This window comes from Salvia hispanica, chromosome 4, assembly GCF_023119035.1.
Source record: "Salvia hispanica cultivar TCC Black 2014 chromosome 4, UniMelb_Shisp_WGS_1.0, whole genome shotgun sequence".
NCBI lineage: Eukaryota > Viridiplantae > Streptophyta > Magnoliopsida > Lamiales > Lamiaceae > Salvia > Salvia hispanica.
Window position 1 is genome coordinate 35,517,873 of NC_062968.1, and position 69,655 is coordinate 35,587,527.

The 69,655-nt window shown below is 37.7% G+C and overlaps 8 protein-coding genes and 1 non-coding gene across 12 annotated transcripts; 6 read left to right on the top strand and 3 right to left on the bottom strand.

The window, feature by feature from the left end:
- Positions 1-6,559: 6,559 nt before the first annotated feature.
- LOC125185625 (dihydrolipoyl dehydrogenase 2, chloroplastic-like) lies at positions 6,560-12,944 on the top strand. The gene is made up of 15 exons (XM_048082182.1): positions 6,560-6,986; positions 7,559-7,705; positions 7,948-8,082; positions 8,559-8,676; positions 8,814-8,938; positions 9,191-9,316; positions 9,414-9,494; positions 9,888-9,950; positions 10,054-10,128; positions 10,215-10,293; positions 10,375-10,475; positions 11,153-11,266; positions 11,553-11,666; positions 12,086-12,157; positions 12,587-12,944. The coding sequence occupies exons 1-15, from the start codon at positions 6,681-6,683 to the stop codon at positions 12,632-12,634; spliced, it is 1,704 nt and encodes a 567-aa protein (XP_047938139.1). The 5' UTR covers positions 6,560-6,680; the 3' UTR covers positions 12,635-12,944.
- Positions 12,945-13,771: 827 nt separating this feature from the next.
- Positions 13,772-17,013, top strand: LOC125223084 (GTP-binding protein SAR1A-like). The gene is made up of 3 exons (XM_048126052.1): positions 13,772-14,160; positions 14,808-14,939; positions 16,483-17,013. The coding sequence occupies exons 1-3, from the start codon at positions 14,032-14,034 to the stop codon at positions 16,801-16,803; spliced, it is 582 nt and encodes a 193-aa protein (XP_047982009.1). The 5' UTR covers positions 13,772-14,031; the 3' UTR covers positions 16,804-17,013.
- A 1,156-nt stretch (positions 17,014-18,169) lies between these two features.
- Positions 18,170-18,242, top strand: TRNAA-AGC. The gene has a single exon. It is a non-coding gene; the product is annotated as a tRNA-Ala (tRNA).
- Positions 18,243-18,481: 239 nt separating this feature from the next.
- LOC125220161 (dirigent protein 16-like) lies at positions 18,482-19,288 on the bottom strand. Its single transcript, XM_048122309.1, has one exon. The coding sequence runs from the start codon at positions 19,266-19,268 to the stop codon at positions 18,546-18,548; it is 723 nt and encodes a 240-aa protein (XP_047978266.1). The 5' UTR covers positions 19,269-19,288; the 3' UTR covers positions 18,482-18,545.
- A 4,612-nt stretch (positions 19,289-23,900) lies between these two features.
- Positions 23,901-28,328, top strand: LOC125218414 (probable protein disulfide-isomerase A6). The gene is made up of 11 exons (XM_048120079.1): positions 23,901-24,122; positions 24,466-24,550; positions 25,947-26,044; positions 26,176-26,231; positions 26,518-26,635; positions 26,820-26,847; positions 26,946-27,037; positions 27,252-27,408; positions 27,483-27,607; positions 27,727-27,826; positions 28,005-28,328. The coding sequence occupies exons 1-11, from the start codon at positions 23,974-23,976 to the stop codon at positions 28,068-28,070; spliced, it is 1,074 nt and encodes a 357-aa protein (XP_047976036.1). The 5' UTR covers positions 23,901-23,973; the 3' UTR covers positions 28,071-28,328.
- A 3,747-nt stretch (positions 28,329-32,075) lies between these two features.
- On the bottom strand, positions 32,076-35,623 carry LOC125222475 (importin subunit alpha-2-like). The gene is made up of 10 exons (XM_048125114.1): positions 35,349-35,623; positions 34,894-34,996; positions 34,700-34,791; positions 34,456-34,587; positions 34,167-34,352; positions 33,645-33,808; positions 33,456-33,534; positions 33,033-33,161; positions 32,779-32,906; positions 32,076-32,692 (listed from the first exon to the last, which is right to left on the bottom strand). The coding sequence occupies exons 1-10, from the start codon at positions 35,553-35,555 to the stop codon at positions 32,314-32,316; spliced, it is 1,599 nt and encodes a 532-aa protein (XP_047981071.1). The 5' UTR covers positions 35,556-35,623; the 3' UTR covers positions 32,076-32,313.
- Positions 35,624-41,205: 5,582 nt separating this feature from the next.
- Positions 41,206-48,918, top strand: LOC125218234 (protein SEMI-ROLLED LEAF 2). 2 transcript variants are annotated; one of them, XM_048119867.1, is made up of 20 exons: positions 41,206-41,460; positions 41,911-42,047; positions 42,976-43,050; positions 43,143-43,258; positions 43,476-43,590; positions 44,152-44,280; positions 44,544-44,591; positions 44,761-44,963; positions 45,082-45,278; positions 45,535-45,818; positions 45,894-46,043; positions 46,377-46,760; positions 46,842-46,985; positions 47,166-47,244; positions 47,321-47,445; positions 47,560-47,751; positions 47,869-48,009; positions 48,102-48,245; positions 48,323-48,505; positions 48,585-48,918. In XM_048119867.1, the coding sequence occupies exons 2-20, from the start codon at positions 41,913-41,915 to the stop codon at positions 48,687-48,689; spliced, it is 2,949 nt and encodes a 982-aa protein (XP_047975824.1). In that variant the 5' UTR covers positions 41,206-41,460; positions 41,911-41,912; the 3' UTR covers positions 48,690-48,918. The 2 variants fall into 2 exon arrangements, with proteins under 2 accessions (XP_047975824.1, XP_047975823.1); XM_048119866.1 differs by having other exon boundaries at positions 41,207-41,460; positions 46,836-46,985.
- A 1,126-nt stretch (positions 48,919-50,044) lies between these two features.
- LOC125218235 (pentatricopeptide repeat-containing protein At1g02370, mitochondrial-like) lies at positions 50,045-53,300 on the top strand. 2 transcript variants are annotated; one of them, XM_048119869.1, is made up of 3 exons: positions 50,045-50,385; positions 50,755-51,947; positions 52,632-53,300. In XM_048119869.1, the coding sequence occupies exons 1-2, from the start codon at positions 50,131-50,133 to the stop codon at positions 51,907-51,909; spliced, it is 1,410 nt and encodes a 469-aa protein (XP_047975826.1). In that variant the 5' UTR covers positions 50,045-50,130; the 3' UTR covers positions 51,910-51,947; positions 52,632-53,300. The 2 variants fall into 2 exon arrangements, with proteins under 2 accessions (XP_047975826.1, XP_047975825.1); XM_048119868.1 differs by lacking the exon at positions 52,632-53,300 and having other exon boundaries at positions 50,755-52,080.
- A 5,589-nt stretch (positions 53,301-58,889) lies between these two features.
- LOC125218033 (tip elongation aberrant protein 1-like) lies at positions 58,890-62,191 on the bottom strand. 2 transcript variants are annotated; one of them, XM_048119626.1, is made up of 9 exons: positions 61,872-62,191; positions 60,818-61,345; positions 60,670-60,735; positions 60,408-60,574; positions 60,173-60,308; positions 59,993-60,089; positions 59,514-59,911; positions 59,329-59,433; positions 58,890-59,255 (listed from the first exon to the last, which is right to left on the bottom strand). In XM_048119626.1, exons 1-9 carry the CDS (start codon positions 62,031-62,033, stop codon positions 58,989-58,991), a joined length of 1,926 nt encoding a protein of 641 aa, XP_047975583.1. In that variant the 5' UTR covers positions 62,034-62,191; the 3' UTR covers positions 58,890-58,988. The 2 variants fall into 2 exon arrangements, with proteins under 2 accessions (XP_047975583.1, XP_047975584.1); XM_048119627.1 differs by lacking the exon at positions 61,872-62,191 and adding an exon at positions 61,593-61,822.
- Positions 62,192-69,655: the final 7,464 nt, after the last annotated feature.

Below are 69,655 nucleotides of genomic sequence, written 5' to 3' on the forward strand. Positions count from 1 at the left end.
CGATCACAATCTTCCCGTCCGGCTTGGTCTTCCCTGCTATGAATTCCTTGATAAACTTGCTAAAGGCAGGCATCTTCAGGGCTTGCAAGAAAGGCAGGTTGATTTCCAACTTGCTAAAAATCTCCATGAGGTCCTCTGTATCATCCTTCTTTTTCTTTGCTTCCCCTCGGTATGGAAACGGCTTTGCCCGCTTAACCGCATTTGTGGAACTCCCAGCTGGGGGTTCGCCAGCTTCCCTACTTCCTTCTTTACTTACTAACTCAGGCTCTGGATTTAGGAAAAATGGATCAGCTAATCGAGGTAGAGATCCCCCTAAATCTCCTTTCCGGAGGTCATCCTGAACAGGAACTTCTCTGGGTCTAGGGCTATCTCCCTGACTCTCCTTCCCCTTACTTGCTTGCGCGGGTACTTCTTCGTTGATTTCCAGCGTCGGTCCTTCATAGCCCCTCCCGGATCTCAAGGTGATATGACTAATGTTTGCTCGGTCAGGTGGCTTGACCGTGGCAGGAAGTTTTCCTTCATTTCCCCGCATCTCATTCAAAGAAACCGCGATCTGGGACAGCTGTTTTGCCATCATGTCCATGGCGGCTTTGTGTTCCGACTGAGCGTCTTGCAATTTGTGCACCACGTCGTTGTTGGAATGCAAGTTATTCTGCATGAACTGTTGTGAATTCACTAGGTCGTGGACCATGTCATCCAGACTCCTTTGTGGCCTAGAGTTGAATTGATTAGAATTTGATCCTTGACCTTGGTTCTGTCCTTGGGTTTGTCGATAGTTCCCCTGATTTCCTTGGTGGTTATTGTACTGGTTGCTAGACCCTTGATTCCCTTGGTGATTTGGTTGGGAACTCTGATAGTTCCCTTGGTTATTCCTCTGGTGAGGTGGCACATAGGAGTTCCCTGGATTGTTCTGATTCCTGTTTCCCCAATTAGTATGATCCTGATTCCTGTACCCCAGTTGCAGTTGCCCCTCTTGATTTCTCCCTGACCAGTTGGACTGCCTCTCTGGAGGGTGTGCATAATTTGTGAGCTGCAGTGGGGGCGGCTGACTTTGATCATTGTCAGTCCATCTAAAATTGGGGTGAGTTCTCCATGGGGCCTCCCTTTGTCTCCCTTGGTTCCAACTTCCATCCGGATTCCAGCTTCCCATTGAATTTGCCTGGGCTTGGCATTCCCCTTCACAAGGTTGACCATAATAAGGCTGAAGTTGCCTTTCCTCCGGACCAGGGGGTTTCTCATTTTCCGATGGAGCATGAGGGTTGTACTTCTCAATTGCATTCAGCAGTGCTTTCTCCAATTTATCTATCATGTCTTCCACCTTCTTGTCATCTTGCTCTGTTACTGCATTGGCTGATCCCCTTCTCAAAATGCTCCGCGGGTTATCATAGGCCTTCTTCGCCTCGATCAATCTTCCCAAAGTTTCTCTGGCTTCACTTGCTTTATTCTTGGTAAAATTTCCCCCGCTCGAGGAATTCATCAAGTCTTTTGATTCAGGGTTTGCACCTTCGTAAAACAGATAGTAAGTCTCTGCCTCGATCATCCTGTGGTTCGGACAAGCATCCAACAGTCCCTTGAACCGGGACCAATAAGAGCTCAGAGACTCATCATATTCTTGCTTGCACTCCTGGATCTCCTTCTTCAAGGTGTTTGTCTTGTTGGACGGGAAAAAATAATCCAAGAACTCCAGCTTGAAGTCCTTCCATGTGTTGATCGAGTCTGGTGGGAGCCTCAACAGCCAAGTATTAGCCTTCCCCTTGAGGGCAAACGGGACTGCACGCACGCGGTAGTCCTCCTCAATCGCCTCGTTGGGCCTCTTTTGAATGCTGCAAAGCTTACTAAACTCGTTTAGGAATTCGTAAGGACATTCGTTCCTTCGTCCAGAGAATGTGGGCAAAACCCCGAGCACATTTGTCTTGATATCGATAGACCTCCGGCGCGGGTTTGAGACTATGGCATGGGCGGGCTCACCGTCTAGATGCGCGGTGAGTGAACCTATCTCCGGATCGGGATCCACTAAATGTGCCATATTCACGTCTTCCTCTTCCTCGGTCTCGGAATGCTCTGTTTCTGTGGACGACTTCGGGTCCTCTTCTCCTGACGAGTTCCACTCCTTCTCACTTTCTGATTCGAACGGAAACGGGTCTACTGTCCTTAACCCTGATCTGGTAGTGACGGTGGACGTAGACTCCTTGACTTGCCACTTGTATCGGGCGTTTCCTGACCCAGATGAACTAGCCCAACTTCCAGAATGGAAGCCCGTGTTCATAAACTGTCAAGAAAAACAAAATAACAGAAATTAAACTATTTACACCAAATCCTCAAACGCATAAACAATTAACGCCATCCATCCCCGGCAACAGCGCCATTTGAAGCCTGCTATTTGCTAAGTACTGTGTGCACAGAAAGGAATAACAAGTCTCCTAGGTCCAGCGAATCCACTAGATCACAAGGTCTAGGAACTCACGGATCGTTGGAAGATCTCGGTCGTCGGACACATAGAATATCGCTTCAAAAACCCTCAACCACGTATACTAAAATTAGCACAGGGAAGTAGGGATCGATCCCACAGAGATGAATGCGTAATAAAGCATGCTCAAGGATTCGGGACTATTTTTGGGTTGGCTGCTGCCACGCATTTTTGGGTTGAGGAAATTAAACTAACTTGGAGTGAAATCTGCTACGCTAACAACTAGATCTAGGCAGAACAGAAATCATGCATGAAAACCGGAAAACGAGACAATCACTAGATCTAAGAAACTATTTCCTAAATTACCTAGACCTGGGAAATAAACTGACGGTGGGGACCATTTGCTGAAAAGGTAAAGTACGGATGAAAAGCTGGAAAACAACTAACTAAAGTACTAACTAACAGCGACATCATCTTCTCCAATCTATTTGCATAAAAATTCATTAGAAACAGAGATGGAACGTGAATCGAAAACGAAGCAGACTGAATTTAAAGCAATTTAACGAAGAACAATTAAAAACTAAGCAGATCTACGGCTACTAGACGGAGTAAAATGAAAAGAGAGCAAAAGAGTTCGAAATCAATGCACAACTTGATTCCCCTGTTCAGATTCAACCTCGGATGCTAAATCCACTCCGGATCCAAGCATCCGACACAAACTCCGACCAAAAGTATATTCATAGCTACAGATTCACCAAACAACCACCGATCAACAACAACAATTCAGATCCACAACCTCTTTCCCAGATCAAGCACAGAATTATCCAATACAGAGAATAACATTCAACTGCCGAAATAAAACCTCAAACAAAAACTCAGAATCGTAAATCAACACAAGATAAACACCAACATGACATAAACTAAATACATAGATAATCGATAAGTAGCAACAACCAAATCGACTTCCAAAACAAATGAAGTTCGACACAATAAGAGTGCGAAAAACTGAATGAAAAACAGATTGTTTCTTCGCCCTCCGAGAGGACGGTGTTACCACTGACTTTCGCCGAAGATGAACCCCTTAGAAACCCTAAACTATCCCAGAATTCCCATTTCCCAAGTGTGTGTGTGAGTGTGTGAGCTAAGAGCAAAAATCATGTCTCTGGCGTGTGCTGCATGCTCCTTTATTTATAGGCGTTGAAGTGGGTCCAGCGAGGTATGAATAGTCTTTGTTGCCCTCAGCTATTGACTTCCTTCTTCTAGCCATTTTTTTCTTTTCAATTTTGCTCACTTTCCTTCATTTTCCTTTGCTAGTCCGTTGTCTCCAGCTCTTCCTGGATCTAGCGTCTCCTTCACACACCTGGCTTAAAAACTGCGTTAGACCCAGCAAAATAAAGTGTTTTTCACCACATAACCGATGCATGAAATTAGCCTTATCAGAATGCAATAAATTTGATAGTGATTGTGAAAGAGGACTTGCAAGTATTTCGAGAATATGGATGGGATGATTTCTTGCAAGAAGTGGAAGCATTTTGCTGGGCAAGTGAAATTGATGTTCCTAACATGGATAAAATTGTTCCAAGACGAATTCGAATGAAGAATTATGGACAAAGTATTACAAACTATCATTATTATCGTGTTGAAATTTTTTATCAGGTATTTTGATAACTAATATTCTTATTTATTTAAACTTTGATATTAACTCCTAACTTAATTTTTTTTCACAATCAGGTTGGTGACTTAATTAGTCAAGAAATGAGGAATCGTTTTTCTGAGTCGGGATTGGCAGCGGAAGCGTGCGTTTAAAAACAATTCAAATAAATAAGATAATCAAGATCTATTTCGTCGATTCTTTAGACAAATTCTATTCGCGCAATTATCACATGTATCATGCTCATAACTCAAATAAATCATGCTTTAAATTAATTAAAACCTAAAACATGCTTTTCTACGGTTCAGCTATTTTACCTTGATGATTCTCCAAAGAATCGAAGATAGCTAGCGCCTTCTCCACGTGAAGATCTTCAGTACTAAACTACGGATCTTATGTCTGGTTCCCGAACTGTAAACTGATATCAGGGTGGGCTGATCTCACCAGTATACTAGGACTTAAATAAAGAAGACGAAAAACATATCTCACGGAGGAGAGGAAGATGAAATTTTCGTCCTCTTCAAAATAGAGAGGGGGACGAAATTTTATGCTCAAAGTAAAGTGATTTTTGTCTCTTTTATTCTCCTATTTATATTAAGTCACATATTGGGCTCAGACAGAGATCTATGGAAGGCTTTGGATATGGGTTCCTCCAATTTGCTCTTATCTAATTAAATTGCACCCCAATTTAATATAAGTTTTTAATTGGAATATTACGAGCAGCCACTACAGAAGTAATATTGCACTCCCATCCAAATCCAAAATTATAAGTAATCCGGGTTTCCATTGTTTGTTATTTATTTCCAGCGCTTAAGATAGAAACATCCATTAATTAATTAATGTCTGCTATGGACTTAATTAATTAATATCTTATTAACTCCAAGAATGGACTCAACAAGAAATTCTTATTTATTATTCACAGAGTAATAAAACTCCAACTAGCTAGGTTCCGAATAATAAAACCTTATTTCAAGCTCATCTTGAGGATGTTATCAAACGAGACTCACTTCGCACACGATTCAATATAATAGCAATCCTAGCACCGCTAGATATTAATCACCACTACCCAATATACCAGGCTTATTGGGTTGCGTAAAACCCGCACCGTTTGGTAAGTCAAAGTAGTGCATAATCAATACTGTATGCTCAATGTTAACGTACATTGATTAAGAAATAATAATTATCAAGACCTCGTCTTTCAGTAGATAGCATAAAGACATGTCTCGCTGTTAGATCCAATTCAGTGTTGTACCACACCAACGTCATCTTATTTCGGTAAGGCTTAGAAAGAATCGGACTGACTTGCAATCTTTCACGATAGGTAGTCTAAGCCTATCTAGGTTGTGAAATACTTATTTTTCTTTGTTCAGAACTGACCGTGTTACCTTAAAGTGAACGTCGCCCACAACCAGTCTACTAAAACAAAGACTTAGACTTTGTTAAGTTACTTATATATTTAAACATGTAATAAACATCCATTAAATGTAAAACATAACAACATTATGACAAAAATAATCTGTTTTATTCATTGAAAAATAAAATAAGAGTTTTAACAGTATTCAATCACTCGAAAGGTGATTTCTAGTATACAAACTCTAACAAGACCTGCTCGAGTGTATGACATGTCTTGATCCAAGAAATCTCCAATTTCAATGTCGATAAATTTGTTCATCCATGGAGCTTAACTTGTTAACTAAACAACTTCAAAGTTTCGTGAGTGATGTAAGAAGAGAAGAGATACACGTTTTTCTGATATTGAAGATTTGTGAACTCTTTCAAAGAAGATTGTTGAAACGATGAAAGATAAGATTTTTCAATTGGTTTATCGATTGATAAAATTGGTCTTACTTTTACCAGTAGCTACAACATCCGTTGAAAGAGTGTTTTCTGCAATGAAATTGTGAAGTCAGAGCTGAGAAATAGGATGGGAGATGGCTGGTTGAACGACAATTTGACCGTATATAGCGAGAAAGAGGTGTTTGCCACTATTCCTAATTTTAGAAAATGGATACTCGAAGAAGCCAACTATCTCGTATAGCATAAGATCGTGGTATTTATATTTTTACGTATTTTAGTTTAGAGATATTTATAATCTTGATCGGTTTGACCCCACGATTTTTTATTCCTGTACGTATTTTTATTTAGAGATATTATAATCTTGATTGGTTCGACCCCACGATTTTTGATTTATGAATCCGCTCCTGGATATAAGCCTTTGATATCAACCTCTGGGTATTAGCTTATGTTATTAGCTTATGATATCAAAGACTTATACCTTAAAACAATACTTGCATCTGAAAAATATTACCCGTTTATTTAAGAACCATCCCTGGACCATGATATTAAAATTCATTAACGATTGGAATTGTAGTACTCATTTATCTAAAGGCTTATTCATGCATAATATTCACTTGAGAACTGATATTTAAGAAATTTTTGGAATAATTATGTAGACAACTTAAGATATATTTGTAAAAATTGAAAAAGCTGCTTAGTTGAGCTGACTCATAGCAAACTCCGCCACCCCTCAACGGATCTCCCAAAGCTGCCTCAACCTTCCCCCATTAAAACCACCCCGCCTCCTTCACACACTGCGCATCGCATACTTCTCCTTCTCCAATAATGCAGTCCGCCATTTCTATTTCCCTTTCTTCTCCCTCCCCGATCCCCCGATCCTCCGCCGCCTGTCCGCGCTCGCTCCGCTTCTGCGGCCTCCGGAAAGAGGCATTCTGCCCCGACGCCTCCCCTGGCGCGACGCCCTTGCGCTTGACTACCTTAAATTTGCGTTCCCAGCATTCCAATTTGAATGCTGTTTTCGCGGCCTTGAAAGGCAACGGCGCGCCCTCGTCCAATGCCTTCGACTACGATCTCGTGATTATTGGAGCTGGAGTTGGCGGCCATGGCGCCGCGCTTCATGCTGTTGAGAAGGTGAACTTACTTGTCTGTGACAGTTGCGCTCTGTTTCAGATTTCCTTTCGGTTTCTGCTGCTGCGTCATTTTTGGTTTGCCTGCGGTTTAGTAATTCAATATATATGCAATGTCGTTTGGTGGAAGAATTGTTTCATGGATATTAATAAGTTATATACGACTTTTCTATCACCATTTTTAAATTTACCTTCTCGACATTTGTGATCTAATGCTGGAAAAATTGATACAATAAACTAAAATCGGGTTATCTTTCTCTGTTTGATGGCCAATATGCATACATATAGGAAGGGTATTATTATTTCAAATGCAAACTATAAAGAGCGATTGTGTAAATTGTTTTTTTTCCCATCAGATTAATGCCGCTTTTTTGTGTTTTCTATTCAAACCATTTTCTTTTGTTCGATTGCCACATGAACTAATTGGTTCTGTTAAGTAGGCAGATATAGCCAATTCCAGCATATCCATCTTGAATATGATAACTTCTTTCATGATTTGTATCATGATAACTGTGATGCCAGTCACTGCAATGTTCTGGTTATTGGACAATAATCTTGAACTTATATGAATTGTAGGGCTTGAAAACTGCTATCATTGAAGGGGATGTAGTTGGAGGAACATGTGTCAATAGAGGATGCGTTCCCTCTAAAGCACTTCTTGCTGTCAGTGGTCGCATGCGAGAGCTTCAAAACGAACAACATATGAAGTCTTTTGGTTTGCAGGTATTTCTTTTTCCTGTAACACTGAAATGTGTGCAAAATGATCTTAAATTTATTGTAATAACCCTTAATTCCCTTGTGACGTGGCATTCAAATTTGAATATCTAGTTAGTGCATCCTAGATTTTATGTAATCTGCGTAACATGAGAGTTATAGATGTAAGTTTTTCTGTTCAAGGTTCTCTCCCTTCTGGGCCAGGTTTCACGAACTTACTCATCATCAATTTGTGTTAATAAATAATATAGGTTGCAGCAGCTGGATATGACAGACAGAAAGTTGCTGACCATGCAAACAATTTGGCCTCAAAGATCAGAGGCAACTTGACCAACTCAATGAAAGCTCTTGGTGTCGATATATTGACAGGGTTTGGCACAATTTTGGTAAGTCCATATCTTCAGTCCCAGGAGATCCTAGTCATGTATATTTAGAAATTCTCTATAGTTTATTGTTAAATTCTCCAAATCCTTGTCCCACATTGGCTTGGTGATGATCCTAGCTTCTCTATATAAGTGTGGATAACCCTCCCCCTTATGAGGCCTTTTAAGGGGTGAGTGGCCCATTTCTAATATGGTATCAGAGCAGGGCCCAAATCGATGATGGTTTATCTCTTTATCTCTTCTCTTGCCTACCCATGTGATGGAAGTCCGATGTCATTTTCGGCCCACACGTGAGGGGGCGTGTTAAATTCTCCAAATCCTTGTCCCACGTCGGCTTGGTGATGATCCTAGCTTCTCTATATAAGTGTGGATAACCCTCCCCCTTTTAAGGGGTGAGTGGCCCATTTCTAATATTTATAACTAATAGAAACTATATTATATAATCTACATTAAAATGTCTATACTCAAACGATATTCAGGGTCCACAAAAGTTGAAATTTGGAAAAGGAGATTCTGGAGACAAGATTATAACTGCAAAAGACATAATAGTTGCCACTGGTTCTGTTCCTTTAGTACCCAAGGGAATTGAAGTTGATGGTAAGTGCTTTTCTGCTATTTATATTTGCTCTTATCTTAATTTCAAGTTATTTTGCCAGATTTTCCTCTGTTCACCTATCTTAGGCTGATTTGTGCTGATCACTAGTCATTCCATGCTTGATATCGATTGACTGCAGGCAAGACAGTAATTACCAGTGACCATGCTCTTAAACTGGAATTTGTTCCTCAGTGGATAGCTATTGTTGGAAGTGGCTACATTGGGCTTGAGTTTAGTGATGTGTACACAGCACTTGGAAGTGAGGTGTGATAGTTTAATCTTCCCTATTATTTTGAATCTAGACTGTTTATACTAGTAGTGTTAGATTTTTTCTGGTTAGGGCAGTAGATTTCTTTTTACGGCTTCTTGATAATTCTACTTCCCCGGAGTTCTGACCACCAATCCTGATCATATACTGTGCCTAAGCGTAGACCTATTCAGCAGTCTCTTTTATACCTTAAGGTTATTTGCATGTTGTAAATACATTGATGATCTCATTGCTGCTGAATCTCACAGGTTACTTTTGTTGAAGCTTTGGATCAAATCATGCCGGGTTTTGATCCGGAGATTGGAAAATTAGCTCAGCGAGTTCTCGTTAATCCTCGCAAGATTGATTCTTACACTGGTGTATTTGCTAGCAAGGTGGCTTACCAGTCAAAATTTTCTACTTTTATGTACAGACAAATAAAATAATTCGTACATCCATGCTCAATTTTTATGAAGTTGACTCGTGGTACAGATCACTCCTGCAAAAGATGGAAAGCCAGTACAAATAGAGCTCATTGATGCAAAGACAAAGGAGCCAAAGGAAACTCTGGAGGTAATGTTCAGAAATCTATCTCAGGGGAATCTGGGCATGTAAATCTTATATAAATTCTAACCTTCTGCACTTGAATTTCCTTGGTAACAATTTAATGCTGCTGAGTTAAATTATTATTAATATAAAACTCTAAATACTTAGTAAGCTGAGAAAAGAGATGTAAAGGAAGAAACATTATATGTCATATATTGCAAATTATTATCTGAAGTGCTAAATCCCCTTATCTCCCATTTAATCTTTTAGATTGTTCTCACCTGATATAATTGAACTATGAAAAATTGAAAACTACTGTATGCCAGTGCTTGTTTGTTCAATTTTAGTCTTCTCTATCTGTTTTGTCACTACTGCTATTTGGAATTGAAAGTGTGACGTAATATTCATGTGTACCTGCAGGTAGATGCTGCACTTATTGCAACTGGAAGGGCTCCATTCACTAAAGGACTTGGTTTGGAAAATGTTAGTCAAATTGGCCATTAAAATTGTATCATCATTGCAAAAATGAATTAAAATATACTATGTAAAAGCTAATATTTTAAATTATATTTACTTCGAAATCCAGATTAATGTTCAAACACAACGTGGATTTGTCCCTGTTGATGAGCGCATGAGAGTTATTGATGCAAATGGGAAGTTGGTGAGTCTGCAGTTCATTTTTCTAATTTTTTATGTTCAAAAGTATTTATGATGTGCCTATTATTCACCCTAAGTTCTGCTTGTTAGGTTCCCCATTTGTATTGCATTGGGGATGCTAATGGGAAAATGATGCTTGCCCATGCAGCAAGTGCACAAGGAATATCTGGTATAAATTTCATATGAAACTTAAGCAATTTAATTTTGCATATCATTTATATCTGTCAGTAACATCTGGAATTGGTTTCAGTTGTTGAGCAAGTTACAGGGAACGGCCATGTCCTGAACCATTTAAGCATTCCAGCAGCATGTTTCACCCATCCGGAAATCAGTATGGTAGGATTGACTGAGGTATGTCTTTCCATCTCAAATTGCTTTTAGTCAATGCTTCTTACTTGGTGTTCAGATCCTGCAGAATATAGCAGTACACTACCTAGCTATTTCAGATACTTCCTTCACTTCATATGTGAAACTAGCTCCTAGTCATTCACGTACCTTTTGTTTCTTTAACTCGGGGAGTAAATATTATGTAAAGGGTGATACTAGTCAATTTCAGTAATGCTCCATAGTCATTTTCTTTTTTTGCAAAGAGTGGCCCGACTGATTGCTGGTGTAATATAATGTTAATCTGGATAGGCTATAAGAGAGTAGTTTTAGGTGTAATAGTGACAGAATAAGAGGTAAGTCTCTGTCTGCCATTTATAGTCACATGTTGACTCCGCGTGAGTTTAAGAAATTGTTTGATTTTGTGAAGAAAAATGGAGAAATGAGTTAGTGGAATGTGGACCACACTTTTATTTATTGATTTATTGAATGGTGGGTCCACTTTACCTAAAATGGAAAAAAAAACAAATGAGACTTTAAATCATGGACATCCCGAAATGGCAAAATGAGACATTTTTTCACAGACGGATTATTCTATTAAGAAAGAAGTATTTATTTCTCCTGAGCGTATCACAGTGGATGTTCACCTAATTCCTCGAAAGCATGATATAAAAGAAATCAAATATTGATTGTTGCTTTTTCAGCCTCAAGCAAGAGAAAAGGCTGAAAAGGAAGGATTTGAAGTAAGCATAGCCAAAACAAGTTTCAAAGCAAACACAAAAGCCCTTGCTGAAAACGAAGGAGAAGGAATGGCCAAGGTAATACATAATTCATAGTATAAGTTTCTTCAGTTTTAGTTCATTTGATTCTTATGATCTAAGCTCAGTATGATTGTTGGTAAACGAATCAACAAATCGCAAACACTACCCTCTATGTGATACACTTTTTTAGAAGAATCTTTTGTTAAGTTACAAAGTATCCTCCTCCTCTGCATGAGTTTGATTTAAGAAAATTGATAGTGAACTCTACATTTCCTTTTGGTCCTTCTAGATAATGATGTATAATATAATGTGGTATGAATACTGAATCCAGTTTTCTTTACAGTTGATATACAGGCCTGACAACGGTGAGATCCTTGGGGTTCATATCTTTGGATTACATGCTGCAGATCTCATACACGAGGCATCTAATGCCATTGCTATGGGAACTCATATACAGGTATATTTAACTATAAAATGCAACCTACTAGTCATTATAAAGAGCCTTGTAGGTAAGATACCAACTGCATAAACTGTAGCCAAGAAAGCAAGAAAATGTCTTACAGTTGAAAAATAGGATAAAATAAAATGGACAGAAAATTCACCTACTTGATGGCTTTGTACAAAGTTTATTATTGATTATCTTTTCAGACTCCTCGTTTCATAACTAATCATGGTTAATACTTTATTTGATTGTATTGAGCCTTTCTTGAAAATTTACTTTTTCTGCAATGAGGTGTATGATCACCAGAAAATGTTGAAAACTAGACTATGACCATTATTTGCTTCCAACCACACCAAGAACAAATTAAATCATGGTGAAACAGATTCAATTTGAATTATCTGCCTTTAGTTTCAGCTGTTTACTTTACATTGCAGGACATAAAATTTGCTGTGCATGCACATCCAACCTTGTCTGAAGTACTGGACGAACTCTTTAAATCAGCAAAGGTAACCCTTTGGTTTCTCTTCTTTATAAATTTGTGGACAGGAGGTCTGTGCTGTGTAATTCTATACTTATGATAGCTAACATCACACAAGTGCATAGAAAAACCATTCTTAGCTAAAGCATAAGTTCATTCCTACCCTTCATATTGGGGAGGCGAGAAATTAACAAAATACTAGCTAGTGAGACTCCTCATGCACTTGCAAACATAAACTGCAGGTAAAAGGGAAACCATTCTTAACTCCTGAACCGAAGCCCTCTCTGATTTTTCAATGGTACATTAGATGACTACTGTTCTCCATTAAGATAATCTGCTTAAAGAATAGACACTGATTTCCATAAATTCATGGTGCATCTTCGTTGAGGGTCAAAGTCTCATTGTAAATATCTTCTTCGGAGAATAATCATACTTCCACTTGCTTTTGTAAATGCAGGTTAAACTCAGTGCCTCTAAAACAGTTGCTGAGCCAGTCCCCGTTTAGGTTTCTTGGGTTGTTGTAATTTATTAGAGTACGTGACTTCTCAAGGTTTTGAAGCTGTCGATCATGGAGAGGAAATGCTGAAATGGATTCTCTTACAAATTATTGCGCTTGTCTTCGATTTTACTGGAGTCTCTAATAGTTCCTATGAAGGTGCTATGATAAAAGTTTTGGATCTGTAAACAAACATTTTAGTTACTTTCTTTATGTGCTAAGGGAATTCAATTCGTCGAAGCCGGCCATCAGCTTGTTGTATGAATTTGTGGAACTCGGTTTATCAGTCAAATAAGATAATTCATCCATTTGTGTTGCATGAATTTTCAACCGATATAAATTGTCCTCCCTCGTGTTCTGACTATGGCATTTTAAATTATATTCGGTGTATTGCACTGTATTAGGTTAGTCATGTGGTTGGTAAGAGATTGAAGACGGACTACGTTGATAATGGGAGTAAAAAATTAAATGGTAGTAGTAGTAGCAGTAGATGAATTTGATTTGTGGGTTAGGAAAACAATCTATATCTGATATCACATGTTTTGTTTTCCAACTAAAGTAGTAGTAGTAAAAAAAAAAATTTGTTTGGTTTTGATTATGATAATCAAGAAACTACTCTTACACCCACGTCCTTTAATTGTGTCACTTAATTAAATGGGTTTATTTAATTAAGGAACTAATGGGTTTAATTGGATTTACCTAAACCAAATTATAGTACTATGGAATCTAAAAAACAATTATTAGAATAATATTTATAGATTTTAATTTTTAAGTTGTGTAATATTTTTTCAATGAATAATACTCCATATAAATATATTAACAATTAATATTATTTAATTTCATATAAAATTATTGATAGTAATATTTTATATGTGAGTAGGTAATATTTTAACCAATTTAATTTTTGGTTTTCTATTATTTATGTGAGTAGGTAATAAATGCATGTAAAATTGAAAATTAATAAAAAAATAAATGAAAAAGTGAAGTATAGCTTAAATAGATCTGAAAATTTGTTGCAGCATTACAGTTATAAGACTTAATATAACATACTCCTATTAATATGACGGTTAAAAAATGGAAATTCGATTCACAGTAGATGCCCTCAAATAAAACAAAGAAATACTGTATCCAAAAGTGGGCAACAATCATGGCGGCGCCTAACCAAATAAATTAAGATTTTGAATCTCAAAACCATCTGTCTCGTTCACTCTCTCCTAAATTGATACAGCGCAACATTGTTTCTCTCTCCAAGGGAATTTGGAGTGCGGGCGTTTACACAATCGACAGATTGCGAGCGGTTCTTTGTTTGCAGATCGATTATTTTGTTTTAATTCTTCGATCGGAGTTGGTTGGATCAATCCGTCAGTATACAGCTGCGAACTCACCTGTTCTAAAAAGATCCGAAGATGTTCTTGTTCGATTGGTTTTATGGAGTGCTCGCATCGCTCGGTTTGTGGCAGAAAGAGGGGAAGATTCTCTTTTTAGGGCTTGATAATGCGGGCAAAACCACTCTCCTGCATATGCTGAAAGACGAGGTGTCCTTCGTTTCCGTTTTAGTTTGATTTGTTTGATTGGGATTATGATTCTGGCGTTTAGAATTGAAATGAGTCCTCGTTCGATGATATTTTTGCGAAATTACAGATTTTGGTGAATCAATCGAGATCAGATGATGAGCGACTTTTTTATCATTGACTTTTTAAAAATGAAATCGAACATTTTGTATGTTTGGTTAGGGATTCATGGTGGGGATGAACTGTTAGTATGTAAGTTTATTTTCAGTTTTTGTTTTGGCAGATTTAGATTTTCAACCTTAACTGTTGTGAATTATCCATAAATCGCACCCCTTCCCAAAGATAGTTAAATTAAATCATTTATCTGGAAGTGCAGTACTGGGACCAACATTGTGAAACAGATGTGGGAAGACCCTCTGAAACTGCATTCAGTTGCCTAAATTTCCATTACAGGTTGCAGATGTGTGACTGAAATTATATTGCTTAGCTCATAATTTCTTCTTGCTATTGCTTTCATGGAGAATTGTTTTCCTGATTTACTCGGTGTCCGTCCTAATCTAAAATGTTCATTGTGAAGTGGAATATATCAGTGTGATCAAAGTTGAGTTTTACCTGCCATTTTTCTGACTTTAGAATTAAACTGAAATTCTCATGGTGTTAAAAATGAGCAGAGATTGGTACAGCATCAGCCAACTCAGCATCCAACATCAGAGGAGCTGAGTATTGGGAATATCAAGTTTAAGGCCTTTGATTTGGGCGGTCATCAAATTGCACGCAGAGTGTGGAAAGATTATTATGCCAAGGTATGATCTTTCCAAAAACTTCTATCTATCTATCTATCATCATCATCATCCCAGCGATGAATGTTTCTTTTGTTCTTTCAAAGATAATTATGCCAATGAATAACCTTTCCAAAACTAATATCCATCATCATCATCCCAGTGATGAATTTTGTTGTTCTTTGTCGATTGTTCCTATTGCTATTTGTCAAATGTTTTTTTTTTTGTTCTTTGTCAACTGTTCACAATATTTCTCTGGTGTCATAGCTTACCACATGTCCAAATTTTTCCTTTCAGTCTCGTGTTCTTTGATGGCATGTATTCTTGAGTTCCTAGTCTTCATGATTTTTAAGATTATTTCCTTCTTGTATTGTACTCTTCTTCTATTGGTGATTTCTGTGTATAGCAAATGAATGGATCAATCGTTAGGATTTCTTGGTAATTGATTCTCGATAGATGCAAATATGCAAGTATTCTTAATGATGCTCGTCATTTTACAAATATGCAAATACTGGACCTTTTACAAATAAGTTTGTATCTTAATATATAGAGCATCATTTTACATTGAATCCTTTTCTAGTGAGTCTCGATGATGCTCGTCGGTTAGACGTGGATTCTATCCTTATCGAGGAAGCTAGAAATGTGATTTTTTCTCCTCTTATGTGCTTAAGCGGACAAAAAATTTTCTGATATACTGTGCTTTTATATACAATAGAATAGAGTTTCAAAGTGGAAATGAAGCTTATTTACTTCAAGAGCAAACTTCGTTGGTTAATATCTTGTTTGGGATCTCAGTCCATAAGCTAATCCTTCTTGTGATCCAAGGATTTAATTTAATACTATTTCTATAAGATTGGCCTCCAAGTCCCAGAAGAATATTGCTGCTTGTTTTTTTAATTTGTTGGAGGCTCAACTGAAAAATGGCAGCTTGATAAAAGTACTTTGATTGCTTTAAGATGTTACAATTATACTTCAACCGAACTCTTCTTTATTATTCTGAAGGACATTATCTTGAAGGAAAAAAGTTAATACGTAAATGATATGAGTTCTAAGTACTTTTAGGTTGGAAATAGGAAAAACTTCAAGAACCTGATAATGAACTATGGTCACATATTTGTTATATTGGTTGATATTGATCGATATTTTCTTTGTTGCTGATGGATTAGTGGATTAATATTATCAACTTTTCGTGGAAAAAATATGTTTCTCACTGATAAATTGAAAATTTTCTATGATTGATCTTTATCTCAAGGAAGTTGTTACACGTTATGAGTTTAAAAAGGACTTAAGTTTAGAGTAAACTGTTCTAGACTGGTCAAATTTGGATTTATTTTTTTTGATACTGCAACAAAGAGGTTAAGGATGCAACTTTTAAATATATTAATAATTTGGAGAAAAGTTGAGTGACTGAACGTTTTTACTTCCTATAGCAATAAGCTCAAAAATCTTGGCAAAAGTTGATTAACTCACCCACATGGTTCAAATATGTATTAGTATAACATAATGCAACTCAATGTTTGAATCCGTGCGTTTCTGTGGTAGCTAATTATGTCTTTTGGATGAGAAGGTGGATGCTGTTGTTTACTTGGTGGATGCTTATGACAAGGAGAGGTTTGCAGAGTCGAAGAAAGAGCTGGATGCTCTTCTTTCTGACGATGCTTTGGCAAATGTTCCATTCTTGATATTGGGCAACAAGATTGATATTCCTTATGCTGCATCTGAGGATGAGTTGAGCTACTGCTTGGGTTTGAACGGCATCACTACTGGCAAAGGCAAGGTAAACCTTACTGATTCAAACGTTCGTCCGATCGAGGTGTTCATGTGCAGCATTGTGCGCAAGATGGGCTACGGAGATGGCTTCAAATGGGTCTCTCAGTATATCAAGTAGAGGGCTGACAATACATTATTAGACTTTATTCGGTGCAGTTGCCTTTTGCTGCTGCTCTTGTCTGCTTCAAAAGGATTGTTAGATAAATTTGCCCCATCGGTAAATTGGTTGAATTTTTGGATTTATTTCTTGTTCAATGTCAGCATATGATTACGCATTTATAGCTGACGGAAGGATTAAATTGATAAAGATTTTGGAACTTTATGTTGAGCCTTGATATCTGTTATCCGGTATTAGTAATAATTTTGATGAATGGAGTTTTTATGTATACTAATATCCAAAGGATTTGGGATAGTGATGAGTTTAAGTTGAATATAAAATCAGCATAACAATAACAGTATAATAAGATTAAAAAAAAGTAACCTGGATGAAACTAATATCAACATCTAAAGCTACCAATAACAAGGTAAGGATAGAACAAAAAAAAAAAGAAGATATTGTCAAAGCAAGTGAGGCAAAAAAGAGCCAAGAGCAAGTCATAATTACTATAGTAAAGAAGAAGGAATCCTCTACACACAGAATTGATAAGCCAAACTAGCATGTGTACTCAGGAAGACATCGCTTCTTATAGGTTTACTCGTGGTCTTACCAAAGCTCTAATGTGGTTAAACTCCTCTATGTGAGAAAGGGGAAAGTCAGCCAAGATCTGAAAATAATCATTTTTTCTCAAACTCTGGTTTTGGTATCAATTCTTGGAACACAACTTTGTTTAGGATATATCCTATATGGATCACAAAATAACATAAAACATGGAGACCCAAATTTGTTGCAGGCAGTTTTAGTAGCCAATGGAGTATTTATATGTCATGCTTTTTAGCTGGATACCCACTCACTTCATAAAGCTCTATTTTTCTGCCAAAATTGTCTAAGTATATTAGTTGATTTTTAGACAAATGTCTTTTTATATATGTAGAGATTTTAAATGTACGTATCACAAATTATTTACAGTAGCTACAATGCATACTCGTATTTGGTATTGTTTGTAGAAAACAATATATAATATAACTGGAGAAGTTTTTTGCATAAAAAATGAGATTTTGTGTATTATTAGAGATGGTCAAAGTTATATAGTACTACATATTGATTAAAGTACACAAGTGTGATGTGTGTGTGGAAGTGTCATGGTCTGCAATATTTAGCTTGTTCATGTGCAAGTAATTCTCAAATTTTCATTAACCGACCCGACAACTACAAGAGTAGATTTAAACTAGTTAATAAGATATCCAAATTATTTTGCAATACTAATTCTTGAAGATATTACTAGTATTTTTACAATGGGTTTCTTACTCAATATAAGATTATTAGTAGTATAATTGACGATAAACATTGATAATATTTAAACTTTGACTTTCAACACATACAACATGGGGATGTAGCTCAGATGGTAGAGCGCTCGCTTAGCATGCGAGAGGTACGGGGATCGATACCCCGCATCTCCATTATTACCCTTTTTTAACTCGTTATTTACGACTTTACCTGTTGCTTTTATTTTTTGAGTGTTTACCTGAAAATATCAGTATCTTATTCATTCATACTAACATGTTTTTCATTTTGGCTTTATCCTCAAAAACTAGTCATTTCCCATTTTGGCAAATGCAAACTCCACCACGATATGTATAAATATTTGTGTCCAAATCTAGCACCACTTTTGTTTAGGGAAAATCATAAAACGCACACAGAAAACAAGAATCATCAATTCCACAATACAAACATACACACAATTAAAACAATGCAATGTGGTATCAGTAAGTAAGATGCACAGTCATCCTGAGCAACGTCTGCACCCCGTCGGAAACATGCTGCCCCGCCGGAATGAGCGACCTCACCTCCGCAAAACCGCATGCGTTCTTAAACTTCCCGGTGCCCCCGGTGACCGACAGCCTCGACATCGTGCTCCCGATCCTGTACACCCCGAAGAAGTTGATGCTATCCCCAAACTCCCCTCCCTCCATCATCGCCGTGAACGCCATCATCTGCGTCGACCCGTCCGCCGAGCTCGCCACGTACACTCCCTGCGCCTTCCCCACCTGCTGCGACCCCAGCTCCGGCGCCGCCGTCAGGTAGTCGTCGATCACTGTGATCGTCCCGAACCCCAGCCCCAGCCCGTCCGGCCCCAGCTGGGCCGTGTTGATGTTGTTGTTGTTGTTATTACTGGGGATTCCTGCGAAGGCGGTCCCCGCGAGGCCGGTTCCGAGGGGGATGCCGTTGGCGTTGATGGTGGGGATGGCGCCGTTGGCGTTGGGGATGGCCACGCCGTTTTTGGGGGGTTGGAAGCCGAGGGGGCGGGCGAAGGGGACTTGCCCGCTGTAGATGTTGCCGAGGAGCCCGGTCACGGGCCGGGCTGTCGGGTTGCTGCCGCCGAGGATGTCGTGCATGTATAGCTCGAGGACCGGGGCCACGGCGCCGCTCTTTGCCATCACGGCCAAGAGTGTTACTAGGAAAGCTATAGCTGTTTTGTTGGACATTTTTTGTTTGCAAGGACTAAATGATGAGTTTGAATGAGAATGAGATTCAAAATTGATCCTTATATAGAAGAATAAAATGTTGTTTTAGTAAGATGGAGTAGTTGTATAATCTTTAATTAAGTGGATCACATCACATACGGTAGCAAGTGTGGAGGGTACAACAAAACCATATAAAAGCGTTTTCATTAATCCATAATCCAGCAAAGCTTAAATCATGATCCTCAATGCCAACTTTAACAACTCCTCAAAATTCGTCAAGAAATTGGAAACTTGAACAGATATATGGGGACGGTTTGATAATTAGAGCTGTTAGTTTCACTGTCAAAAGACTCAAAACATTATGGAAAAAATACTAATCGCATGTAATATCTTTCAATTAAATCCTAATTCAAAACATTAATCATATGACATATTGGCTATAATTCTTGGATACATAAAGCGTAATGAGGATATTTAACGCATTAAATTACTACTATTTTTTTTCCATTTACATTTCTTTAATGTTAAAAAGACCATATTAGCACTCAGTAGTAGGAGTACTAAGAGCATCCACATCCATACTCTTTGGCAAGAGCACGGATGTGGGTCCGAGACCACATTTATTAATTTTTTACTTACTACTCTTCCGCAAAATCACAACACCCACGTCCATATGCTTATGCAAGAGCATGCTCAAGGGTCTAATCATTCTATTATTCAGTTTAAATACTTCGATTACTAAAAACATTTCCATAATATTAAAATGCATTAAAAATACTTGAACTACTATTACAAATTTTAAAAAATTACAAATTACATAATTAAATCCAAAAATATAAAAATTACTACATACTTAAAATCCTAAAAAATAAAAATTACATAATTAAAGTCCTACAAATTAAAAATTACATAATTAAATCCTAAAAAATACATTCGTGGAAATTTAAAGAAGACTACCCCCGTTGGCAATATCCCCAATGTTTGTCGGAGAGCTCGTATTGTTGCGTGATGTGAATCAAATTGCTCATGAGTCATCCGAGACGTATCGGCCATATTGGCTTGACCCAAAAGGGCCCACACCGAGTTGGTGGGCGGTGGAGGCGGTACAAAAGGGAGCGGAAGCTCGCGTTGCGGCTGGAGTCGCGGCGCGACAGCGGTTGGCAGTCGCTTGTTTCCTTCTGGCGACCGGCGTTGTGAACTGCTCGGGCTGGCGTCAGCGTTATCCAAGTGAGCTGCGGCAAGCTGGCTAGCCACCTCATCCTCGCATGCGTCAGATAGGGATACCGACCTCGACCGTTTGCTAGAGGAGCTGGAGGAGGATTCAACGCCTCCCTTACACTTCGGATGATGACGCACCTCCTGCCAAGCGTTGAGATGCTTGAATGGTTTGTACTGAATTGATTGGTAGGTCGACATGGTGCTCGTGATGATGTCGACCTCGCTCGTGCCTCTGTCTGTCGACCGTTGTTCCTGTAGGTAATACCCCTGGAATTTTTGGATATCATCGTTGGCTCTTCCGATGGCATTGCGCACCATACTCTCATGCGCTCGATGGTTCCACCCAGTCGGGTGGCATTGTACTGGCGAGAGACGCACCACCAAAACCTGTCCCCGGTTTGGTTCGTGTCGGTTTTCGCATCTTCGTGGATTGCCAAATAGGCTTTGAATAACTTCTCCATCTCCCCCGGAGTGTACGGAGTGTGGGCGTTGGGGTCACCGGTACTGCCACGAGTACAAACACTGACACTACGATGAGGGGGAGGAGGAGCGCTGGAACCGCCCTCCGGTGGCGTCGGGGCGCTCCCTCCCGTGCCAGTTTCAGGAGCCCACCCGTATTGCCCCTCGGCATCTTGCTCGTCCACCGGGTAAGGCCGGTAGCTACCCAGAATATGCGAACCTTGGGTTTGAGGAGAGGGCAAGAAATCCGTATCCGGATTAAGGAATGACGATGAGCCGAACCATTCGTGGTTCCATCCGAGGGAGTTGTAGGGGTGATAGCCGAAGCCGGACATTTTTATGCAAGAGTGAGAGGGTGAGAATTCAGATGAGAATTGATAGAATTGTTTTGTGCAGTGTAGTGTACAAAATTTTGTGTGGAAATGATGGTATTTATAGATAAAAATGTGAATTTTTTGGTTAAAATAATGAAAAATAAATTAAAGGTGAAGAAAAAACGGATATATTTTATTGGGAAGTGAAAAAATATTTTTTTTATTTAAAACCAATTTTTTAGTTTATTTCAATTTTTTTATAAAAAAAATGCCAACGGCATTGCCGCTGGCTAATAATATGCCGCCACGTTACCCTGCTCACCGGCACAGCGGTGCTCGATGCATCGAGCAGGGCCGTGCCGTCGGCAAGAGCACACCAGTGAGCAGGGTGCTCGTCGCGCCGTCAGCACAGCACCTGCTCGATGCAAAGAGCACCAGTGTAGGTGCTCTAATTTGTTAGAGCATCCACTATAGGGGCGGTGCGCCGGCCGCCCCGATCGCGGCTTAGCCGCGGCGGGCTACTGCGGAGGACGCGTCCGCCCCCGAGGCAAACGAATTTGTTGGGGCGGAAGGGCATTCGCCCCGAAGACGGCGTGGACGAGCCGGAGGAGAGAGAAGCGCGGCGGCCGCCGTGCCTATCTATTGCGCGGCGAAACCGCCGCGGCGGTCGCCGTTTTTCTTTTAATTTTTTTTTAATTTTTTTTATTTCGAATTTGTAATTATTTTTTTGGCTTATTTAAATACCCCACCAATTTATCTTTCACTCCACACCCATTTTCACTCCACCTCCAATTTCACTCTTCAGAATTTTATACCAAATGCACGGGAGATACGAAGATTCACCCGGCACGGAAGAATCGGGATACGGATACTATCCTTCTTCCCGGCCATCTCCGCTGTGGGTATCGAGTCCCACCCCCCGGGGATCGAGTCCCAGGCCCCCTCCATTCCAGTCGTGGTCACCGACATCCCCGTCGTGGCAACAAACCCAATATCGGGGTCAGTCATCTCATCAGAGGAATTTGGGTCGTTCGGCATTCGGAGATTATCGACCCACTATGGACTCGCCCAACCATCCGCGTCCGGATACCCCTTCTCACTCTTTCCAGCGCACCCAGACTCCTTTGTCTGATTTCGATAGGTTCACACTGGAGCAGATGATGGGGCTGATGAGTCCGGGCCTACCGGAAACCCCGCCGACGAGATGTTCCGGCGACGGCGTTGGTGGGAGGGGCGGTGGCGACGGCGGTGGGGGGAGAGGCGGCAGCGGCGACGACGGGGATGGCAGCGGCAGCGGTGGTAGCGAGTCGGCGGTAACAAGTCGGGGCGGGCACTACACCAAAGACGAGTCGATTGCTGTGGCGAGGGCATGGGATGCCGTCACATCAGACCCCTGTGTTGGCACCGATCAGACCGAGATGGGCTTTTGGAACCGCGTTTTGTTGACCTACAATGAGTTCAAGCCGAGAGGCGCCAAACCGCGTGACGCGGAACAAATCCGGAAAAAGTTTGGGAGGATTCTGACACCCACCAGGAAGTTCGCGGGCATCTACGGCAACAACCTTCTCAACGGCTGAGAGTGGCCGCAACGAAACCGACGTGAAGGCTCTGTCTGCGTGTCCCAATACAACGCGCTATGGAAGCCTAAGTTCACCCACTGGGAGGAGTTTCTCGTTCTCGAGAACTACCCGAAATTCAAGTCCATCTGTGCAGAGGAACTGAGGTCAAGGGGCGAAGCGCAATAGACGCAACAGAGCCGAGAACTACAGCAGCAGCAGCGGCGGACAATCAATCGACCTCGGCGACGCCCAAACGGAGGAGCCCTCTGATACACACACTAGGCGCTCACGCCCTCCGGGGCAGAAGGCCAGTATCCGCAGCGCCCGAATGTCTGCAGGTTCCTCCCGCTACTCGGCGTCCGCGTCTGGATCGCGCAGCGTGCAGGCGCCTTCTGGAACTCAGTCCGTGGACCCTAGGCCCCATGTGGTCTTGAACAGGAACCTGAATGTGCAGTTGATGAAACAACTGCAAGAGAACTGCCGTTTCTACGAGTCCGCCACCGACCCGATCACCAAGGCGATATACTATGAGCTCATGTGTAGGATCAGAGAGGATTTGGGGTTGACTGGTTCGGCGGCGCCGGGTGCGGCGGGGGCAGGGGCGACGCCGGGGGCGGGAGTGGGCGACGAAGAAGAGGCAGAGGATTCCGACTCCGCCACCGAGTAGATGGTGGCGGTGTTTTTATTTGTTTTTATATGTTTTTTTTTTATAAAATGTTCGTTGTATAATTTTCCGGTATCCATTAATACAACGAATATTTGGTCTAATCGCACTTTTTAATTTTATTATTATCTCGTTTTCTAATTATTTTTAGTCCGAGAATTTTAAGTCTAATTGAATTAAAATATACAAAGAATAAAAATAAAGTGAAATGTGGCTAACAAAAGTGTCTACTATTGCTGCGAAAACTTTTTTTTTTATGGCCGTGGACAAATAAAAAGTGGCTATAAAAAAAAATGTCAATAGTGTCCCCTGTAATGGATGCTCTTAGTCTATACTAAACTGAATTTCATTTTTCGCTAAACCCATTTAATCATTTTTTACTACCACCACCTACAGGCAACAAAGAGGCAATATATAAAAGTAAAACCACTTGAAAATCTGACAAAATTAGCTTTAAGTAGACTTGACTACAATCACACAATAAACTTCAATTTTTTCCGATTGAACCGAAAATGTGGAGATCGTCGATCTGTTTCGCCGCCCTAACGCTGTTGTTGGTCGCTTCGGCCTCCGCTGACGACGTCGTTGTCCTCACCGAGGAGAATTTCCACCAAGAGGTCGGCAAAGACCGCGGTGCTCTCGTCGAGTTCTACGCTCCCTGGTATCCAATTTTTTCTCAAATTATTTAATGTCACTCGCCTGTTTTAAAAACTGTCATCTTGCTTATCCTCTGCTTTTCTATTGTGATTTATTGTTTTTGTCTTTGATTTTCATGTTTCTTTAGATCATTGTGTAGATCTGATTTGATCGGTTACTTATTCGATTTTTTGTCAGTTAGCTAAGTAGTGGTTATGTTTGATTATCTATATCTACTCGCTAGTCGTTATTCTTTTATCAGAATAAATGGCGGTTAGCACTGGCCATGTAGTTTCAGAACAGTTCCTGCTTTTGCTGCAGTTATGTAGTTTCAGATCACGATGTGGAAATTTTATCTTATAATGCAGGTGTGGACACTGTAAGAAGCTTGCTCCTGAGTTTGAAAAGCTCGGTGCAAGTTTCAAGAAGGCAAAATCTGTTTTGATAGGAAAGGTTAGCTCACCTTTTATTCTTGTTCATGACTTGGAGTGAATGTGCTGTGATACTCATTTCCTAATCTCAAGTTCACATGTCATATTTTCGATCTTGGAATCAATCGTAGTATGAGTGAGGGCCTTGAGGATGTTTGAAATTTCAAATAGTTCCACTGTGATTCAGTCAAGTGTTCAATTCTTGTTGTAGCAAGCATTGTAGTTTGTAGTTTTACAGAAATATTCTATCAAGTTTCACTTTGGAGGAGTGAGAACCAATGGTCAGAAATAATGTTAATGATTTGTAAGCATTGTAGTTTGTAGTTTAACACTCAACTTCACAGTCAAACGTCTTCATTATGCTAGTGCAGTAGAAAAATACTATCTGAGACAGCTAATTAAATCAATAAAAAATAAATAAATCAAAACTTATATAACAAAAACACATACGTAAGTATTGAATTTCGGAGATGTTTAGGGAGGCTGAGCCCCCTCACCACCCTTGATGTCATGGTTATACTCCGTCCCACTACAAGTGAGGCGTTTCTGTTCGGGCATTGTTTTGCAAAAATGATAATAACTAGTTAGAGTGGAGAGAAAATAAATAAATAAGAGAATAATGTATATACGACTCTCTTCTATATTATTCTCTCTCTTACTTTACTTTCTCTCCACTTTAGCTATTTATTATCATCTTCGCAAAACAACGGCCGGAAAGAAACGCCTCACTTATAGTGGGACAGAGATGCTATCTCTCTTAGTAGAGAATGCCATAGGGTCTGCTAGTAGCTTTAGAATATTACAGTTTATATAATCTTTTAAGTGATATATCTTTGATGTCGCATTGTTCTACTAAGTACTATATTATGTTTTGCTTACTGCAACTTATAGTTTGACCAAGGCTGTCAATCTTTGAGATTTTAAGTACTCCCTCCGTCCCGCTTAAGATGACACGTTTTCCTTTTTAGTTTGTCCCAACTAAGATGATACATTTCCTTTTTTGGTAACTTTCTCTCTCCAATTAATACACTCAACCACTTTTTCTCACTCCTATTAAAATATCCATCTATCTTCATCTCTCTACTTTAATACCTACACTCACCTTCTCTCTCTCCAATTAAACACTTTAACCAATAACTCCTAAAATCCCGTGCCGGCTAAGCAATGTGTCATCTTAGCCGGGACGGAGGGAGTACTTATTTTTTGTTGAGATTTTGACCTAATCATTTCATCTGAGTGTCTGTTTAGTGGATGTATCTTACAGAATTATGATTGCAGTTACCCTACATCTAAATACCTTGATCGAGGATAAAACATGTCAATTTGATATTTTGATGCTATGGTTTCGTAATTTTACATTATATTTCTTAGGATAAAATAGTTGATTAATTTCAACAGCTGCATTTGTTATGTTGTAGGTTGATTGTGATGAGCATAAGAGCCTTTGCAGCAAGTATGAGGTTTCTGGGTATCCAACTATCCAATGGTTCCCTAAAGGTTCCTTGGAGCCAAAAAAGTGGGTTATGGTCTTCTTGGAAGTTTTGTCTAACTTTTTCCTCATCCCCTTTCTCCTTGAAGTGGATTAGTGGAAGTTTAAAGTATCTAGTACAAATTTATATAGTCTAATTAATATAATTTCATTTATAGGTATGAAGGTGCAAGGACTGCTGAAACCCTTGCTGAGTATGTTAACAATGAAGGAGGTAAAACATTTTTAGTTAATGTGATAATTGTCATTCAAAATTAACCATGTATGTTTATCGTATGTCATTTGATGATTATGTTGTTTATGGTGGCTAACTAACTTTGGCTTGAGCAACAAATTAGTATGTGTGTGCAACCTTTCAGTTTTGTGAAGAAACTTACTTATGAACTTATGGGTGAGAATAGGATGCTGTGATGCTCTATTTTTAGTGTTTTTACTTATTAGCTTAGTTGAAACCCAGGTACGCTGTGTAAGTAACGATCATCAACTTGTTCCTTCATCAGGTACCAATGTCAAGATTGCCGCAGTCCCTTCAAATGTTGTGGTTCTGACTCCTGCTAACTTCAATGAGGTTGTACTTGATGAGAAAAAGGATGTGCTAGTTGAGTTTTATGCACCCTGGTAAGTGTGCATGAGTTGTTTTCTCTTGAGCATTATAATGTTATATGAGACGTGGTTGTCATGCAATTTAAATTGTCTTGCTAACCTTGAAAGAAGATTTATTAGCATCTTATATGATATTTTTCCAAATGCATTAGTAAGTCCAGTTTATATATACTTATAATTTAATGCTTTGCTTTTTCAGGTGCGGTCATTGCAAGAGCCTTGCTCCTGTAAGTGTAGTGCTGCCTACAGTGCCTAGTTAGTTGAATTGTCATAACTCTTGATAATTTCATTCAGATATTGATTTCTATATCTTTTCGACATGTAGATCTATGAAAAGGTTGCAACAGCATTCAATCTGGAGGAAGATGTGGTCATTGCTAATCTTGATGCTGATGCACACAAGGATCTTGCAGAAAAGTAAGAGCAAAAGCACAGTTGTTTTCTCCATCAAAATACATAGTGCTCGTCTTTAAATTCTAGTGTTGGTTATTTAAATTCTGTCCCGGATTACCATTAGCTGCAATGCTAGCCTGCATCTTGAAGTCCTGCTTAGATTCCTGAAATTTATGCACTTTTTTTATGGATAGTAATGTGGCATCGGTTTCCTTATGAAGTATCTTCTGCCTTGCAGGTATGGTATTACCGGTTTTCCTACATTGAAGTTCTTCCCAAAAAACATCAAGGCTGGTGAAGATTATAATGGTGGCAGAGATGTAGATGATTTTGTTACTTTCATTAATGAGAAGTGCGGAACGAACCGAGATGCGAAAGGAAAACTCACCTCCAAGGTCTGTGACAGAATTACTGATGTGACCATGTTTACTTTTGTTTGTGATACTGATCTACTTTATATCCTCCCTAGGCTGGCATCATTGAGGACCTTGGAAGCTTGGTGAAGGAATTTATGAGTGCAAAAGGCGAGGAGAAGAAAGTTGTATTCAAACGATTAGAAGAAGAAGCTGGGAAGCTGAAGGGTTCAAATGCAAGGTTTTTCATAAATTCATATTTTAATTTGATCAGTTGTAATGATGTTATAACATGCCTTTTTTTAGATTGTGCATATTAACATTGGGATTATTACTTTATCCCCTCTAATTATCCTGTAGATATGGGAAGATCTATGTGAAAGCTGCTAAGAGCTGCATGGACAAAGGTTCCGATTATGCAAAGAATGAAATCCTACGTTTGGACCGCATAATTGCTAAGGTACATCATATCTCTTCTGCTACATAGGTTGTTGAAACTAATGAATTTAATTTTTCCTGTACTTCTCCATGATATAATATTGGATGCTACTGTACATAAGTAGCAATGTTTATCCTTTATTATGCCCTTGCATTCTGTTAGAATTTTCATAAATATTTCTTGCTTCTTGTTGATGCAGTCAATCAGCCCAAATAAGGCCGAAGAATTCACCCTAAAGAAGAATATCTTATCGACGTTTGCTTAAGATGAGTGATGAAATGCAGTGTGGTAACTCGAAGGAATTCTTCTTCTCCTAGGGTGAAAGAAACAAGAGCTTCTACCTTCGTGATTCAGTTACTTGAAATATGAGTAGCAAGAGATATAATTTGTATTACAAAAACAAAAACAGATAGTTTCCACCAGTAGTAATCATAGAGGATATTTGACAATTACAATTTTTTCATATTAACAAACTTGTAAGTTAATGCAGATTTTGAGTTGTTCAGCAGGTCATCTTATTTTATTGTTTGCCTGTCGATTTATTTCTTGAAAAGTCCATCACCCTTTTCCAAACTATGTAGGAGGTATTGTTAGTTTGTTGAAAGTTTGGATTGAGTCTGTGGCGGATGTGGGGGTGGGAGGGTGCAGCTGAACTCCCCTTGACGGTCAAGGAAAATAGCCGTGGTCGTCCCCTCCCTTGCCATTGGCGCTGCCCAAAGAAGAAGAGAAGTCAGAATGTTTTCCTTCGTGTGTGATTTTGGGCAGATAATTGAATGAACTTCAATTTGATTCCTGCGCGTGCTCTTCCTCATCATTTTTGGATTCACCCATTCTCCCCGATTTAATTGGATTTCTGAATATTTCGAGTGATGCATTAACAACTAAGACCATGTTTGGTAGAAATGATAACTCAGGGATGGAAATCCATCTACCAAACATGCCATAACAAGATTCAGTTATGGCATTTCGCGTTCGCTTTTAAATATCTACTTTTCCCTTCTCTTTTTGGATTATATAATGCAAAATTGGAAAAAAAAAAAAAAAACTTGCAATAAAGAGATAAAATTGTATGATCCATACATTGTTTAATTTCATTTTAGTCCTCATTGGTAAATCATTTTATGTTGAACTTGCTTGGACAAATAAGCTTGTTAAAGTAATAGATTTTGTTAATCTAGCTTCAGACTTTGGTGATCAATATAGTACTTTTCCGGACGCTGCAATTTTTTTTTTGCTATGAATTTATTATTTTTCTCTTTCAGATTGTGTAAACCATACCTTATCTCTGAAATACTATCTTCGTCCCTCAAATTTTGACACACTTTGACTCGGCACAGGGCACGGGTTTTAAGAAATGTAATGGAAAGTGAGTTGAAAAAGTTGGCGGGACGTGGGTCCTACTTTTAAAGTATTAGTTTTATAATACTAGGAATGAGTTAGTGGAATATGAGGTCCACTATCAAAGATGGTAAAAAGTGAAGTGTGTCAAATTTTCATGGACGGACGAAATAGTAAACTATGTCAAAATTTGGGGGACAGAGGTAGTACCAAATTATGTAAACTAGAAATCTTCCTATTGAAATAAAAGACAGAAAAATAGCACTTGAAATGAGCATGAAGAATAAGGCCACCCACAGCGCGGCGCGTGGGTGTCTCCATCGCGTCTCGGAGAGACGAGACAACAGCAAGACGGCGCTGTGGGCGTCGTCTCGTCCTCATCCCGTCGCGCGTCTTGCGCGGAAGAGGCAAGCCTCGAGACGGCTCGCCACGCTCCAGCGCCACGTGGCGAGCGCTGGCGCTAGGCGTGACGCCCACTCGCCGGCCCGCGAGTGGGCGTAGTAAGTATGACGTCATTTTTTAGTTTTTTTAAAAAAAAATCGATTTTCAGAAAAAAAAAATTAAAAATATTATTTTAAAATAACGGTAATATTACCTTCTTCTTTTTTTTCTTATTCTATAAATACACACTACTCTCTTTCATTCTCCATTCCACACACAAACACTACAAACAGTCAAACACCACATCTATTCTTCTCTCAATTCACCTCTCTTTCCTCTCCAATTTCTGTAAAAATATCCGGTGACGGAAACTCCAACGGCTCCGGCGGCTTCGATTTAAACGCGTTTGGCGACTGGGGAGGCATGTTCAACTCTTTGGTTGGTTCGTCGACGCCGGGCACACAAGGCTCGGCGATGCACCACATTTTGATCTGGATGCATACTATCGTCCCTCCCCCTCCCCCCGAGGTCAACGCATGGATTATCCCAAATTAGGGAGAATTTTCCGGAGGAACACACTCCGGAATACTTTCCGATAGGAGGACGACGAGGCGGTGGAGGCTCCGCCAGTCGCGATGCCGAGGAGGAACAAGGCGAGGAGACAGAGGATCTAGGCGACGTATCTATACAGCCGCAAGGAAACGTTGGCTCTATACAACGCTTGGCTCACCGTCGGCTCTATACAACGCTTGGCTCACCGTCTCGTACGATCCCATCGTCGGGAATCAACAAAACCGGTTGTGTTTTTGGGAGAAGGTCACCGAAGTTTACGAAGAGTTAAAGCCGACAGGGGCTCACCGCCGCAACGTGAAGATGTTCTGCAGTCATTGGGACCGGTGCGACAGAGATGTAAAATTTTTTTGCTCGATCTACAGGGCTGAAGCGGAGCAATACCAAAGCAGAGCCAGTGAGGTCGACATTCTGAGAGCGACGATGCGAGTCTAAGACGACATTAAAAAAGATTTCAAACATATCGATGTTTGGGAGTTGGTCAGAAACGAAAAAAGATGGGTTGGCGGTGTCCGGTCCTTGAGCTCTAAACGCACGAAGCACACGGGGGGTGGCTACTCGTCTAGTAAGGGCGGCGGGTCAGGCAACGCCTCACAAGAGTTTGAGGACACGCCCACCAATGTAGGTGTCTCCTCCTCCGGTTCACGTCGTCGGCCACAAGGGACCAAAGCGGCGAAGGCGGCTAGAGGGAGGGGGAGGGGGAAGGGGAAGGGCCGAGGCGTCAAACCAGGCGGGCTCGGGCTCGGGCTCTAGCACTTCACTGTGGTCCATATACATGCTCGCCACGATGGCTGACACTTCTTGCATGATGCCTCCCCAATATGAACATCATATTGCCGGAATGCAGGAGATGGCAAGACAACTTGGTATTCGGCCATCCACTAACCCGGGTGCACCGCCACCGACTTCGGGGGATGATTCTCCGGAGGAGTAGTTTTTAAAATTTAAGTGTTTTGAATTTCTAGTATTTTAAATTATGCCTTTTATTTTTTTAGGATTTTAATTATGTCTTTTTTATATTTTTAGGATTTTAAATTATGTCTTTTTTATATTTTTATATTTTTAGAATTTTAAATTATAATTTTATTTTATATAATGAAGTGTGTTTTTTATTAATTGGATTTGTTAAAAATAAAAATAAAAAATGAAATTGAATGAATAGTTAAGAGATGAGATGGTTAAGAGATGGAGGGATGTAGGTGTTGTCTCTTAGTTAAGATATAAAGTGAAAAGTACAGTAGGGCCAATGAATAGTAAAGAGATGAGGGGGTTAAGAGATGGATAAGAGATAGCGTTATGGATGGCCTAAAAAGTTGTCGGAGTGAGCTGGCAATTAGTTGGTAGTTATAGTTAGTTATAAGGGTTTTGATTGTGTGTCCATGCACTCACATGCCCTCGAGCACATGCATGTAGCGTGTTGCTTAGAACTATAAATAAGTGGTTGTTTCTCCTTTGTAAGTTTCACCTTTTTTGTTGAATGAGAAAATATCTTTTCTCTATGTTGAGAATTATTTCTTCATATCCATTTTACATGTCTTATAGTACTTCCAAATTCAATACTATAGCAGTGTAACTAGTGTTGGTCTTCCAGATCTTCATGGCCGAACTACATCTACATGATTTGTGTATATAAATTTAAATTAAGAATGCTAACTATCATCATCCCGCCCACTCCCTTCCATTTTCCCCCTTCCGTTTTCCATTCTATGCTCTCTCCCCACTCCCATTCTTTCCCCGCAAGTCATCGAGCTAATCTTCAGGGAGTCCACTACCATCATGCAGCTGCTGTGTGATGCCATAGTCATCAACGAAAAGGCTGCCGGGATTACAAAACCCAATTACAAAACATGTGCTTGGACAAACCAAACCTAATGACGAAGGAACAAATCATCTTACCAACTAACCCCGAATTTGCCAACTCTAGAAACACTTAAAAACTATGATAGAAAATTTTGATTGCAGAGGGAATTGATAAAAGAAATGAAAAAAAAAGTACATAATTTTGTAAACTGAAAGGCGATAAAGTTTGCGTGACCAAATAAATAATTTCCAACCGACAAATTTGATCATACACTACAACGTAGAAGAAACAAGTTCACTACCTAACAGGCTAGGTAGGTATCATATATCTTTTGGGAAAAAAATATCCATTGCCACTTAATAGCAATAAGTTTAATATCTGCCTCTGTTTCAATATTGGCAGAGCCATAAGCCAACATTTAGTTGAAGTTGAACCCACCAGCCGGGACATTGACGTCAGCCCCTCCGAATTGGAAGCCTGGCTGGGCTGGGTCGCCCGGTGGGGCTGGCTCATCATCATCCTCCAACCAATATGTCTCAAGTATCTTCACGGCCTTCTCATATATCTCATTGTTGTCATGACTCTGCAAGTTCTCAATTTTTTCAAGACCTTCAGCATCATCAATCATTTGAGCAAACAGGTTGGCATCTCCTGCCCCTGTCAGACCTAAATTCTTCTCAGCTTCCCCTACTTTCAGAATGTTTTCGAGACCTTCCAAACATACTGTGACGATCCTTGGGTCGGGGCATATAAGCAAATCGCATAGAGGCTTAATGCAATTTTGACTTACAAGGTACCTGTTTAAGAAAGAAAGGATTCAATTGCAGTAACAACAACAAATTATAGTAATACAAAGATAACATAATTGTATGTAATAACTCACTTTATTTGCTCATGAGTACCACCAGACGTGGCATTTGACAAGGCCCATGCAGCCTCTTTTTTAACATCAAATTCAGCATTTAGCAGCAATTGGACAAGTGGTCCAATAATGTTGGCTTCAATGACAGCCTGCAATAAGTGGATGTGTTGCTTAGTAAACATTAACCTATCAAAACATGTTTCACAGCAGCACAACCCACCAACTGATATGCTTCACACACAAAACACCCATATCCATAGCAAAGCACACTTTACCTGAATTTGCCCTTTGTTTCCAGCAGTGATGTTGGAAATAGTCCAGCAAGCTTCCTTTTTAATGCTTTTCTTATAGCTACCATTCAAGAGGTTAAGAAGAGAGGGTAGTGCGCCATTGCTGATGATAAACTGCAAAAGGCACTCAACCTTTAGAATTAAATCATGTATTGTAAAACAAGTACTGCAGATCATGTCGACATATCTAATAACAGAATTTTGGCATATGCATGTTGTTTAAGTGTATAATTAAAACATTAGCCACTAGGTCTTGTGGCGAAGAACAATAAAAGGACTGAAAGAACTAAGCATACATTGTGCTAGTTCACTTCCCCATGCCACAAGTATCTCAACATGTCATGATTCTGAAAGTAAAGAAAATAAAACACATCCGTAATGTGATTGGCAGAACATCCTTAGTCATACCTGAGTTTGCATATCATCACCTGTGACAATATTTCCAACGGTGCGAAGGGCAGGGATGAGAACAGAGGGTGATGGATGGCTGAAATGAAAAATCAATCATTAATCAGACCAATAAAAACATATAACATGCTTCATATAGAGGAACTTCTTTGAGGTATCTTTGATACAAAGTCTAGTCTAGATACTCACAGCAACAACTCAACCAAACGAGGGCAGACTCCAGAGTCTATCACAGCTTGAATTTTGTCATTGCTACCATCCGAGAGATAAGAGAGGGCCCAGCACGCATCAGTCAAAACTTCCTCATCAGTTGAGCCTATAAGTTGTCTGAGAATTGGAAGTGCGGGGCTTGTCTGCATATCACAACCAAAATGTCATAACCATGGATGGAATCCTAAAAAATAGATGTACGTGCATATTATAGAATAAGATAAGATGCATCAGTCATTTGGGAAATTAACAACAGGGACAATGGTTTACAAATACTGGAACCAAAAAATATGCATTGCCTCTCTACCAAATAAGCATAACATCATATCATATCAACTAAAAGGGGCAGATGACAGCAAACAAGGCTACACCAATACAAATATTACACAGTTACACTTTTGTTTTTGTGGTTCAATGTAAGTTTGTGAAGCTTCCATCATTATTTCTTAGTATACTCAGTAGCACATCCAAAGATATAAAACCATGTTCAAGGAGAAAAACCTGTTCAAACTTTGGCTGTGGCTTGCCTCGGCAAAAATTTGATAAAGTCCAGGTAGCATTTCTGAGCATGGACAGCTTGGCATGTTCATTCAACTGAGCTAGCAAAGGACCCAAAGCTCCATAACCAAGGACAAGGTCTCGGCATGTGGGGGAATCACCAGCTACATTTCCCAGAGCCCAAACTGCCTAAAATGGCAGGTAACATATATAAGCAAGAAACTCTGGCAAAATATAAGGGGGCATTAATAAGCAATTGAAAGGCCAAACTATTCATTTAATACATGCGCACCTGTTCCCGAACATCATCACTCGGAGAACCAAGAAGCTTGACAAATATTGGAACTGCTCCGTGATCCATTACCACCTTCGTGTGTTCAGATGTACCAGAAGCAATATTTGTCAGAGCCCAAGCTGCTTCAAACTGTATCAGTTAAGACCAAAAAAAATTATAAGAATAAGAAACCCAAATGACATGAAGAGACCTAAATCAAAACAGCTATATAAGCAAAACAGATTATAAGATACAGTTATACCTGAAGTTGTGGAAAGTCCTCCCTTGTCAAAAATTGAACAAAGCGAGGAACAACACCAGCTTGAATAACCTCCTGGATAGGAGGGCAGCGTTCTGCCAGATTCAAGTGTGGCAGACAGAAGGAATTTAACACCAAGGATAATAACTAAATGATTTTGCCAAAAAAATCAGAATAATTGAAAACATAATAATCACCTATAGAGAGCAATTTACGAAACTGGGTCGTCGCATCAAGTTGTTGGCTTGGATCTTCAGTCCAAACACTTTGAACCATTGCTGGTAGATTTTCTAACTGCACCTATATTCGTAAGAATCAATAAATTAGGTCGTCACAACGGGAACCTTCTGAAATTGTGAACTGGAAACAATCATTTCTGTACATTACTATTATTCAAATTTTCACTCAAGAAGGGAGGAAAATCAACAATATCGTAGTGGCATCACAACCAAATTCAATCCAACAAACGCGAGAAAAACGTCCAAATATTACAAATGCAGGAGGCATAAATAAGCATAAGATAAAACAAACACTCAAATCACAAAACGTGCAATAAATTTATAACCATACATCCACAAAAAACCTAGCTCTACAAACCAAATTTCAAAATTAAAAAAAAAAAAAAAAAGAAGAAGAAAAATCGGGCATATACCTTTTTCTCGGGGCCGGTGGTGGCTTCAACGGGGACGGAGAACTGCTGGATGCCCTCGCGGCGCTTCTTCTGGAGATTCTCCTCGCGGCGGCTCTTGCGAATCTCGACCATATTGTCCTCCCTGCGGCGGCGGCCCTCGTCTGCATCGACGGCCACCTTGTACCTGTTGCGGCGGAGCTCCGCGCGAGCGTTGGGCCTCAGCGACATTGCTGGATTCAACGTATATCGCCGAGAAACAAATTTGAATTGAAATTTGAGGATTGAATTTGAAGTGGCGGAGTGGGGAAGCGAGGGATTTATACACGTAGGGGTTTAGTGAGTGGGAGCCTGTTTTTGTTAAAAGGGGCACCGATCAGCCATTATTTACGGGAATCACCCTTCCCTTTCAATTTGAATTTCAAATTAAGGAAACCAGTTGGGCCGCAGCCCAATTCATTCGCGGCCCTATTCATCATAAATTACTTCAATGTATGATACTATAAACAAAAAAGAAATAAGGAGACATTTATGGAACGATTTATTATAATTAATGTTTTGAATATAAGGATCTGCCATTGTTGGAAAAAAAATGAATCAGAATAAGATAACGTGTTAAATTTTCCCCTATTTGGTATATTCCATAAATAATGGTTTTAAAATTTCACCACATGCGCCTAGATCAATGCATCTTCATTATTCTGTCTGTTCGTGCCTTCATGGTTTAATTGCTGGAATTTGCCTTATGTTTAGGGGTGGCAAAATGGGCAGCGGGAAATGGGTAATTTCCATCTCGACCCGCTACCCGCCGGGTATCGGGTACCCGATACCTGACGATAACGGGAAATGGGGCGGGATCGGGTAGTGTGTTTTAGAGTTTTGCGGGTAGCGGGTATACCCACTACCCGTACGGGTATACCCGTTAGTCCCGTTAATACCCGTTATTATTAGTATTAGAGTCATATATCATTTTTAATACTCCCCCCATTCCATATTAATAGAGGCGTTTCAAATAGTTAAATTAGAGAAAAAAATAAATAGTTAAATAATAATAGCCATATACACATTCATTTTGAAAAATTAAAAATAAATAGTTAGAATGGAGAAAAAATAAAGTAAGAGAGATAATAATGTAGAGAAGAGTATTTATATTATTATTTTTCCAAAATGAGTGAAGAAAATGAAATGTTTCTAAGAGTTCTTTTGAAACATTTTTATATTCCGACGAACATACAATTGAAAACTCATCGGAACTAGCTATAAAGTCCCCTCACTTTTATTCTTAATCTATTCAAAGTTTACCATCAATATTAATTAAGTAAATTAGGGAACATAGACGATTATTATGGTTTTCAATTTTTTTATTCGAATTTCGGGTCGGGTACGGGTACCCGCAATGCCGGGTACGGGATACCCGACACGGGTATCGGGTAATCCCGGTATATCACGGGGCGGGTATTGGGACAACCAATTTAGCTAAAATCGGGTACGGGTACCCGACTTGTCGGGTGCGAGTACCCGCGGGTAACCCGTTTCGCCACCCCTACTTATGTTTGTTTCGTGTAAGTTTCAACTTCAAATACTTCATTTTGTAATGATGTTTACAAAAAAAATAGCTTCCATATAAATACCACTTTATTTCATAGATCATGCCATACACTAAATCTCATTTTTTTTTACAAAACATCTCCAATTATATTGCAAATTTAAACTTATTTTTACGTTTTCTTAAAAATGTATATAAATATGAAGTTATTGCATAAAATTTATGAGACATATACTAAAAAAATAGTAGTATAAAATTTAAGTTTAATGTAAATGATTAGATTGAGATTACTTCTTTGTGTGACATATATTCACACATGGGTTCAAGAGTGGAATAGATGGTTGGAGATCTGTCTTTAGCATTTTTTATACTTTTATTAATTAAAATTAATAAAGATGGTTTAATTGCAAAAACATAATGGTGTTATAATTAGAATGAAGTGTGCGTTAGAATCGTGCTTGGCTAAGAAGTTTGATCGGGTCTTATAAGTAAAAAATGTTTAAGTATGTAAATTAAATGCGATAACGTTTTGCGTAAAAGATTATGGTAAATTATTAGCTTCCTACATAATCATTAGAAGTATAGGGATGGCGTAGTAGCATTCTCCTTCAGTTCCTCCAGCAAACGGTCGAGGCCGGTAGCCCTATCCGACAACGCCTTCGATGAAGTGGCTACTCAGCTTGCCGGAACTAACTTGGGTAGCCCCGACGCTGGCCCGAGCAGTTCTCGCCGGCCACAAGGAAAGAAGAAGGCGACTAACAACCGTCGTCGTGCCCCGACTCCATCCGCCCTTGCTACCGCTACCGCTTCCGTTCCCTTTGTGCCACCTCAACCCCATACCAACTCGTTGTGGATCCTCTTGGGTCAACTCATTACGGCCGATAGGTCTAGCATGACTCCGACCAACTTGCAACACATGTGGCGATGATACGGGGTCTCTGAAAAACATTGGGGATAGAGGACTAGTCTTCCACAGGGGTATTTTTTTAGTCTTTGATTATGTAATTTTTAGTTTGTAGGATTTTAATTATGTATTTTTTTTATTTTATAGCATTTTAATTGTGTATTTTTATTTTTTAGGATTTTAATTATGTAATTTTTATTTTTTAGGATTTAATTATGTAGTATTTTTTATATTTTAATGTATTTTTATATTGTAGAAATGTTTTTAGTAATTGAAGTATTTAAACTGAATAATAGAATGATGAGACCCTTGAGCTTGTCCTTGCGGAAGAGCATGGATATGAGTGTTGTGCTCTTGCCTGAGGACATAGAGTAAAAGTGGGTCCGGGCCCACCTCCGTGTTCTTATTTAAGAGCACGGATGAGGATGCTCTAAGGGTTATTTCAAAAATAGTCCTTTTGGAAATTTTTTCACCCAAAAATGCCCTTTTGGAGTGTTGGAGTGTTGGGCAATTTGGTCATTTTTTATGGGGTTTGGTGCCCCTTGCACAGCGGAAGACATGTACAAAACAAATAAATCAGATACGGATCTATTTGACCGATTATGCGATTAATCAATTCACATGTTAAACAGATAATTGCATGCTAGAACGCAAATAATTCATGCTTATAGAAAGTAAATCCTAAAACATGAATTCTACGGTTTAGAGTTACCGATTTGATTCTCCAAAGAATCGTCGATTGCTCGCGCCTTCTCCACGTGATGATCTTCAATACTAGACCACGAATCTTCTCGATCTGGTTCCCGAACCGTATTTCGATATCAGGGTGGACTGATCTTATCAAAATACTAGGACTCGAATAAAGAAGACAGAAGAAATCCTTTTGGGAATAGGTGAAGAATTCGAAATCCTCCACAGATGGAGAGTTCGAAATTTTTGAAAATTTTGAGAATAAAAATTGTGATCATTCTGTCTCCTTTATTCTCCTATTTATATTAAGTTCCTTTTGGACCCAAACAAGGATCTATGGAAGGTTTTGGATATGGGCTCGCCCAATTAGCTTTTTACTAATTAAATTGAACCCACAATTTAATACAAGCTTATATTGGAATATTACGAGCAGCCACTACAGAAGTAATATTGAACTCTCCCCATTCAAATCCGAAATTACAAGTAATCCGGGTTTCCATTATTTATATTATTTATTTCCCGCGCTTAAGATATAAATGTCCATTAATTAATTAATGTCTGCTATGGACTTAATTAATTAACATCTTATTAATTCCAAGAGTGGACTTAGCAAGAAACACTTATTTATTATTCATAAAGTGATAAAACTCCAACTGGCCAGTTTTTCGAATAATAAAACCTTGTTCGAGCTCCTCTTGAGGACATTATCAAACGAGACTCACCTCGCGCACGATTCAACATAATAGCAATCCTAGCACCGCTAGATATTAATCACCACTACCCAATATATCGGGATTATTGGGTTGCGAAAAACCCGCACCATATGATAAGTCAAAGTAGCGCATAATCAATACCGTATGCTCAATGCTAACGTATGTAGATTAAGAAATAGTTATTTATCAAGACCTAGTCTTTCGGTAGATAGCATAAAGACATGTCTTGCTGTTAGATCCATTCAGTGCTATACCACACCAACATCATCTTATTTCAGTAAAGGCTTAGAAATAATCGGACTGACATTGCAACCTTTCACGATAGGTAGTCCAAGCCTATCTGGTTTGTGAAATTCTTCTTTTTCTTTTGCAAAGCATTGCATAGAACCGACTGTGTTACCTTAAAGTGGACGACGCCCATAACCAGTCTACTAAGCAAAAGACTTAGACTTTGTTTGCTTCTTATACATTTAAATGTTTATAAAACATCTTATAAATGCATAAGTAAACACAATGTAATAATATACTGATTCTATTCGTGCGAAACTGCTCGAATAATACCGAATCGGGTTAAAAGTGGATTGTAGAGTTTTACGTATACAAGCAAGATTCTATTCGAGCGAAACTTGCTCGAAACATGCTTTTCAGTATACCAAACCTAACAATTTTACCCTTTTAACTTTTTAAATTTGATATTATTTCAGTAATATACTAAATATGATATTATTTCAAAATTATCATTCTTCTTCCCTTTTGCCATCCTTCACTTTATTTTTTTATTTCAATGGACAATATAAATATTCATAAAAAATATTAATTTTTGTTATTTAATATAGTATTCAACTGAATTGAAGAAGTACGGAAAAATAATATTAATCATGATGGAAAAATAAGAGCTATTCTACTTTGCCTTCGTTCAGTTGTTATAATTGCTTGCGATTAAATATTATGAATTTAGCTAAAAATTTGATACTATTAAAAATTTTATAGGAGTATTTTTTTAAATTTTTTTAGTTAATTTTGATTGTTTACCAATAAAAAAATGAAAATTATATTTAGGCTTACATTAAATGTATATTTATTTCAGAAATAAATCGTGTTATATGGTTAAAACTATTAAATACTGATTAAAACTAAGTTGATGTCGGCATACCTTATTGATTAAATATTAGACACTATCAAATATTGATTAAAACTATTAATTTTTGTTATTTAGTAATTAATAAAAATTTATTATTATTTAAAATTTTAAATTTTAAATTTTATTTTATAAAATTAAAGCTAATATTGAAATAAGAAACAAAGTGAAGGATGACAAAAGGGAAGAAGAATGATAATTTTGAAAAAATATAAAATTTAGTATATTACTGAAATAATATCAGATTTAAAAGGTTAAAAGGGTAAAAAGACTAAATTGCCCAACACCCAAAATGGTGGCTATTTTTGAAATAAACTTTTAGTCCTGGGATATCTGACGATATTTTTAAAGTCTAGGAACTATTTTAGTAGGTTAGTCTGAGACTATTGTCGTGAATACTCTATACCATTATAAAAATGTACTAATAGATAGTCTATTATCTATAGACTATGGACTATACTAAGTGAAGACGAGAATGATCTTGATTATCCATAAAGAAAGAATAATCGAGTACACAAACTTAAATTATAATTATGCATTCATTACTTGTCGTTGTAGTTTGTACCACTTGATCATTCACCGTGATGAGTGGGCTACATCAAATTAAAAAAATCATATGGTGGTAACTTTATTTGAAATTTTCTTCACAATAACAAAATGAAATAGTAAAATACTTACTCTACTGTACGTACCAAGAAAAAAGATGGTATCTTGACCGTTAATCTTTTCGCTATTAACGTAGGTTATCTTAGATAGAACTCCCCCTCCAATTGAAACTGCAACACTAATATCCTAATTTCCAAACAACAATTCAAATTTATGTTACTAAAATAGTCAGAAAAGAGAGGAAAAGGGGCAAAAATGACAGACAAAGGACAAAGCAAAAGCTACTCTTTGGACTCGGTTACTGCAATTACTCTGACAAACACGTGATCCGTCTGCTCTCTCTCTCCATTCCCTCTTTCTTCGTTCAATTTTTCTTAACTTCAACATCCCGGCAGCCTCTTTTTTTCCACACTAGCAAATTCTTCTGCTTACAAGATTGAACTTTGCAACGCTGGTGGTGGGACTTCTCCTAAACTCTTTCAATTTCTCAACTGAGCAGTCGCTAGTTTGGCTCCCCAGATCTGCTTGTGCTGAAGAAGGTTTGCAAATTTGCTCACTTCTCAAGTTCAATTGACTTATTTTTTTCTGGCTAATACCCTCTTTCTAGTCTGTGCAAAATGTTGCTTGTTAACGGTTTATTGTTGTTGTGCTTCATACTAGCTATGGGTTATTTACTCTTTTTTCTGTTTATCATTTACTATGATATGCGACTGTTGAGGGATATTTGGAGTTTGTTGTCGTTTTCTTTCATACCCTCTGGTTTTTAGTTAATAAACCGTGCCCTGTCTTGTTTTCTCGATGTATGATCTTGCTGCTGGTAATTTTGCTCATGTTCTGCACTTTATTTCTAACGTGAAAAGATTGCAAATTTGGGCGGTCATTGTCTTGATTGAGGGTTTATGGAGTTAGTATATTACTCCATTCTGGTGTGAAGGGAAGGGTATAAGGGTTAGTGCAAATTATTGAAGCTGTTTGTTTCTTGTTTTAAGAAATGGGTGTAATTTCCCGAAAGATCTTCCCGGCATGCGAGAGCATGTGTGTTTGTTGCCCTGCTTTGAGATCTCGGTCACGCCAGCCTGTCAAGCGTTACAAGAAATTGCTGTCGGAGATATTTCCCAAGTCTCCTGTGAGTTTCTCCCTCAGTAAAGTTTGTATTTTTGTCATTGGCTCTTGTTCATGTTATATGTTTGTCTTTTGATTGGGTGCTGATACTTCTATTCACTTTTATTTTGTATTTTGTTTTTATTCAATGACAACAGTTGCTGATGTAATGCTCAAACCATTCCAAATTCCAATGATATAATCATCTAACAAGTTACAACACAGTAAAAAAATATTTAGCTTTTATGCTATGTACCGTTTATTTCATTGACAGTAGGTTTTGGCTGGTTTCTCATGTCTCGAGTTTGTGGGGAGTTGCATTTATCACCATAATTTACATCAAATATGGTTTTTGTCCCCTCTATATTCAATCACTTGTCAGTTAAATATCTGCCCTTATGCTCGTTCCTTATGTTTTTGTTCTTCTTGACAAACTTCCTAAAGTTGACTGTTTAGGGATCGAGCAACTTAGCTGATATTAGAGGTGGGGATCTAGTATTTGTGATAACTTAGGCATGCATCAATTGCTTAAAAAGAATTGAATACATAAATTAAAGTTTTCATGGTCCACTTGCATGAATTGTAGAGATAACATCATAACAAAATGGAGCTGCCAGGAAGCTGCCTTTGCTCCTTTGAATATCTTTGCTGAAGATGCATGAATTCTAGACGTTTCCTTCTTTTTGTCTGGGAAATATGGAAAAAATAGTATAAAAATGGCCCCTTCTTGAAAAGTTGGTCTTGCAGAACTCTTGTCAAACTGGTAAGACAATACATCTGTTGCAGTGGAAGTCAATGCCGCTAATGGACATAAAAGTAAAACTTGCTCAATGTTGGAATCTAGATATGGGATTTTTCAACCAATAAAACTAGCTCAATGTTAGAATGTCTTACCCATGCCGTCAATACAATTTCAACTGAAACAGCTGTGGCCCTTTTTTCCTACCATGCAGGATGGTCATTCAAATGATAGAAAGATTGCGAAGCTATGTGAATATGCTTCTAAAAATCCTTTACGGATACCGAAGGTGAGGTCATTTGCGTGTATTTTTGCAGAAGATAAAAAACTAGTGTTACATTATTTGGATCAACTAATCTGCAATGATTTATATGGTATTAGATTGCTAAGTATCTGGAGGAAAGATGTTACAAAGAACTGCGTAGCGGTAATGTCAAACTTGTCAGTATTGTGGCGGATATATACAACAAACTGCTTTGCATGTGCAAGGAGCAAATGTAAGCTTTTAGTTGACATGAATGTTCGTCTGGATCACTTGCTAATGCTAACTTGATGAGACAAATATTATTAATGGGATATTGCCACGTTTTTCTGGAAAGTTTTTAACTGCACTGTGTATTCATCTATGCCATGTGTGGTGTACTTTCCTCATTCACACTTATTTTATAGTAGAGTTCAAGATGGATTAAATTATTTGACATCTTCATCCTGCAGGGTATATTTTGCTGTTAATTTGTTGAATGTAGTTTTTGAACTGCTGGATGACTCTAAGCAAGACACCGTGTTGGTGATTGGATGTGATACACTGACTACTTTTATTTATGGCCAGGTAATTTATATCTCTTGATTGGCAATTTATCATGTGTTTACAGTTGGAGAGCTATCTAATTATTTTCTTGCAATTTTCTGCTTCATGTTGAGTCATTATGCTTGCAATGCACTATCATGAGATATACTTGTTTATATTGATATCGCAGATGATAAAATCTGTGTTAGCGTGTTAAATTGTTGGATTGTGGCATTAATAGATAATTCCCTACATAGTGGAGGTATTTTTCATGATAAATGGTGTTGTTGGAGCTTCTCAAGTGCTTAAGTGTTACAGAGATGTTTACTACCTTCTTGCTTTTATGTTTTAAATGTAGGTAGCAATTCGGAGAAAGTAAAAAGAGAAAGCCTCGTTCATATTTGAATACATTGGTTAATTATTATAGTGACATGTATGCAAGGTTGCTGCATTATATATATACACCATTCTGTGATCTGGACATGAAAATGTTCAAGTTGGGGAATTCTTCTTGTTGAGTTCATGTTTAGGCTTTTAATGTTGTGTTACTGTAAGCCTGAGGTAGACCGTACTGCCATCTTATTGTTGTTAATTTTTCTGTAGGTTGATGGAACTTATACACACAATATTGAGAACTTCGTTGACAAAGTTTGCATACTGGCACTTAAGAAAGGCGGTGAGCATGAAAAGAGTGGTTTAAGAGCATCAAGCTTGCGGTGTCTTTCGTCAATGGTAATTTGGACTGGGAAACTATAAACTATTTACTTTTTTGTATACATTTACTTATCAATAATTAGGCTCTGCATCTTCATGCGTGTATACCTAACAGTCAATTCAAAATATTTTTCTTTTTGAGTGTGCTTTCGATAATTCAAAGCATGCAGTTCTTAATCAGATTGGTGTCAAGGTTTTTTTGGCAGTTATTTCAAATTTTCATGCTCTATTCTATCCTTTGCTCATGGCAAATTAAACTAGTTTGTGTCCACCATTTGCAGGTGTGGTTCATGGCGGAGTTTTCACACGTATTTGCTGATTTTGAAAAGGTGTGAAGTTTTGGCATAGCTCTTTTATTATCCTTGTAGTTTCAGATAAAAATTGAAACTTCTGTTTATGGATTACATATGCACATCTGCTACTTGATAACAACGAAAACAACAGTGAGGGCTACCATTACTTATTTTCAGTGAATAACTGTTTTGTTATTTGTTATAGATTGTGCATGCTACTCTTGATAACTATGAGATGAATTCACAAAACGAAGAAGCTGAAGAAAGAAATGAGGCACATCACAATTGGGTGGATGAAGTAGCGAGAAGTGAGGGAAGAGGTACAACTGTTGGAGGTGGTGAGTTTAGCCCTAGCCACATGATCATAAGAATCAGGCCAGAAAAGAAAGATCCTGCTGTTCTAACAAGGTTGGATCATGTTAATATTAATGAATGTATGAATTTTGTTTTAATGAGATAATGATTTGGTGGAATGGGTTGGTTGCTTTGTCTTTGTGTTTAATTTCTTAATTTTAATTGACATCAGAGAGGAGGTTCAGACACCACAAGTATGGGCTCAAATATGCGTTCAAAGGATGGTTGACCTGGCAAAGGAGAGTACTACGATGCGAAGAGTATTAGAACCAATGTTTATTTATTTTGACATGAAAAGACACTGGGTTCCTCAGCATGGCCTGGCTCCTGCTGTTCTTTCTGATATGTCATCCTTCGTGGAAAATCCAGGTGATATATCATAGCTTTGTATCTACATATCTTTACTTTAGCTATAGCTGTTTACTAACTTTAATCACAGAATTAATATCATGTTAATATTTGAAATAAATTGGAAAATATCTTAATTGAGTTATTACACGTATGTCTTGTAAAATCAAAGCATGTCCTGGCTAGCTAATTTTATGTGAGGGGATAACTTGCAAACTTCAGAATCTGGAATTGTGATCCTTGAAGGGGTTAAACTGATACATCTATTTGATTACAGGACATCAGCAATTAATTTTAGCTGGTGTTGTTCGGCATTTGGACCACAAGAATGTTGCGCATGATCCAGAGATGAAATGTCACATCATCCAGACGGCTAGCTGTTTGGCCCGCCAAGTGAGGGCAGAAGGCGTGATTTCTGATATGGGGTTTGTTAGTGACCTCTTCAGACACTTACGCAAAAGCTTTCAAGCAACGGCTGAACCAGTTGGAGAGCAAGAACTGAATGTGAATACTGCATTGCAGACTTCTATTGAAACTTGTCTGTTGGAGACTGTGAGAGGGGTATTTTCTATCATCATTGAAATATTTACTTATTCACTTCTGTCTGCCTTGTTTAATTGGTTTGTATTTGTTCAGATTGTTGATGTCCGGCCGCTGTTTGATATGATGGCAATTACACTGGAGAAGCTTTCTCCGGTAAAAGCTGTTGCTAGGGCAGCCCTTGCCTCCCTCACTATTCTTGCTCATGTCATATCACTGGCATCTATATCATTCCGCTCTCAGCAGGTGAGAAGCTGAGTAACTTTTACATTATCTGCCACTAGCTGTCAGTTTTTCTGTGCGCGCGCTCTCCATTAGTATCTGTGTGCGCGCTCTCCACTAGTATAGTCCCATGTGATGCAATAGGATTGAACTACAGGCTGTAGGGTCATAGGGTGGTCCTACCCTGCTCAATCGTGGGTCAAATGAGATGATCCAAGTGCCTCATTGTAGAAATTTGTTAAAGTATTATTCTTATTATTATGAAATAAGAATAAATGTGGAGATTGAAGTATACTGTTGCTGTTTTGGTAATATTTGCTATCGGAAGTGAGTTATGATATTCATTTTCATCCCTAGGTTTTCCCTGAGGCTCTTTTTGTTCAACTCTTGAAAGTGATGTTACATCCCGATGTCGAAATACGCATTGGAGGGCATCAGATATTCTGTGTTCTTCTAATTCCAAGTTTTGCTCATGCAAGAAGTGACTTTACTAACCACCCAAGAAGGTGGCACTCCAAAAGCATGTCTACATTTTCCTCAATTGCATTTCTGCTCGAAAAGCTTCGGTTGGAAATAAATGGAACCAAATTCAAGCATGGAGGTGAAAAAGATGACTTTCAGCAGCTCAATAAAGTTGAAGAAGAATGGAAGCATGGGAGATCACACAAGAACTCTCCTAATATTCATTTAATTAGCTCCCTTATGGACAAGGCCGGTGGACCTACTAGCTTGACTGAGACTGTAAGAATATTTATATTGTCAGACGGATCTGTTTTCGTTATCTCTATTGTTACAACTATCTTTCTGTCCATGTAGGAACAGTATTTTCTGCAATGCAACGAGGACCAAGTAGTGCAGTTGCTGTCTGCTTTATGGATACAAGTCAATCTCCCTGACAATCTGCCAGCTAACCTTGAAGCTATTGCACATTCATTCTGTTTAGCACTCATCTCATCACGACTTAAGGTCAAAACTCAAATACATTAGTTCCGTTTGCTTCTATTAAAATTATAGTGCAGATGTTCAAATTGAACCATGCCCTTCTTTATATTGTTGCTATGCTACTTGTATTTTCACATGTTTCAGTTATGCTTGGTGCTTGATATTTTGTCTGTAACATAATGGTTTCTCATTGCTTTGTTGCAGAACTCCAACGATAACCTTGTTCTCAGATTCTTTCAGCTTCCCATGTCAATTCGAAAGATCTCCTTAGATGCCAATAATGGTTGGAACAACATCAAAGAACTTCTCTCTATTTTGCAGTAAAATTTTATGTTTGATGTTTTGTTGTTTCAATGCAGTGTCCTTGTCACCCGCATACCAAAGATCCCTTTTTGTATCATCTACTGCCATGGTGATTTTTGCTGCGAAGCTATACCATGTAGCTGATGCCAACAATTTACTTAACTTGCTATTCGAATCTGATGTAAGTATGAAATCCTTGTGCATTCATGTATTATTAATGTACATAGTTTATTCTGGTTATGATATAGTTCCAGCGTACCTAGCACTAAGCTTCGTTATAATGCTTACAATTTAGGTCGATCCATATCTTGGCATCAGTGATGACTTTCAAGTCTATGTAAAGCCTCAGCATGAAGTGAAAGATTATGGCTCTGCTTTCGATAATGAAGAAGCCTTATCAACTCTGACGGAGCTGCGGGATAAGGCTTATGAAGCTGACAAAAAATTGTTTTCCATACTAGTTGAGAGTTTATCTACCATTACCAAGGTATCTTCTTCTACATTGTGCGTCTTCCTTCAAACCCTAACCGATCTTGCCAGACAAAAAAGGGCTTTGTGATAATTCCAAGGGCTTAAGCTTATGCTTGTGTTTTGTTTCTTCAAGTTTGAGCCTGAAGAAGTTGCAGAGCAGCTCTCAGAAGGATTTGTGCCCGATGAAGCTTTCATGTTTGGTTCACAATTAACGCTCGACATGGATCATATCCAAAGGGCTGCACACTCCAAGGGGTCACAATCGTTTGATGGGGTACGTAGTGTTAGATTCCACTGTCTAGAACCAAGCTTGCTTTACTTCACATTTTTATAGAAATTTAAAAATTGCATTGCTCTTATATACAGGACTTCTCTGCCAATTCTATACTCGAAGATGATGCTATGAGCATATCATCAGTTGCTGACATATCACGCTTCATCCCCAATGTCCCTCCATCCGCCTCTCCGTCAATGTCCCATATTGTCAGCATTGGTCAGCTGCTAGAATCGGTAATAGTACGATCGATGTCAATGAATGTAAATTGATAAGCAGTTCCCAAATTCTTATATCTGAATGCGAATTTCAGGCTCTCGAGGTAGCTGGCCAGGTAGCAGGAACATCAGTCTCCACATCGCCCCTTCCGTATAGTGCCATGACAAATCAGTGCGAAACCTTTGGTACAGAGACGAGGAAGAAGCTGTCTAATTGGTTAACCTATGACAACCAGTGCCCGAAAGCCTCCTGTAGCACGCAGACTGCATTTGAGAAGGTGAGCTAATGATGATGATTGATTCCCGCGTGTAGAACTAGGACATTGCGGTCGTGCTAAGATTTGTTTATGTACACAGATAATGAGTGAAGAGAGCGTTCCAGCTGCAAACAACACATGGTTAGCTCTGAGGCTTCCGCCTTCTAGCCCCTTCGACAACTTCCTCAGAGCAGCTCGCGGTTAGAGAGCAGAGCAGAGGTGTGAATGCTCCGATATTATCTTGTAAATTGTTAGAGCTGTGAGGCCGAGCGCAGAAACTTCTCTTTGTATCCATTAGCTGTTGCTTTCCAAAACCACTCTATGTTCTTGTATTCAGTATCAGTAGTAGCTTTTTCATGATGTACAAGCAGAGAGCAGCATTCTATTATCTGGATTCTGGAATATCAGCATCTCATTTTATTTTTGTTGCAAAACTTGTGTTTTTTAACATTTGGTAACTGCTTCGTTATAGTAAAGGTTATGTGCATTGTAATTGAGATCTACTATGACTTAAGTATTTAATTAACTTAAATATAACCAAAATGACATTACGTAGGTAGCGAAACAATGTTATTGCTAAGTTAAATAATTTCATTTGTTGTACTCCCTTCTCGTTTCTCATTTCTCGCATTTTATTTTCTACTCTTCACCCCGTTCTTTCTTATTATAAACTCTTTAGTATAATCTCATTCATTTCAATGTATAAACTATAAAATGTAAAGTCATTAGTCGTTTGTCTGATGTTTGATAGCGCCATAGCGGCATGTAAATAAGTCATAACACATTAGCGCATAAACTTGATCAGTTGCAAAATGAGAACAAATCAATCGTTTTGTAACCCAATCAACTTTTCAATAATTTACAAAAATATTTTAAAAGTGGTACGCAAAACCAAAACATGACAAAAAAGTTAGGAATTTACAAACAAATTACCCTTATAAATTAAGATGTCCCATTTCCAATTTTTTTAAAAATTTGACCAATAAATACTCCATTTGACATTCCTTATAGCCACAAAGATTAAAAACTTGTGTTAAATGAGTTCAATGAAGATAAAATAAAATAGAAGAGAAAATAAAAGTATGAGATAAAATAAAGTAAGAGCAATTAGATGTTTTATTTTTTAGCAAAATAAATAACTCAATTTAGTTGGGATATTTTGAAAAGAAATACGTGACAACTAAGTCGGGACTCGGGACAAATGAAGTACTAGTACAATTCTATATATACTTTTAATTTTACCACTCCATTTTCATTCAATATTTCCTTTTTTCTTACTCCTTAAATTTATCCCAGTTAATATACAATTATATATTTTTCTATTTTAATCCATTTAACAATTTTACCTAAAATCTCATGCCAATCTAAAAATGTAATCATCTTACATAATTTTAGGTATTTTAATGAAATTATTATTATTTTCATAAGAACAATTTGTTAGTCAAATACCACCCCCCCCCCCCAAATAGTGAAATTTTTAAGAATAGTACTATTATTATTGGGCAAATACAACAAAAACTGTGATTTTTTCAGTCTATTAGTAGTACTCCTGAAGTTTTAGAAAATGGAGTGTTGAATTAATTTCCTTAGCACAAAACCCTTGCCCTTAAACCCTACATTCCGTCTTTGTCGTCTTCCCATCGGAGATGGCGATTATGAGAACCATTAGCCGTTTAATCCTCCGGAAACCGTCGCCATCTCCTCTTCCACGGTCGCTGTCGACGGCGGCGCAGCAACCAAGACCTCGAAACACTATTTTCTATAAAGTGGTCGGCGCCAAATCCAGTGTGGCGGACGCCATGAACGAATGGGTTGGTAGCGGAAAAATAGTGAGGAGAGCCGATATTATCAACATCAGCAGCTACTTTCGCTCTCGGAAGAACTACCGAGCTGCACTACAGGTTCTTCTCTCACTCTGTTAATCAATTTTTGCTCGAGAAGGCCAATTTAACCCTACTCGTATTTTTTGTGCAAAATTATTAGATAGGAGAAGAATCATTCATGTAGATTTTGAACAATGTTGATAATGGGGGTAAATTTTTGGTACAGTATTGAATTATTAGGAAATTATTCGCGTTTGACAAGGTTAGGGTTACGAAAGTAGCAAAAATCATCTCATAACATATTTTCGTTTTCATTTCCTTTTACTTGAACTTGTATGCTTTAACTGTCTGGATCTTGTTTGCATCTTTGTGTTTCATTTTGCCTCTTTAACATCTAAGTATGCATATGCTCTGTTTGCAAATGTTGATCCAATTTGCGCGCATCAGTTGTACGAGTGGATGGAAACTAGCAATATTGCGCCGACCGCAGCTGATCAAGCTATACACATTGACCTCCTTGGAAAGACTGAGGGTGTAGCTTCAGCGGAAAAATACTTTGATAGTCTCTCAGAGAAAACTAATAAAACATATGGGGCACTTCTCAGCTGTTATTGCAGGGAGAGGGTTTTGGACAAGGCTTTGGAGACCTTTGAGAAGATAAAGGAATTGAATCACGTGAGCGTGCTAGATTTCAACAATGTGCTTTCACTTTACTATAACTTGGAGAAGCCTGAGAAGGTTGTCTCTCTAGTGGAAGAAATGGACGAGAAGAATACCGCTCCAGACATTTATACATACAATATGTTGATCAATAGTCATGCTGCTCTGAAGAATTTAGATGCTATTGATGGAGTTTTGGATAAAATGGAAAGTTCTAATGTCAAACCCGATGTGTTTACATACGGAAATCTTGCCACCATATATTTCAATGCAGGGCTGCACGACAAGGCTAGTGCTTGCCTTGAACTGATGGAGAAGATGGAAGTTAAGAAAAATACTGGTAGGGAAGCTTGTCGTACCCGCTTGAGGTTATACTCTTTGATGAATGATCTGCCTGGGGTTAATCGAGCATGGGAGGCTCTGAAGTTGGACGAACCAAAACCCTCTAACACTAGTTATCTTTTCATGCTTTTGGCTCTTTCAAAATTGGGGAATCAGGAAAACCTTGAGAAGATCTTTAAAGAGTGGGAAGAAAGCTGCACCTTGTATGATTACCGGTTGCCAAATGTGGTGTTGGAATATTACATCTCTAGCAACATGATTGAAGAAGCTACCTTGCTCTACAAAAGACTGGCAGAAGGGTTGACAGACAGAGGGTCGACTCCAAATTTGAAGACGATGGAGCTGTTTGCATCTCTTTGCTTAAAGAACTCTGAGATAGATTTGGCTCTTGAGTATTTGGATAATGGATTAGAAAAGGCGAAATCGCGGGGCAGTAAGTGGTTTCCCAATAATGAAACCATTGAAAAATTTATCAGTTATTTTGAGGAGAAGAGTGATACAGAGAGAGGTGCGAAGTTCATCGAGAGCATGAAGAAGCACAACCGTCTGAGCTCTGAATCTTTGCTTTCGTACATCAAAGCTACTGAAGCGGGAAGCTAAGCACGTTTCAAATTTCTTGCATCTTAGTGGATGTTGCAGTGCGTTCTTTCGTTGTTTATTTCTTGCTTCATTTCTTTTGTGCTGCAGTTGAACTTATTTATTGAGATTATGTATTCGATCAACATTCAACTATTAGTAACCCTACTATATTCGCAATAGTGCCTTGGAAAAGGATGTCTTTTGCAGAAAATAGTTGAAGCCCATTTTGACAATGTAATGTAACTACAAAAAATGCGGGACAATTTGGCCCGTGAGCCTGCTAGAATGTTGGGTTTGTCATTTGTGGTTGGGGCTATAGTTATAGTTCTAACAGTAAGCGGTGAGAGTGAGGCAGAGGATTAGATAAACAGATACAGTAGAGCTAATAAGATTTGCTTTTTAAATACACACTTACAGTTATAATTCTAATGTAAATTAAACAATATATTAAAGAGTAAAAGAATCATACTATTTATATATAAATATAGGATTGTCATCAATTCAGATTTTTTATGCTAATTGAGAAATGAGATGTAATATTAGCTTCTCATTTTTATTAAATGAGTGGTCCAGATTTTGCCACATAAAAAATAATTTTAGATTAATTTATTATAAAAGGGTAGAATAGTAATTCTATGTTTTAGTTAGGAAAGGGGTTTAGATTCATCCTCTTCTCAATTACACGAAGATCTCAATCTCACGAATCTTAGCTTCAGTTTTTGAATTTGTGTTGAATTGAGCAGATCCGCGAGCTGAAATCGAAGCTCGGAGAAGACGATGCGGAGAAGGCGAAACTGGAGATCAAGATCGGCGCGGCGGAGGCGGACGATCAGGATCTGGACGGCGGCAGGGAAAACTGAGCTTCAATTTTTGAATTTGTGTTGAATTGAGCATATCTGCAAGGTGAAATCGAAGCTCGGAGAAGACGATGCGGAGAAGGCGAAACTGGAGATAGAGATCGGCGCGGCGAAGGCGGAGGATCATGATGTGGACGGTGGCGGGAAGAGGAGGAGGCGAGGTGGCCGAATTCTGGCGACAAATCCAGCTCCGCCGGATCCAATCCGAAGGAAATCCTCGAAATACAATCAAAGGAAAATCCTCGACGCCTCCAGACAAGCCCTCTCTCTCTCTCGTTCACGGTTTAACGCCGCCGCTGTTCACCGCGCTTCGCCGCTCCTGCTGTACGAAACTCCGAACAGCTTCGCTTCTCACGCCGTCGCTTCGCCGGAAGCTTAATTGTTGATTCGAGTATGGATTTGAGGTATTAAACTTTGCATTATCAATTGTGTTGGATGTGAACTGATTTTTAGTGAGAGAAATTGCTACCTCTGTTTTTTCGCCGGAGCTCTGTGTAAAAGTCGACTATTTTGAGGTTCATCTTCACGATTTTCGCTGTTTTTATCAAAATGCTTGAACATTTGGGAAAAAATCTGAAAATACTGATTTCTGCTCATTTCAATGCTGAATTTCGCTTTTATCTCGCGACTTCAGCACAGATCTTGCAATTTTTTATTTAATTCGATTTATGCCTCTCAAATCTGCTTCGTAAATCACTTGCATTTGCTCGTTGACATAATAACGTTTGTTGTTGACATGAATTATATAAGTCGTTGACACAAATTTTATGAAAAATGTTGTTGACATGAATTATATGTAAAACATTGTTGTTGATATGAATTATACGTAAAACGTTGTTGTTGACATAAATAATATAGGTTGTTGACATGAAAATATTTGTGGTTGACATTAATTATTGTGTATATGATTGTTGATGATGCAAAGAGATAATAAGTGATTGTTGTGTTCATATGTTGAGCAATAAAATGAAGTGTTTGTTCACTGTAAAAATTGAATAGAAATAGTGGGATTGGTGGTGGAGAAAGATGTGGAGAGTCATGTTGTGGAAGGTGTGGGAGTTGTGGATGAGATGGAGCTGTGGGTGATGGTGAGAAGGGTTGAGTTTAGGTTGTATTTTTTGTGTATTTGTTCGGAGCCATGCTGGGTTTGGTGTTTGTCAATATTTGTAGATTTAAATTTGCGTGTGTTTAATTGTACGATGAAATTTGTGAAATATATGGATGCAGTTTTTAATTCGATTATGTTGCTGGAATTTTTGAGTTGTGTAGATAAGGTGTTTGTGATATTGCCTAAAATAGTATTGTTGACATAAATTATATAAGTTGTTGACATGAAAATGTTTATTTTTTACATGAATTATATAGCTCGTTGACATAATAACGTTTGTTGTTGACATGAATTATATAGATCGTTGGTATAAATTTTATGAAAAATGTTGTTGGCATAAATTATATGTAAAACATTATTGTTGACATGAATTATAAGTAAAACATTGTTGTTGACATAAATAATATACGTCGTTGACATGAAAATATTTGTTGTTGACATAATAGTTGATATAAATAAAGTTGTTGTTGACATCGTAGTTGACATAAATAAAGTTTGTTGTTGACATTGTAGTTGACATAAATAATGTTTGTTGTTGACATTCGATATTCTCGCTATTGATATGTGAATTATAAGTGTTATTTGTTAGTTGTTGACATTTTAATACGAGTTGTTGACATTCGATATTCTCGCTATTGATATGTGAATTATAAGTGTTATTTGTTAGTTGTTGACATTTTAATACGAGTTGTTGACATTCGATATTCTCGATATTGACATGTGAATAGTAAGTGTTATTTGTTAGTTGTTGACATTTTAATACGAGTTGTTGACATTCGATATTCTCGGTATTGATATGTGAATTGTAAGTGTTGTTTTTTAGTTGTTGACATTTTAATACGTGTTGTTGACATTCGATATTCTCGGTATTGATATGTGAATTGTAAGTGTTATTTGTTAGTTGTTGACATTTTAATACAAGTTGTTGACATTCGATATTTTCGGTATTGATATGTGAATTATAAGTGTTATTTTATTGAATGTTGAAGATTTGAAGATTTGAATGTTGAAGATTTGAAGATTCGAAGATTTGAACATTTGAATGTTGAAGATTTGAAGATATGAATGTTGAAGATTTGAAGATTTGAAGATATGAATGTTGAAGATTTGAAGATTTGAAGATTTGAATGTTGAAGATTTGAAGATATGAATGTTGAAGATTTGAAGATATGAATGTTGAAGATTTGAAGATTTGAAGATATGAATGTTGAAGATTTGAAGATTTGAAGATTTGAATGTTGAAGATTTGAAGACTTTGTAGCTAGAATTTTAGAGAGGATTTTAGAAAATGATTTCAAACACAATTTAATGAAAAGACAATTATACCCCCTTGTTGACATAATGTGGTTGTTAATCTTGTGGATTAGTGGCCCATATTACATCTCATTTCTCAATTTAGCTAAATAATCTCAACCTAACAAGACCCTATAAATATATTACTCCATTAAATAGTCACTGCTTCTTAAACTTCATAAATTGTAGACAAGATAATTTTTTAAAACAATTTAAATTTAGCAGAGGTGAATTATGTTTATATTTTTTGATGTAGTAGTATAAGAATAGGGAAAAAAAGAAAAAAAAATTCAAATATGTTAAATAATCAAAAACTCATAAAGTGTATCTAATATACATATCACAAATGAGTACTATGAAATACCAATGAGAAAGATTAAAAAATGTCCTCATTAAAATATCCTCTAGTGGTATAATGGTGAAAAAAATGAAAAAATGGTATAACAGACTTAATAAAAAAGTATATAAATAGGGGAATGTGATCAAATGAAAACTCTAAAAATTGTACAAACTCAAAACTATGATCTGAATCATTGATAAATGTCAATAGATTAAAAAAAAACATTAATAGGAAAATGTCAACAGAATTTCAACGGTTGTGTATATACTGTGTTGACATTAAAATTTTCTGTGTTGAGAAGTTTCGAATTTCTACAAATATAAGTTTGTATTTTATCGCTACCCTATAAGTAGATCCATGTTATGATAACACCCTTGATTTGCACTATATTATATATAATCTAAAGTACTTTTAATGAGTTTTGGAGGCATGTTGGTCCTAGAAAAATATATAAGAATGAAAAATGACCTTAAGCATGATAAGTTGATTACCCCAATAGTTCAAGGATTACTAGTGATATATTTTGTCCATAGACCGTGTAAATTCAAACAACATAACTCCATCCGGCTTAATTTTATTTTATTTTGTCTCAATCAAAATGACATAATTTTTTTAATAACTTTTTCTCTTTAATTAATACACTTAATATTTTTTTCTATATCTAAATATTTAACTCTCTTTCTCTTTTTATTTAATACTTAATCTTATTCTTTTTTGTCTCTTTCAATTAATCTCAATAACCAACAACTCTTAAAATGTTGTACCAACGAACAAAATAAAATGTCAATCTTAGCCTGAGATGGATCATAGATCTATTACGCTTATAGTTATATTAATTATTATAGAGAATTAATATCCATGAATGAGAATAAATAACAACGTTGAAAAATAAATATTGCCATGACATAATTAACATTTACGTCGGGGGCATTACCTATAAAGCAGAAGAAGACGTGGAACGTCACGTTCTAGGATTTTTCAAAAAACTTTGTTATGAAATTATGATTTCACCTGTTGTTAAAGATTTTTTTTTTTGCACTCCAATTGTCAGTCTTTATGTCGAAGAAAGCATTATTTCACCTTTCAATTCAAAATAATGATCTGGATCAGCCACTTTGACTCGGCTATAGTGAATGGTTAAATTAGAAAATCATGATATCTCCCAATGTTCTACTTTAAACAATGTTACATATACACATAGCAAACATGTAATTCAAAAAAAAGCATGATATCTCTCTTTAGCTAATTGCTTATTATGAGTAAACTAAATGCGAGGCATTCACAAATTGTGATTGGGTAAATTCATGTTTTTTCGCAAACTCATTAATTATTATTTTGTTAACTATATATGCTCAGAGATTAATACTCTCTCTCTCCTATAAGAATATGTTAATTCTCTACTAGCAATACTTTAATTAAATTTTTTTTCTCTCTATTTCTTCTATTTTGCTAATTTTGCATATTTTTTGCAATTTAAGTAATACTACAACTGTTACTGGGTAGGAGTAGTATAAAATAAAAAAAGATGAAATGGAGATGTAAAAGAAAATGAAGAGGAATCTTTGGATGGTGGGGTGCAATAATTTGAGAGAGAGAGAGAGGAAAGAGGATTGGATGGAAAGGAGGGTGGCAACGTTGGAGTCGGAGAGGTGTCAAATCTGAGTGGACAGAAGCGACTGATCGGATGGGTGCAGCCACCCGCGGCCTGCGCGGGAGGAGGAAATCTCTTTTCTCTTCTCTTCCTTCACTGTTTCCGTTTCTATTGGGAACATCATACTCTCTTTTTTTATTTCTTTTTTGTTTTCAGTCTCACTCCACGCTTTGACCCTTCTACAGTTCATATTCTTCTTTTTAATGCCCTTCATCAATATTCAAAATCATGGTTTAGTATTTCCTTATTATTTAGCTATTGCACAAAGATAGGGATAAAGATTTACAGTACTCATTTTCAATTAAATTCATGGCTGAATGTAAAACATGGAAAATAATATACATTGTCTAATTTTCTTTTCTTCCTTTCATGCTTTGGTAAAAATAGGAATAGCCGTTATTAATATTATTAACGAGTCATTGCACACACGTACTTAAGTACATTTAATTAAGTCCTATTTACCCCAACTCCTTGGAGCTCCACAACCCACCCACCAATTTACTTTGCCATCCACCTTTCAATTCAACCTAATTACTTATAAAATTGGTCGCTATAATGGGAGAGATTGAAGGGGAAGATGAGACGTACGTGTTTTCTCTCTCTCTTCAACAAATATCTTCGCATTTCAAATCACTACATAGATAAATGAAGAATTATTATTAATTATTTTTAAATAAGATACAAAAACTAAAGGACTAAAGAGTGTTAACTCACCGTCAATGAAGTAGCCACTTTGGGTAACCCATTTAGCTTTTAAAATCATAAAATAATGATCAATCTAAGAATCAAATTAATTCTTTTAGACCATAAATATATAAATATATTAGTATACAATATTATTGATTCTAATCAAGTTTTCTGTTGATTTTCTCACAATTACTAATTTTTTTTAAAAAAATTAATTTTATTATTACAAATTTTATACACATCAATATTTATTTATACATGTAAGAAAATATTTTAATTTAAAATCATAAAATAATGATTTTTATGATCTTTGAATCAAAGTTAGTTCTTTAGTCCCAGACTCCCAGATGTGTAAATATCAAATCATATCGTAAATTTAATAGTACTATTTAAGTTTTGTTATTACTCAAAAAATACATATTGTTTAATTATTTCGACGTTCATCCTATAATCATATGCTGCAGCTACTTCAAATGATATTGGTACTAAAAAAAATAGAGTAATAATAAACAATCAAATTTTATACGACCAAAACAAGATTATATTAGTAATTTTGATGTGTTAATTAAATATTAAAATAATAAATATAGATAGTTAACAAATTAAAAACACTTTATTAGTTTTTGGCTTCATTTTCAATTTTTTATTTTTATATTTGAATTATTTCTCTATTATTTTTCAAATTTGAATTAAAGTATGTATTAATTATATTTTATGATTTAAAAAAATTTAAAAAATTATACATAAGTACCATAATATTATGCGTGTTCCCTATACTATAAATATGTCTAACTTTTTAATTAAATGCATAAATAAATTACATTTTTTTTCAAACAAAATTTAGACATGATAAATTATATGCACAAGTTCAAACAGAATTTAGACATGATATTGGTACTGAAAAGACTCCACTCGCTCAAACAAAATTTAGGCCCCAACACATTTGACAACGCATGAGATGTCTGAAGACTGATTTATAATTTATGGACCAATTTTATAATACTCCACCGAATCTAAAGCTCACATTTGGAGCATGTCAGGCCAACTCAAAATGGTAACATCCAATTCCAAACAACCTCAGCTTTATATAAGATCCTTGAAACAGAAAACACTACACCAAGAAAATTTACAAGATATCCAACCTTACAAAAACTAAGGGAGTTTCTAAATCCTACTGCGGTCACTCCCGGGACTCGCCAGAGTTAAGACTACACCTTGTAGCTCACTTTTAGCCCTCGACTCCTTCGCAATAGGAAGAGAGGCTCGTCTCTCGGGGGACAACCTTCTGAGTTGCGCTTGTTCAGAGACGTGTCCAACCACCTTCACCGGATGCCTTGGAAACGCCACTATGGGATTTTGTACATTGCTAGCGTGAGGGGAAGAATGAGGATGGTGGCTGAAAGTGGCGCCACGCGTAACAAGATCAGGTCCCTTGATCAAAAGCAAACACATCAACATCAATGTTAAGATTCAAGAAAGTAGCAAGTGTGAGAAATGAGCTTACTGCAGCAAATAACACCCCTCGAAACACTTTCCCATTCACAGTTGCCGTCATGAGGTAGCCTGAGTCGAACGTCCCATCAACCTGACCACGTACCTCTGCCCCCATCTGGCACAAGAAAATGGAGTAACTAATTGAACAAGTAGTCCATTTTTATGCAAAAAATATACAAGTGTGATGGACTATACCAGATTTCTTGTTTTCCCTAGAGATAATGATTCTGCAGCATTGCACTGCACTCGACATGCATCACTGCAGATCACGTTCTTATGTTCCGGTTTGACTTGATTTGGATGGTCCAATGATGGATATATCTCCGGGAAAGTTCTAGAAACTGCGTGCCTGGAGCTGGCCTGATTTGAAGGCGGCTGGAAACAGTTTGGAGTGGAGGCGTTCTGCCTGAACATCATGTGAACTCGGGGAGAAGAGTAGGAGTTGCCCGTGTTTTTCTGCATAGCCTGCTCGTGATCAGATTGGGACGACGGGGATGATTGCTGTGACAGTGAAATAGAATGTTCTTTGAGCTCCAGTGTATCTTCAGGTTGCTTTGAATTGCTAGTTCTTCGCCTCTTCGGATGCAACCTCCCTTCAAGAATAGAAATATAAGATTACAATTACCGGTCTTTATTGATTTGAGACCGAGAAAAAGATGTATTGGGAAACCTACCAGAACCAAAACGAAAAGCCTGCTTTGGAACGAGCTCAAGCTCCTCGACTTGCTGTGATGTTGAATCTTCATTGTCGACTACAAATATCGTCTTCTTCTGTGAAAACAATCTGAACATCTTAGCATACAGATATGATCTTCAATACTTATATGATAAGCATATACAGCAAACTTGAGTACCAAATTATTCTCAGCTTTGTTGGTGAGTGAAATCTTCTTGATTTCTTCTTTATACGTGTTTCCAAAAGCCCTGCACGTTTGCGAGTCAATCTGCAGAACGAGTAATTCATTTAAAGGGCGTTCGTCCTCTCCACACCTGTAACGTAAATCCCACCATGTAATGTAAGAGAGATATCACTAAAACTCGTATGCCAAGAGAGACGAGCCTAGAGCTGCATTAGCATGAAGGTCTCACCCTCCAAATATGGCAATGCCCAAATTTGTGACAGTGGCTGTATGAGAGAATCTCCCTTGAGATTTCGGTGAATTGATATCGAGTTGAACCCACGAAGACGTTATCACATCAAGAACCCATATATCATTGTAGCATGGCTTATCACCAACTCCCCCGAGCACATACACCTATACATATATTCACATTGCTCCTTATCTAAACAGAGGACTTAAAACTTTAATCTAATTCAAGAAAAAGAGGCACATTGCAATGAATCACTTGCCTTGGTGCCTATGCTTACAGCAGCATGCCCTGCACGAGCACCGGGTGAAGCTCCGTGAGTTTCCAACTGCAACGAAAATCAAACAACAAAACAATGTTTTACCATTCCATGTAGTACTTGAGGAGAAGTGAAGATCATATAAATATACCTTAGACCAAACCACTTTATTCATGTCCAACACATTAACATCTCCTTGAGCTCTATAACCAGAGTCACCACCAAACATGAAAAGGCGGTGGCCAACAGCCACCGCGATGTGGCTGTCACGAGGGGCGGGTACACTCCCCTTCACCTCGGGAGAAGACCACTCCATAGTGTTGAGGTCCAAGACATGCAAGTCATTCAAATAATTAGCCTCCCCTTCTCCACTTCCCCCAAAGATGACCATCTTCTCGTCACCAACAACGTTGGCCGTGTGGCTCTCCCGAGCACAAGGCGGATCTCCGTGGCACTCGGGGCGGGCCCACTCCCTCGAGAGCAGATCCAATATGTGGAATTCATTCACCTTCCTGCATCCATTAGAGCCTCCAAACACTAGCATCTTGTGGCCCACAAGCACGGCGCTGTGGCTGTCCCTCGGCCCCGGCCCCTGGCCCGTTGTCTTGAGAACGTTCCAGCTCATCGTTGCAAGATTGCAGACCAGCACGTCGCTGAAATGCACGCCCCCGCGACATCCCTGAATAAGACCACTAATACTTATGCACACTATTGCACTACTCATTTATATTTGCATCATATTTTCACAAAAATGAAAGCATTAACATCTAAAAAAAACACCCACCTCCAAAAAATAGTAAAAAGATTAGATCTTTGGAAAAATCTAAGAATGTTTAAGACCTTTATGAATTATGATCATAAATCATTCCCTTCACCACCCATCTTGATATCTATACTTACAGTAGTTAAAAATTAATTTTACGTACCAATTTCACATATAGATAAATCATCCCTCTCTCTCTCTCTCTCTCTCCAAGCTTCTATATGTATACATGTATAAGTGTTTTCAAAGATGAGATAAAATTAAGGCAACATGAGACAAAATGAGCAAAAATAAGAGAAACAATACAGTTATTAAAGAAAGTGAAGCTGCTATTTTGTCAAAACAATATATACATAAAACAAACTGAAGAAAAGAAGATGCAGAAGAATAAAATGGAAGAGCATGCAAAAACAGGAAAATAGAAAGAGAAAAAAGGAGTTACTCCAAAAATGTAAATCAAGCCATTGAAGTAGCAAGCTGAATGTCCCCATCTTTCAGAAGGGTTGGCACCCATCATCTTTGGATAAACCAACATTGCATTATTTCTTGCAACTTCACCTCCTCCACCCAAACACTCCATCAAGTTTATTTTGCTATCTTTCATGCGTTTGTGCAGTGTGTATATAGCTTGACAATGATGGGGAGAAGGGAGAGAGAGAAAAATAAAGAAAAAGAAAAGAAAAGGAAAAAAAAGAGGGTCAAATTGAGAAGCCAGGAGACATATCAACTATCAGTGTCAATGGACATGAAAAGATGGGCGCTTTCAACTTCAAATCACTGTGCCACCACCAACGCATCCATCTATCTATATTTATATTAATTTAATTGGAGTAACTAAAATCTAAAATTGTACTCTTCCCAATTATTTGTACATAATCCTTCTCAGATTAAAGAATGCACATGCATGTGGAGGAGTACTAAAAATTCATTCTCTCAAACTCAAACTCAAACTATATATGTTTAATGGTTGTTAATTTATTTCCTGGGGGTACCCAACTGAAAATGATGGCAGCTTGTTTGGTCTCTATCTATTTAACTATTTTGTGTGTGAGAAAGAGAGATATCAGGGTGTATTGGGATTGATGGGAGTAAAGAGGAGGCGGTGTAGATGGATGTGTATCAACTATTGCTATTCATTAATCAATGTGTATGTGTCTCAAGGTGCTTTTCTCTAGTAAGCGTGGGGGCTGTGTTTGTTTTTTTTTTTAAATTTGTATTTCCAGTTTTGGGAATTGGAGTGAGCGCTCTTTTCCTACGCTTCTCAAATTTTGGTCCTTTTATTTTATTTCGATTGGAGAGTCTGTATGTGGCCCGTTGCCCACAATTTCCAAATTGAATAAATCATTTTTTTCATACCTTAAAATTTTTTTTTTTTAAAAAATACTACGAGTTCTAATAAATACTGGTAACTAAGGGAAATATAAAAAAGTTAATTAAAATATTATTAGCAGGAAATCTATACGTATGGAACGGATTGAACCGACCCATTATATGGCTAGAAATCCAAATAAATATCCATATACTAGAATAAATAAGACTCTCTCCATTTCACAAGAGTTGAATTACTATTTATGATTATATAGTATTATAAATGAATTATTTTTTTTGTGACAAAAGTTAATACATTTAATTTCTGTTACTTTATTTTTATTCTTAATTCAACTACGAAAAGAGCAAGGGAATATTTGATAACATATAATAATAATAATAATAATAATAATAATAATAATAATAAAATAAAAAAAAAACATTAACAATTTTATTTAATGATCTTATGTTTAATATGCCCCTTTACTCCTTATTTTAGAGATTTTCTATCTATTTTTCTTTTTACTCTTTTGTAGTATTTTTTTCACAAAAGACACATGCAAATTACATTTTCAAATTATAAGTTGTTTTCTGATATTAAAATAAAGTTTTTGTTTTTAATTTTTTTGTGTAAAAGAATGTATTCACCATAATTTTTGGGTCAGGTATTAAATTATCACAGTTTGTTTTATGCTCATTAGATTAACTGAACTTTTTACAAGGCTAGTTATTGTAGTACTACTAATTTTCAGTTAAAATAAAATCACAGCTGGCCACAATATGACAATTCTGTATAGCATCACCCACCTAAATTAGCTAGCTGTTCAGTGGGAAATCTTGACCTGCTTTATCAAATTTTTAGCCTCTAATTTTCCTTTTTTGGGCTCAAATGTAATTAGTTCATAGGTGAGACAGTTTGTAGAAATAAGAACTAAATTGTTTGATATGTATCCCCTCCGTTCTGCCAAGTAATTGATATTCTATCTCTAGATTGTATTATTAGAAGTGATCCATTTTTAATTTTAATAAAAATTACTCTCTCCGTCATATTTTAGGAGTCTTATTTGAATTAGGCACGTGTTTTAAGAAATATAAAAGAAAGTTGATTAAAAAAGATATGGAATGTGTGTTCTACTCTCATATATTAGTTTTACTACATAATAAAATGTGAAAGGAAAAAAAATTAGTGAAATATGAGGGGCCTACCATTTATGATATATTCTAATTGGTTTCCTAAAATGGGACGGAAAGAGTACTTATATATTTTTTTTTATTTTACTTTTTTTTTAAAATTTAATTCTCCCTCAGTTTAATAAATAAATATTACCCCATTTTTAAAATTTTGTACCTTAAAGAAATTCGACCAGTTTAATGAAATGGAAGGATTATATACATGGTTCATATTGAATTTATGGTAAATATACTAAGGTCATATTTAGGGGTGATACCCCTTCCAAACATGCCATAATGCTATCGTGTATACATGTAGGTCGATCGGCTTAAGTATATGGTGGAGGCCCATTATTATGATTGGACTAGTAGAGGCATCTTATAACAATAGTACTTTATTTTTTGAATCAATCTTATAACAGTAACTAAGTTGAATTCTATCACCATCAGCATTGATTGGTTTCGGTTGTGGTCTCGTGTCAATTTCACATTCTAAATTTTTGTCAAATAAAGAATAGATCAAACAGATTAATTATACGGAGTAATATCTTTTGGCAAAAATTATTTTTAATTTTTACCACATGGTTTGAAATCATAAGATATTATTAATTTACAATTTTGAAACTATAAATTTAAGTTTTCTGAACAGAGTACGCAAATTATTTGTAATTTTAAGATATAGTAGCTCTGTATATATTAAAGAAGAAATGTGTGAAACATAATCGAAAGTGGAACACGAGTATAATACCGAAAAAGGGGTTAGAGGGGAAGGAACAAGAATTTTGATGGAAATAATGGGCTATTTTTATTCGTTTTTATTTTAATTTAGTTTTCTAATTTTTTAAATTTTAAGATTAATTACCGATAAAGTCATAAAGATACTGTAATAGAATCATATGTACATACCACATCCAAAAAGTAAAAGGAGTAACTACAGGGGCAGATAAGTCTTTTTCATATTTGAAGTGACAAACTTCAATTCGCCCTTCTCACTAGGAAATCAATTTAAAAAAATAAATATACTATGATTATTTATTCGAAACTTAGACCGATTTCACTTTACCATAAATAGTAAGTAGACTCTATAGACCATCAACTTATTTCGCTCACATGTTGTTATAAAGCTATATATAAAGTGAGACTCATATTTTACTATCTTATTTATTCGAAACTTAGACCGATTTCATTTTACCATAAATAGTAAGTAGACCCTATAGACCACCAACTTATTTCACTCACATGTTGTTATAAAGCTATATATAAAGTGAGACTCATATTCTACGGGATGTAATCAATTGTTAACTAATTATCAATCCCAAATTGAGACCAATTTTCAACCATTAGATTAGAAGATCTTGTGGTTAATATAATGCCAAGTGTAATATATTTTAAATTTAAACAATTATTAATTAAATTAAAAGGGTATTAATGTCAAATCCTATATGTAGTAATTATAACTAACTACTTTCTCTCTCCTCAAAATCATCTCAAATCTTTAAATTTACGTAACTCTCTCAATTTAAATTATTTTTTCGCAAAAAATATATCAAATTAAAGATAATTTAATAAGGATTCCAACGAGATCTCAATTGCATATGTTCCGACGATGTTCGGGTGATGAAATTTGATAAATTATATTTCAATTTTCGTACATGTTGATAAGCAGCTATTTTCAAAAAATGCAACAAAAAATCTCAATATATTGTAGGTAAAATCTCAATATTATGCATGTCCAATCTCAATAAAAATGTGTTGATATTTTCTTGTCCTTGTGTTGATATTTGTAATACACAATGTTGATACAAAAAAACACTCACTTAAAAAATTGTCATATGATAACATAACGACGATATTACCCTTTTGTTGATATTTTGTCTACTATTTATTGAGATTTTGTGAGCTTTAATCTCATCCACTCATTTTAAAATCCAAGGGTGGAGATTTAGTCTTGATTTTGGATTAGGGTGCTAAAAGCATTAGAATAGGACCCCATATTCTACTATCTTATTTATTCAAAACTTAGACCGATTTCACTTTATCATAAATAGTAAGTAGAGCTTATAGACCACCAACTTATTTCACTCACATGTTGTTATAAAGCTATATATAAAGTGAGACTCATATTCTACTATCTTATTCAACTCACTTTTCTTTACTTAAAACTCGTGCCATAACTAAATATGACTCCTATTCCGGAACAGAAGGAGTACTACTGTCACACCTCAACCCTTATGACGTATACACTTACTATAAATAAATTCAAATTTTTAAAAGCACACATATTATATAATTTTCAAAGATCAACATTTATCAAGTACATATTTCAAAACATTCTAAACCGTAGTGAGACTCTCTCACCACTCTTTATACTATACATTTATCTACATGCAAAAATGATGAGGAGGAGAAGGTTGCTAAAACGCATCAGCCGCCGACCCCGATAACATGTGCAATTCCTACGACCCATGTCAATGAAAAACTTCACTGATATCTTATTCCTGAAAAATATTGGTGGTTTATATGAGCCACAACTCATTGTATATAAACCTTACCTTTAATTCCACTGCCAATCAATCAAACATATTCTTCAACCAATATATAAAACAATAATCAACAAATATTAAAATAATTCCATATAAATATGCATATGCTCCTCTGTTCATTTTATTATTCTGTGACAGTTCAAGCTGGTATCTGCCCGGGATTTCCAATAATGCCACTATGATTTGACCCGAAGTTCCCACTGTGAATTGACCCGTAGGTCCCAATATGATTTGACCCGAAGGTCCCAATATGATTGACCCAAAGGTGTCAATATGTCCACTATGATTTCAGATCCAAGACATGACTATCACAGATCCTCTTTAATCAAATGATTTAATTAATTCCAATACCATATGCAGAACATATCTATTGCACCAATCACATATCCATATCATATTCCACTCAATCATTCCAATTTAATATACTATTAATATATTTATTGCACCAAGCATACATCCCCATCATTACAATTAAACACATATCATATCAGTATCACATCGTATAATCCAATTATTCACTTCAATTTAACACATAGCAATTAATCATATAACGCATGTAAAATTAAAAGTGTGATTTATACACACCTGACTACGACATATAAAATTTACTAAACTCCTGATCATGTTTCCAAATTTATAACCCTCGATCTGAAAGCTTCTTCTTTCCCTTTATTTTATTTATTTATTTTCTCTAAACTCTCTCCCTGTTTTTGTTTTGAAAACTAAGAATGAATATGTATAATTCTATGTAAATATGCACGTCGGTTATATACCGACTCACCCATTACACTTGGCAAGTTTTTAAGAGCATCCGCAATGGTGCTTAGGCCAGCAATAGGCCAGCCATTCTCTCCCATGCCACGTCAGCAACACTAAAAAATCCACCTGCCACATCAGATTTATGCTAGCCATAGGCCAGCCGCAATAAAAATAATTCAAAATATACTACATTTACGGATGTAAATTACGATTAAAATACGGAATTAAATTTACGACACATATGTTAGGTTTGGTATACTGAAAAGCATGTTTCGAGCAAGTTTCGCTCGAATAGAATCTTGCTTGTATACGTAAAACTCTACAATCCACTTTTAACCCGATTCAGTATTATTCGAGCAGTCTCGCACGAATAGAATCACTATTATTATTACATTGTGTTTGCTTGTGCATTTATAAGATGTTTTACAAACATTTAAATGCATAAGAAGTAAACAAAGTCTAAGTCTTTTGCTTAGTAGACCGGTTGTGGGCGTCGTCCACTTTAAGGTAACACGGTTAGATCTACACAATGCTTTGCAAAAGAAAAAGAAGAATTTCACAACCTAGATAGGCTTTGGCTACCTATCGTGAAAGGTTGCAATGTCAGTCCACATATTTCTAAGCCTTACTGAAATAATTTGACATTGGTGTGGTATAGCAATGAACGGATCTAACAGCAAGACGTGTCTTTATGCTATCTACTGAAAGACTAGGTCTTGATAAAATGTTATTTCTTAATCTACATATGTTAGCATTGAGCATACGGTATTGATTATGCACTACTCTGATCCCGCGTATGGTTACGCGAATGGAGAGTGTACTCGAGTGGGGCGGGTGGGAGGCCGGAGGACCTGGACCTCGCGGGGCGATAGGGGGGATCCGCCCCTCGCAGCCCGCTGCGCCCGCTTCGTCCAACCGGGCGGGGGCGACCAGTAAATGAAGGAGGGGATGGAAACTCCTCAAGCATCCGGGGGAGGTCGTGGGATCCGCGCGCTGCCGCGCCGTAGTCGCCGCTATAGTTCAGCCGCCGCTTCTTCGGCCACCTGGCCGTCGCACCCCGCCCCGAACTTCTCGTAGTCCTTCAGCAACAAGAAGCACTCCCTGAAGGTGAACTCCTTATACTTCCCCGCAAGGGGAACCGACTGCGCGGCGATCCTCCGGCGTCGTCCTCATTCCCGCCCACTACCGAGCCGACGGAGGGCGTTGGCGCATACCCGCAAAACGGCCCACCGCGGCCCCTGGTGCGCTCCCCACCCCTTCCGACCTCCTCCGGCCGAAGTCCTTCCCGTGCGGGCAAGTTGCCTCCTATAGGGCACACCTCCAACCACCCCCGGCCACCCCGGCGTACTCATCCTCCGTCCACTTCCTCCGGCCAGAGGTGTCGTCAACACCCGGGCTGCGATGACTCGCCGACCGCCTTGGCCTTCCCCTCGTCGTCTTATTCCGGCGCGGCCCGCCTCGCCGGAACGGGAGTATCCGGATTCTCGAGATCGATCCCCATATCATGCAATGACAAAAGGTCATCGCCAGTTGAACTGCGTCTCCACCGGGGTCGACGTGTGAGACGAAGCCGTCAAAAAATCAAGCGAGGGCCGATATACCGTGTCCCCTCCCGGTGACCCCCGCACCTCCTCTGCATCCCCGGATGCATACCGTGCTGCATCCCCCCGGCATCCCCCCCCGCCACATCATCCCCATCATCCGGGCCGCAAGATCATCTCCGTCGCCGCATCTGGGGCATACCCCCCACCCGGCGCCGACGGCCCGCCGCTCCCCTCGCCCCGCCGCCCCGCATCCCCACGGTCCGAGATCCACTCGTCGCCGGATCGGACTCGTTGTTGTGATCCATCGCCGATGATGCTCTTGTACAAAAAGTTAGAGAGAGAAAACTCGTTAAAACAAGTGGTGCAAATGAAAATGAAACGACAATCGCGTTTATATAGGTTCTTTTAAAAAAAAAACAAAAAACAAAAATAGGCGCTGGCCGATCGGGCCACCACAATGGCGGCTAGCCGGTCGGCCAGCGCCGGCCGCGCCGAGCGATCGGTCAACCCACGCCGAAGCGCTCGCCGATTTCGCTCTCGCCGACTCCAATGGTTCGGCTAGCCGATCGGCCAGCGCGACGAATCGGCTAGCCGGTCGCTAGCCGACCATTGGAGATGCTCTAATACAAGTAGCAATCCTTAGTTAAACATATGGTGCTACGCGTCACTTCGATATCTAATTGTAAGGAGAAGATAACTTATACAAAAAATTATTATAAAAATCCAAATATAAGTATATAAATAAAGCTTATTTAGTATACTAGTCATATTTACTTTTGTACTCATATATATGAAACGTACATATATGTATATATATTCACAATATACTCCCATGCAAATATTCACGTAATTGCACACGCACACTTAAAATTAATTATTTACTATTTAAGTACACTTACACA

Coding starts and splice junctions, on each gene's coding strand:
- LOC125185625 (XM_048082182.1), top strand. CDS start 6,681: ATGCAGTCCGCCATTTCTATTTCCCTTTCTTCTCCCTCCCCGATCCCC. Junction 10,129..10,214: donor TTGATGCAAATGGGAAGTTG/GTGAGTCTGCAG, acceptor TCTGCTTGTTAG/GTTCCCCATTTGTATTGCAT. Junction 10,294..10,374: donor AAGTGCACAAGGAATATCTG/GTATAAATTTCA, acceptor AATTGGTTTCAG/TTGTTGAGCAAGTTACAGGG.
- LOC125223084 (XM_048126052.1), top strand. CDS start 14,032: ATGTTCTTGTTCGATTGGTTTTATGGAGTGCTCGCATCGCTCGGTTTG. Junction 14,161..14,807: donor TGCATATGCTGAAAGACGAG/GTGTCCTTCGTT, acceptor AAAAATGAGCAG/AGATTGGTACAGCATCAGCC. Junction 14,940..16,482: donor GGAAAGATTATTATGCCAAG/GTATGATCTTTC, acceptor TTGGATGAGAAG/GTGGATGCTGTTGTTTACTT.
- LOC125220161 (XM_048122309.1), bottom strand. CDS start 19,268: ATGTCCAACAAAACAGCTATAGCTTTCCTAGTAACACTCTTGGCCGTG.
- LOC125218414 (XM_048120079.1), top strand. CDS start 23,974: ATGTGGAGATCGTCGATCTGTTTCGCCGCCCTAACGCTGTTGTTGGTC. Junction 26,045..26,175: donor GGTTCCTTGGAGCCAAAAAA/GTGGGTTATGGT, acceptor TTTCATTTATAG/GTATGAAGGTGCAAGGACTG. Junction 27,827..28,004: donor TGGACCGCATAATTGCTAAG/GTACATCATATC, acceptor TTGTTGATGCAG/TCAATCAGCCCAAATAAGGC.
- LOC125222475 (XM_048125114.1), bottom strand. CDS start 35,555: ATGTCGCTGAGGCCCAACGCTCGCGCGGAGCTCCGCCGCAACAGGTAC. Junction 34,588..34,699: donor AGGACTTTCCACAACTTCAG/GTATAACTGTAT, acceptor TAACTGATACAG/TTTGAAGCAGCTTGGGCTCT. Junction 33,535..33,644: donor CGTTTGGTTGAGTTGTTGCT/GTGAGTATCTAG, acceptor TTTTCATTTCAG/CCATCCATCACCCTCTGTTC.
- LOC125218234 (XM_048119866.1), top strand. CDS start 41,913: ATGGGTGTAATTTCCCGAAAGATCTTCCCGGCATGCGAGAGCATGTGT. Junction 44,592..44,760: donor TATTTGCTGATTTTGAAAAG/GTGTGAAGTTTT, acceptor TATTTGTTATAG/ATTGTGCATGCTACTCTTGA. Junction 45,279..45,534: donor ATCCTTCGTGGAAAATCCAG/GTGATATATCAT, acceptor ATTTGATTACAG/GACATCAGCAATTAATTTTA.
- LOC125218235 (XM_048119869.1), top strand. CDS start 50,131: ATGGCGATTATGAGAACCATTAGCCGTTTAATCCTCCGGAAACCGTCG. Junction 50,386..50,754: donor ACTACCGAGCTGCACTACAG/GTTCTTCTCTCA, acceptor TGCGCGCATCAG/TTGTACGAGTGGATGGAAAC.
- LOC125218033 (XM_048119626.1), bottom strand. CDS start 62,033: ATGAAAGATAGCAAAATAAACTTGATGGAGTGTTTGGGTGGAGGAGGT. Junction 60,575..60,669: donor CTGTAAGCATAGGCACCAAG/GCAAGTGATTCA, acceptor ATATATGTATAG/GTGTATGTGCTCGGGGGAGT. Junction 59,434..59,513: donor TAGGGAAAACAAGAAATCTG/GTATAGTCCATC, acceptor TTCTTGTGCCAG/ATGGGGGCAGAGGTACGTGG.